Here is a 70,749-nt window from a genome sequence, read left to right as displayed (position 1 = left end):
AATCTTTCTTACTTTTCCTTTTTGCTATAACTGTAAAGATATATATGCCAATTAGATTTGAGTTCCATTTATAATAATTCATTTTATTAAAATCTTTTCCATTGACCAAGTGGTATTTAATTATAAGAAGATTTATACATCAATTCTATGAACTTAAAACAAAAAAAAAAAACCTAGGATTTCTCAGAGGACTCGTGGTTGAAACTAGTTATTGTGTTTGGTTCAGAAACTGAAGAAGAAAAATAGTGCAAACAATAGAAAGCATGCATCATTCACTGGGAAAACAATGTGTTTGCAGAATATTTGCTAATGAACAATGAATTTAAATTTAAATACTGTGATATATGAACTAATCATCTTCCTCGTTTGTTTTGTAAGCCACTATTGGGTTTGGTTAGAAGATATTGTGATCCAACTATTATGATCCTTGATTGCCTTAAAAATTAACAAGCATTCGCTAAGATATAATTGAGATCTTTCTGCAAGAGTTTGGAAAAGAGTGAAAATTTCTTCGTGAGGTTAATTGTTCAATTTCTTGCAGTTTCTCTCATTTGCTGAAATCCAAGAACAACCTCTTTTCACTCCTAACCACAGTTGGGAAGGTGTGATTTCTACCAAGATCATAATTTATTTATTTACCACCATTAATTAGTCTCACTTGCAAAATTTTACCGTTATACATGATTCAGATTTCCAGGAACAAAATGTTAGTCTCATAAATCCCAACTTATGTCCTATCAAACGTGTTCAAGAGGTTGTAAATTGCCTCCCTGAATATTTGGAATCTGCATTTAGTGATTCAGCATCTCAATTCAAGCGTCGATCGATCCGAGATTTCTGGAATGCATACAGATCAGGAGAAACAACTCCACTTGTAGTATGTCAATATGCATCAAGTATTTGATTTTGCTATGCATGCAAGGCACTAACATTAACGATACATGTGTTCAGGTAGCAGAAAGATTTTTATCAGCCTTGAAGGAGTCTGACAGCTCCAATCCCTCAATGGCTTTCTTCATTAGTTACAACGCTGAAGACATTATCAGGCAAGCAGAAGAATCAACTAAACGATATGAAAAAGGCATACCAATTTCAGCTATCGATGGGGTGCTAGTTGCAATCAAAGATGAGATAGATTGCATTCCCTATCCTACAACAGGCACTATCCTCAATCTGTAATCAATGAGCAGTTCATAGTAGGTAGAATTTGTTCATGTCAAGTGATGCATGTGTACTTTTTGCAGGAGGAACAAAATGGCTGCATAAGATGAGACCATGTGTTGAAGATGCAAGTTGTGTGAAGCAACTAAGATCATGTGGTGCTATTCTCGTCGGGAAGACCAACATGCATGAGCTTGGGGCCGGGACCAGTGGCATCAATCCTCACTATGGGTATCATCAAAACATATTTAGTTACATGAAAAAAGCACTAGTTTTTTCTTTTTAACAACTAAGCCAATTGTTGCACAGAGCTACAAGAAATCCTTATGATAGGAACAAGATCTCCGGTGGCTCATCAAGCGGATCGGCTGTGGTTGTGTCTGCCGGACTGTGCCCTGTTGCACTTGGTGTTGATGGTGGAGGTAGGCAATTAAGCCGATTCACAAGAAACAACAGCCAATCTATTTCTATATTTCTATCGAACACACAAGAATCTTCACTTTCCAGGATCTGTGAGAATGCCTGCGGCACTGTGTGGTGTTGTTGGACTCAAGCCAACCTCTGGTCGTGTTTCAGATTCTGGGTAAATCAAGTGAAAAGAAATTCTGTCCCTATCATTAATGGCAGTTATAACTTGCATTTAGGCTATTGTTTCAGGATAATTCCGCTAAATTGGACAGTTGGGATGCCAGGAATATTATCAGCAACTATTGAGGATGCATTAATAATGTAAGTTTTCTAGGATCATATTAGTATAATTCCACTGAACCATATGAATCTCAGTATGATTTGTTAATCCAGTTATGCAGCTATTTCTAATGAGCTTCCTTTATTTCAACCAACACTTTCACAGGTAAAGCAACACAATTTTTCTTGAACAAAATGGTTTTTAAAACGTCCAATCATGAATAAGATTTCAATAAATATGCATTTTCAATAGTCAATCTTTTGTTTCCAAAGATTTTCACACTTTTCACATTCTGTTTGATTACAAACAGACAATCACAGACGTCCAGATTGCAAAATATGGCAAGGTTAGACTACTGCCAACGTGTGGACTTAGAACAATTGTCCATATATATATATATATATATATATATATATATATATGCATTTTGATTTCAGAAGTAGATGCCAATAATTTCTTCTTTGGGTTTAAGCAGTGGTTTAATGACAGCACCGTTGACATCAGAAATTGCTGTGAACAAGCTTTAGAGATGCTATGCAACCATTATAAATGGAAGGTAATAGAATCAATTGGCAACTTGATTTAACATTTTGCACAAAATTAAAGATAAAAAAAATCAAAATGTTCCCTTAAATGAAGAGTGATGAGACAACCACATTATATCGAGAAAATAATCTTTATTATTTTATTAACCAAAATGTTCATAGAAGAAGATGACTTTTGTCCAATTCACACTGGAATTTAAGTCATAAGTTAATTTTCAAATCAGCACAAAATGTCTACAAATATACTTGTATATGATGTCATTAGAGAGATTATACAATGATCTAAATTTGAACTAATCAATTTTTTTCCTTTTAAAAAAAATCAAGTCTAAACTGATTTTTATATCTTGTGACAATTTTGTACAATTCTAACAAATCTTATGGATTATTTTGTTAAAACTAAGATTTATGCAAATTAAGTGCAAGAGATTCAAGTTCACTGTCTTAAGTTGGATACAACTTTTATTCGGGAGAAAAGTTGGGAGAAGATGAAAACAAAGGGTAATTTGGAAGAATTAAAAAAATAAGGTAGGAGCATTCAATGACAAACCAACATAGGAATGTGATTTGGTTAAATGCTTGAAAAACAAAATATCATTTATTCAGGTGGTAATTGAAAGTACGATATCATTGAATTTAATTTCATTCTGATACTACATGAAGGTAATTGATGTGACTGTTCCTGAGATTGAAGAGATGCGCCTGGCTCACTATGTAACACTTGGATCCGAATGTTTTGCTTCAATGGCTCCATATTTTACAAAACTGTAAGCAAATCTAATTAACAAACTAATCTAACTCTGTAAACTTTTATATGAATGTGGCACTAACAAAAATTATGCTTAAGCTAGTGATTATGCAGAATTAGGATGGGACGCAAGAGTTGCAATATCTGCCTATGGTGCATTCAGTAGTAGAGACTATTTAAATGCCCAAAGAATAAGGTAAGTTTTCAGAAATTTCAACAAAGGATACAATAGAAATGTGCTTGACTTCTGAAATTTCAAATGTATGTTCATAAATACATTCCATTATGGATTTATATTCAGGAGACGACAAATGTACTTTCACATGGAGATTTTCAAAATGGCAGATGTGATAGTCACACCAACAACAGGGTACCTTTTCTTCAAGAAATGCAAAGTCATTTAGCAAATATTTCTTTACAATGACCCCAATTGTTTATAAATATATCTTATATAAGCTTTTTCACTAAGCTCTGTGTTTCATCAAGTGAGTGTTTTTCTTAGGAGGATACTTTTTCTACCTTTTGATTTCTAGTGTAACTGCATATCCATTACAAAGTGATGCTCTGAGAACCGGAGAACTCGACTACATTAATGGCGGTGAGCAAAAATATATACCTTAACTCGAACCTTGCATTTTGTTTTCACTTGCCTTTATAATTGTAGGGAAATCTGAAATGGAGATGCACTATGCATGACTTGACCTTCATTTTGAAAAGTAGTAAAATGCTAACGTCTTTGTGTATCTCGTATAGCTGCACTTGTAAGGTACTCAATAGCAGGAAACTTTCTTGGATTACCAGCAATAACGGTTCCGGTACAAATACTTTGTCTCTTTTATCCATCAAATATGATTGTACCTTGTCTACATTGGCTTTGTCATGTTTTAGGTTGGTTATGACGATGATGGTTTACCAATCGGTCTTCAGTTTATTGGAAAACCTTGGTGTGAAGCAACACTACTACACATAGCGTTTGCAATGCAGGTAAAACACTAACATCAAAATGCCTTCAATTATGCTGTCAAAGCTCATTTTCATGCAACTTTATTCATTAGGCCACCTCTAAACTCTTTCTAAAAACTATAAAGCGAATGTTTAACCTCTTTAATAATTATTTTACTTGACTCTTGAAAATGTTCTTTTTGAGTGGGTTTGTATCAATTGGAAATTGGTTTTCTTACCAAATTAGTTAAATAGAAACTTAGGTGATTATTTCCTGAGTAAACGGTTGAAAATTAATTTCACAAGTGAATTAAAAATTAATATCCAAAACTATTTGAGCGATAAAGAAGATCGGGCAAATAAACATTAATTCAAGTATGCACAAATATTAATGTTGGGAATAAAAATAAGAAATTTCTAAAATCTGCATTAAGTTCATGTGAAAGAATTGTTGACACTTGCTTACATGGTATTTAACAACATTGTGAGAACTATACAATCCAACATTGTTAATGAGTCCCCTTGGTTGAGGAGAGGAGAGAAAAGAAGAAAGATTTATCTTCCCTCTCCTATTAATGGAAACATTTTATTCACATTGATTATTCACACTTACTATCTATTATAATATAAAGGCCCCAAGACTCCGCTGTCAAATCATTCAAATTCAAGTTGTGATATTTCCTCTTAAGCTCTTCTCCTCTGCTATATAAAGAGCTCTGAGATTTTGAAAGTTCGCCAAGGCTTTAAATTTAAATGCTCATATTTCAAGTTGTATGTCTTTTTATCCTATAATATTTGTCAATAAACATTAAGCACTTGATGGGCAATATCATCTTAAAACGAAAAGAGTTTTACCCTTACTTCCACCTTGAATTTCTTATCCAAAGGAATAGCCTTACATAAAAGGGTGTTCCAGCATTTAAAGGGGTGGCTTGATGACCGGCAATATTATATCAACAACAATGGTACTAAAAGAAGTTTGTCTTTCATACTCAAAGGTGTATTTTGACGATTGATAATAGTCATTATTGGTGATGACCATCCTAAAGGGTGAGTTAATTCACCCAAAAGGGGGCTGATAATCAGAAAAGTGTGTTGAGAATATAAAGGAACATGATCTATGTTGTCATACAGATGTCTCATTGGTTCATGCAATTGACATATTAATGGCCTAGTGACTAGACCCAATTGAACAATTTCAACTCAACCATCTTCCAGTTACTTTGTGATCAATCCAAGGAAAAGTTTCCTAGCTCTAATACAACTTTATGGGACTGAATTAGATGGATGGATAATTAAATAGAAGGGCGTGGGGGTGTTTAGAGTTGGGTGAATAGCTATTCTTCATGTGATTTATAATTAGACACGACATGCAATGGAATTCACAAGGAAGAAATACAGCTTCTAACAATTGATGTACATAGTTTGTAGCCTTAGTTCCTACTCTACATCCTATGGTCCTTAGCAGATCACTCTTAAAAACTCTATCTTTTCTCCATTCAGACTTCTTCCAAGGTGGAGAAATCTCTTACAAAACCTCCCAAAAATTTACAATTCGAGCTTAGAATGAGGGAGAGAAGTGTTACAATTGAGCTTAAAAAATTACAATAAAATGATAGTGAATATTATCTCTAAAATTTTCCTCTTCGCCCCATTAAATAGGCCTCCAACACCTTTAGTTGGTCTTGACCGTTCTGCTATGCTGATGCTAACTAGTTAACTAGATTCCACCATTTGCTGATTGATGCACTATGATTATTAAGTCATTTGATTGTTTTCATTCAACTTTTTCATATGAATGACTCTCTCTAAATTATTTCTATAGCTCAATCGATTGGATATGTTTATCAATAGATTAATCCATGATTAGTTGACTCAACTATGAACAAAAATATTCATTTCACTAGATGATCAACCTAAAACAAGTACCTAGTTGACTCTGCCACCATTAGTCAACTAAATCATCTCAACAATCGACTACAACATCCTAATGGTTCAGTCTTCGCCTTAGTTAATAGATACCCTCTCCCAATCACAATCTCTCAACTCACTTAAGAATTTACCTTGCATCTCCTTCACTATGAGGATATCTCTAATCAGACTTCTCATCCTTGGATGCTTATATATATATATATATATATATATAACTCTTTCTTAACATCACCTATGGACAATCCATCTTACTTAGGGGTAGATTACATTAATAAATTTTCATTGAATATGGAGAGTCATGGTTGTCTAGGAGAATAGGTTGAAAATCCAATATGAATCCAGTAGTAGTAACCTAACTATGTAGTCTATAGATCCCAAGATTATGGTTCCAAAAGAAAATTTAAAATATGCTATAAGATTCTAGACACCTTGGAGATAATCACTCTAACTCATTCTTGTGAGAGAAAGGTGTAGGATCGATGTGTCAGATAAAGGAGGGTGAATAGCCTTAATATGAAATTAAGCAATCTTAAACACAACATCAAAGCTATCTAGATGTTAGTTGTACAACTAAAAATAAAATAAATGACAATAGAGATAAATTATAATAACAGAACTATTTACATGCATCCATGGCCTACACAAGTCAACTCTCGATTTCAAGGTGAAGAAACCTCTTACAAATTTTTATACTAAATTAAAAACAATAAGCACAATAAAATCTTGAATAAAATTATGAAGTTGAAAGTAAATATGTTAAGCTTTAACAATAAAAATATGATTATGAATTAATCAAAGGGAGTAACAGAATGTAGAATTTGAGCACTTTTATTTTCAATGAGCTCCCCTTATCCCTTTATTTATAACCTCCAAGTTGGCTTCAAATCAGCTTTAAACAACTTCTCTACAAAATTCAAGGGGACTCACTCTTTTTCAAGTTGGCTTAATTCATTATTGCATCAACCTTCTGCTTGATGATGGATACTTCAGTCAACTAAAATGATTCTAGTTAACTGAAATATTTGATCACAGAAGTCATCTAGTAGTTGCTCCATTCTTCTCCCAAATCAAATGTTTGATCTAAATTTGGTCAAGGATTCAATCTACGACCACTAAACTCACTTTAATCAACTGCCATAGTAGACTCCCAAATAGAGAGCAACAATTTCAAACAAGGTCCTTAGTCAACTACATAGTTGACTAGGCTACGTAAGTTGATTGGAGTTATATTAACTCAACTCAACTCTAAATAGAACATTTATGTTTGTGATTAGAACATCTTGATTTGACTCGACAGTTAACTCAATACATTGATCAACTGGTCTTGTCTTCTAGTCAATTAGATTGTCGACTCTAACTCGCAAACACTCATTTTTTTATCAAGTTCACAATTGAGTCAAATTTACCTAAAATCCAAAATATATGTCATTCATAAACTCTCAAAACTCACTAGGAGGTTACTTGCAAGAACTCTCATTTCTAGACCTTCCTTTACCAAGTGGTCTCACATTTAGGTTTTCCTCATTTGTTAGGTATCATCTATCAAGACTTTCAACTTCCAAGTACATGATCACTCTTAACCTAATTAGACTTCCAATCACTGAGTATTCAATCACTCTTAACCTACTTGACATCTCTGTCAATTGTACATGTAATAACCCATCAAGTATCCTACATCTGCACACTTGACAACTTCATTAAAAAATACAACATTAACCTAACTTAAACCTTTTTCCCACACATCAAAATCATTTGTCTGAAGTCAACCACTTGGGGATTGCACCGACAATCTTTCTCATTTATTTAAGCTAGGTTAATCAATGAAATGTTCTAATTCAAACTCCTCATTTCTCTATTTCTAGGTCATGAAAGGTTGTAATTTAAACGCATCACTTTCTCCCCCTTGTCACACTTCAAAAATAAATAATACAAGTATAAAATTTTTTTGTCATGCATACTAGATCAATGTAGGACCAAATGTAGATGAAAAACATATGTAAATTTATATATTGATCAGTATATGTAAATGAAAGACAAATTCCAACTTAAATTTGCCTCCCTTGTAAGACAAGTTATATCTCCCTCTTAAAGTGATTTAATGAGTTGGAGTCAGAGTAACTGGAGAGATTTAGTGAGTTGGTATTTTGTCAACATGTGCTTGCATGGTGCTAAACAATTGTGGGAACCGTGTCATCTAAGACTATCCAGATGAATGCCCTTTGGTTGAGAAGAGAGAACTCTCCCATTAATGAAAATATTCCATTGGCACTGCATGTTCATACTTGTTCACTTTACTTCTCCATCACTATATAAAAGTCTCAAGCCCTCTCTCTCAAATCACTCAAACTCAAATTGTGATCTCTCCTCTCCTAACTAAATAGTTCCAAAGCTTTTATAGTTCGCTAGGACTTAAAATATTGAGTGCTCATATTTTGAGTGTCAAAACATTATATCTTGGGAGATAATTGCTAAAAGAAAATTTCATAAGATCACACCTAAGCGGATTATATCATCTTAAAGAGAAAAGGATAAGCTTAGGGTGAAATTGATATCCAATAGGGTAACTTGATGACCACCAATATTAAATTGATGATGATGATACTAAAAAAGATACATCTATCATACTCAAAAGGATATTTTGATGACCGACGGCAGAGTTGTTAGCGATGACCATCCTAAAGGGGTGATTTAATCCATCTAAAGGGATGCTTCGATAATTAGAAAGGCATGTTGAGAATATAAAGGGACACTATATTAACATTCCACCAATTCAAGTTATCAACTTATTTGAGGAGTTGGCTAACTGAATCAGTTGGACCAGTTTCAACAAATTCTAAGGAAATCTTTTTTATATCCTAACATCTTATAAGTGGTCATAGATATATATCACCTAAATAGATGGTGTTACTTTGTAAGGTTCAAATGATGAATTCATGCGTATTTACTTGCTTTCCTTTTCCTTTGATTTACCCAGGACTAATACACTACAAACTATTTTGATGGCAGATACTATGCATCAAAAGATGCAAAAAGCCAGAGGTATTTTATGATTTTCTCAAGAATGAATAAGCAGAGCAGAGCACATTTTGCGTTCAATTGGAATAAGTGAGACAAGAAGCTACAGGGATTCCAGAAATTATTCAATACTTAACAAAGTCAAAATTAACTGTGAAGATCATGAAGATTTGGTACTATAAAAGATCTTAGAAAAATTTGATACTCAATTGAATATATATTACCATTGGAAATGTATACAAAGATATATGGAAATATTGTTTTAGAGACTTGGATGAAGTATAGCTTTCTTTTTTATATTTTAAAAGAGACTTCAATAAATGCATCATTTATAAGAAGGCATGTAAAATTTGATGCTTATTCATTTAAATGAAGCTTTGCTTTTTTTCAAAAGAAAAAATGAATGATCATTGTTGAGTATCTAGTTATGCATTTTTATCATATGGAGTCCTTGTTGTATTGACCATAGCATGAGTTGGAAGATCTCAGTGACAACCCTGGTGGAACAAGATGAAGTCATCACTTTAGCAACCCTTTTAGGGTGGTCTTTTTTTTTAGCAACCCTTTTAGGATGGTCTCATACACTCTGAAAGAGAATAAATCACTGGAACTTATTCAGTTTTAGTCGAGTGACTTACCTAGATAGGTGGATCTTCCTAGACAACTCGATCAATACATCAATTGTGCATTGATACCCAATGAAATAATATTTATCCATGCAAGCAAACTCTAATACACATGGCACCTCATCATGTCAACAAGCGGGTAAAGGGTGTAGGTCCGGATAGGCCGGCTGGAGAGAGTTTTGCCTGAAAAATAACTAAAGGCCTTTCTCGAGTTTTGGAATTAGATTAGTAGCAATAGCATAAAAATAAACAATACAAAAATTGAAAGAAAGAAATTCGGAATTTTACTTGGTTACAACCGAAGTGGTTGTTAATCCAAGACAATGACAACACTAGAAAAAATCTCCTTCGTGTAGGCGGAGAAGCCTCTTACAATCTTTGAACGCTCAGATTATTGCTAGGAAATGAATACTTGAGTTGTTGATCTATTTCCTAGCTCCAGGGGTCTTTTTATAGCTCCTGAAAATTATATCCATAGCTCGAGGGCGCCTACCAAGGGTTTGGAGGGCGCCTCCAGTGAGATGGCAGCGGATAAAACTTTATCCGTTGCAAATGACTATTTTGCCCAGGTCGAGAGCGTCCTCCATAGGCATGGAGGGCGCCCTCCGCCTGAAGGTGGCGGAAGCGCTGGCTCGCTTCGGAGGCACCTTCAACACCTTGTTGAGGGCGCCTCCAGCAGTGTTCTCCAGCTCCTTTCGCTCTCCTGCTGCTCCGATCGCCTGGGTGATTGCGGCCAACTAAAATACGACTCACCTGAATCTAATTTATGACCTTCTCCTCGAGTAGGCTTCCGCTCCGGCTTCTCGTCCCTCAAACGTCGTGTACGTTCTTCTCGTCCATCGATGTACTCTTCCGCAGCCCTCTCGTCCCTCGGACGCACCGAGCCTGTCGACTTCCTTCCCGTGCCGTCCTTCTCACTAGCTGCGTCTTCCGCTCGACTTCCTGTGCTCCTAAGCTCCTATACACTTAGACACAAGGATTAAACCAAAACAGGACCTAACCTAACTTGGTTGATCATATAAAAAATAACCTTGGGATTCCAACAATCTCTCCCTTTTTTGATGTGAGCAACCCAAGTTAGGTTAAAACAATCATAAGGTAAAAATAATAAAATTGCAATACCAAGTAAATAAAGTTGCAATTATGCAATAAGGTGCAAAGATATTCAAAATTTAAATTTTTTGAACTACCTCCCCTAGATTTAATCTTCCCTTCTCCCCCTTTGATCACACAAAAATTGGGAAAATCAATAAAATCTAAGGGTAAAAAAAAATTAACAGGGAAAAAAAATGAAATTTTTAAATGAAACTTGTAATTTAAAAAAATCTATTTTTTTTAAAATTCTAAGTGAAGTTTGCAAGTTAAGTAAAAAAAATATTTTAAATGTTAAACCATTGACAAAAAAATTGAAAGCATTTAAATTAACTATTTCATGCTTATTAGTTTGTCAATTAAATATTCAATTTAGAAATTGGCTTCCAGGCTGTGGCGAGACACTAGGCCTTCTTGGTTACTGGATCATCAACCATTTCTAGACAAAGTCTCTTAATAAATTCAAATATTTAATCTTGTATCTGAAAACCCTAAGTCTAATTTTATTTTTAATTTATACAAATTTTTGGAACTCAATATAGGTTCCTTCCTACAGGGTTAATCAAGAATTTTGGGGGTACATAACTTTTAGTAATTTTCCTAATTTGACCATTATGAAATCTAAGATACCAGTTCAGATTTCTATATTTCCTAATATTTTCATTGTATGAAGATGCACGATTTTTCAGATATTCTATTTCTGTTTTCAATTTGTCATTTTCTAGTTTTAGATTATCATATAAATCTAGCGGACATGCTTTGGACAATTGTATTTTCAAATCTATGTTATCTTTTTCTAACTTACAACATTCTTTAGTTAATAATTTTATAAATTTAAACAATTTGTCAGGTGGGAGAGATCGTACCTTACTTACCTTGTCGATCTCGTTGTCCGTAGATCCCCCTGAATTGCTGCTTTCTTCTGTTAACACTCCCTTTTCATCAATACTCTCGATGCTCATTTCGAACGAGCTTACTTCGTGGCCATTTTCTTGGTGACTTGCCATCAACGCAAGTCCGGAGAAAGCTTTGACCTTTGATTCGGACGACGTTTCATCCCACGTCGCCTTTAGCGTCTTGTGTTTGTTTGTTTGAATGGACTTCTTGTCTTTGTGTTTGTCCTTCTTCTTCAATTTAGGGCAGTTGTCTTTTACATGTCCTTCTTCATCGTAGTGGTAGCATTTTATTTTTCTTCTTCTTCTACCCTGCACTTGATTAAATTGCTTAGATTTAAATAATTTTTTAAACTTACATACCATCAATGTTGTTTCATCATCATCGAAGGAGAATTCTGACTCTTGTTTGTCCATTTTTGCTTTAAAAGCAACATTGTGCTTTGTCTCCTTCTTTGAATCTGCACATCTTGTTTCATGGACTTCAAAAGTAGAGAATAATTCATCTAAAGTAACAGATTCTAAGTCCTTAGAAATATAATAGACATCCACTAATGATGCTCATTCTTTATTTCTAGGGAAGGCATTAAGTGCGTACTTTAGCGAATCTCGGTTACTTATCTTTTCTTCGAGATTCGAAAGTCCGGTGATTAGATCCTTGATCCTTGAGTGAAGATGTGCTACAGTTTCGTCTTCTTCTAATCGGAGGTTGTTGATCTGGTTGCGAAGTAAGTCCCATTTTGCAAGTTTTGCCTCCTAGGTTCCTTCATGTAGTTCAAGGAATTTCTCCCAGAGCTCCTTCGCAGACTCGTAGGCTCTGATCCGATTGACTTCTTGTGGCGGTAGAATGCTTAACAGATGGAACTCTACTTTACAGTTTGCCATGAAATTGGCTTACTCCTTTTTGGTCCAGTGGTATTTGTCTTTACCTTCGGGTGTTGCAAAACCAACCTTCATTATAAAAAATAAATCAAAATCGATCTTGAAAAATACCTCCATCTTTTTTTTCCAGTTGGCGAAGTCCCCCTCAAACTTTGGTGGGTGAATGCTTGATCCGGCCATCTCGTGTGCTTCGTTCGGCGGTTAGTCCTCCTGAAGCGTCCTTAGCTTTGATACCACTTGTAGGTCCGGATAGGCCGGCTGGAGAGGGTTTTGCCTGAAAAATAACTAAAGACCTTTCTCGAGTTTTGGAATTAGATTAGTAGCAATAGCATAAAAATAAATAATACAAAAACTGAAAGAAAAAAACTCGAAATTTTACTTGGTTACAACCGGGGTGGTTGCTAATCCAAGACAATGACAACACTAGAAAAAATCTCCTTCGTGTAGGCGGAGAAGTCTCTTACAATCTTTGAACGCTCAGACTATTGCTAGGAAATGAATGCTTGAGTTGCTAATCTATTTCCTAGCTCCAGGGGCCTTTTTATAGCTCTTGGAAATTCTATCCATAGCTCGAGGGCTCCTCCCAAGGGTTTAGAGGGCGCCTCCAGCGAGGCAGCAGCGGATAAAACTGCAAACGGCTATTTTGCCCAGGTCGAGGGTGCCCTCCGCCTGAAGGTGGCGAAAGCGCTGGCTCGCTTCGGAGGCACCTTCAACACCTTGTTGAGGGCGCCTCCAGCAGTGTTCTCCAGCTCCTTTCGCTCTCCTGCTGCTCCGATCGCCTGGGTGATTGCGGCCAACTGAAATAGGGCTCACCTGAATCTAATTTCTGACCTTCTCCTCGAGTAGGCTTCCGCTCCGGCTTCTCGTCCCTCGAACGTCGCATACGTTCTTCTCGTCCACCGGTGTACTCTTCCGCATCCCTCTCGTCCCTCGAACGCACTGAGCCCGTCGGCTTCCTTCCCGTGCCGTCCTTCTCGCTAACTGCGTCTTCTGCTCGACTTCCTGTGCTCCTAAACTCCTGCACACTTAGACATAGGGATTAAACCAAAACAGAACCTAACCTAACTTGGTTGATCACACCAAAAATAGTCTTGGAGTTCCAACAATGGGTCTAGCTTCCCGAGCACTTCATCTCCTGTCCAGGTGAAGGCAAATAGTTCAAACACCTTGTCTCTCGACTAGGCAATGTTCAACTGCTTAAGACTCTCATCTCCAAGATAAATAGGCACTTGGTTGCTAAACTCTTCGACCCTGGAAACTCTCTTAAATAGGTTGGATTTGGCTATCTTAAGAAAGGATAGCGTTGATCACAATTCTAGAAGGTGACCCCTCATACGTTAATCCTTAGTTTGTAATGGTCGAGTAACTGACACCTTAATGGAAGAATGATTATACCTAGACATGCTATCATAACAAATAAGAGGTTATAGATCTAAGGGAAGGCGTGGGCGCAACTTGTAAAGAGGCACCCTTTATTCGGAGATCTACTCTTTGCTAATTTTGATTGATAGGATGTGATTTGGAGTAAAAACGATGCTTAAATGGAGTCTAGAGCTTCCAAAGTATCTGGACCATGTGGAACTCACATGGGCATGTGAAAATCAAGTTTTCCCATATTCTGGTCGCGTGGAGGTCGTGTGGGGGTCGTGTGGAATCCACACGACCATGTGAAGGCCGTGTGGAATTTTTAGCACTGTAAATTGAAACTAAAATGATCATAACTTTGTGCTTCATTTGAGTTATAGGTTGCTCTTTATATCAAAATGTAGATAACTTCAAAATCTAAAACTTTGCTGAAGACTTCAACCAAAGAAAACCCCATATTGATGGTCTAAAAGATGTTGCAATAAGACATAGCCATGTAAAGCCATGCCAAGGGTCATGCAACGGGTGTGTGAAATCCATACGGTCGTGTGGAAGTTCCAGAGAAGAACAAGACTTTGGTCGTGTGGACCACATGATTGTGTCACATTCCTAGAGAAGAAGAAGCCTTTGACCATGTGGACCACACGACCATGTCACATTCCCATAGAAGAAGAAGCCTTTCGTCGTGTGGACCACACAGTTGTGTCACATTTCTAGAGAAGAAGCAGAGTTAGGTCATGTCAATCCACACGGGTTGTATGGAAGTTCCAGAGAAGAAGAAGACTTTAGCCATGTGGATCACACGACCGTGCCATCAGACTAGAGCCAAGGCAACACATGGTCGTGTAGATTCACACGGCCGTGTCACGACCCGTGCAAGGGCTGTGCCAAGTGCTATAAAAGGTGGTTTTCTCCCCTTTTCATGAATCTTTGACTTGGGCTCGCCCCCATTCCTCGAAGAAGGGTTCTCCCTCTTGGGGGAACCCTAGTTCTTCCATCTTCGCCGATCCGTCCACCTCCGGATCGAGGATTGCATCCAAGAAGACCGGTGCTACATGGATAAGCTTTCTCTTCTCTTCTCTTTATATTTTGAGTTGTAGATTGCTTTGCTTCTTGTTTTCTTGGTTGTATTCTCTTACAATAGAGTAGATCTTTGGATCTAAGATATAGGAAGTAGCTATGATATGGTTGTAGATGTATGAACTATGTATTTGGATATTTCCTTATTCAATGAAGTGTTATATTATGTTCTATTAGTGTTGTACCTTCTATGTGTTTGATGAAGTGTGTGAATGGTGCAAACATGTAGATGTGGATTGATTGTGGATCCCGTAGAGAGATTCCCTAGATCGTATAACTTAGGGGCGCTAGTGATAGGCAGATCCCGCTAATGGACGTCTAGGGTATCATCTTGAAAGGAGAAGCAATTCTCTACAAGGAAGTAGGTAGTCGTAGTCAATTGTAATCCTCATCTCTATATTTATTAAGTAGTGCATGTGTTCCTATGTTGTATGACCGAGGGACACTAGTGACAGACAGATCCCGCTAACAGACTTCATAAGAATCATTTCTATTTAATTGCAAGGGATGTTGATCTAACTACCTTGCCGGTTGTCCATTGCAGGAAAGAGCCTGTAACTTTCTACATGTGCATAAGAATGGAGGTAAGGAGATGAATAATGCATAGGGTCATTAACTAACATCATAATGAAACCGAAATTCTAGTATCTATCCATCCCTAAATCTAACTCTCCCTCTTTGTCTACTCTTTACATTCTCTCTTTCCTTCACTCTCTTTTTTTCAGTTAACTTTCAATTGTCTAGATAGCTCACCGTGTAAAGTTAACTAGCGCTTAATCAACAGTCCCTGTGGGTTCTATATCTTTTGTATTACTAACGACGTAACCGTGCACTTGCGGTGATGTAACAAATATTTGGCGCCGTTACCGGGGACTGTTTTCGATTAACATTAGTTGATTAGCATATGAGTTATTCTATACTTGTTAATAGGTTTTTCATTTATTTGTCTAGTTTTATTTCTACATTTACTTTTCTTATTATTAGCTTTTAGTTCAGTTTATTTTTTTTCCTTCCCTTAATTTCTGCACGTTTCTTTCCTGCAATTTAAATTCTGTATTTTCTTATTGCCTTTAATTCTTCATTTTTATTTTTTCTCATAATTTTTTTTAGATACCATGAGTACTAACATGTCATGTAGGTCTTTAAGAGACTTTTATGCACCCATTTCTATTAGATTTATGTCTCCCATTGTGCAACCTCATATTGAAGCAGAAAATTTCCAATTAGACCCAGAGTTAATTGCTATGATACAAAGTCACAAATTTGAAGGAGAAGTATCAGAAAGCCCTTATCTGCACCTTGAGACATTTCTAGAGCTTTTTGATATCGTGAACTATGAAGGAGTGTCAGCGGATGTCGTTTGATCGATGGCATTTCCTTTCAATATTAAAGATAAAGCAAAGACTTGATTATATTTTCTCCATCCTCAAAGCATTACAAGTTGGAAACAATTGAAGCAGCAATTTCTAAATCATTTTTTCCCTCCAAGCAGAATAATGTATATAGGAATTGCATTACAAATTTTGCTCAGGCAGATAGAGAGTCATTATTTGAAGCATGGAACAGATTCAAGAGTCTACAAAAACAGTGCCCTCATCATGGCTTGGAAAAATGGTTGACTCTGCATATATTCTATAGGAAAATTTCTTTCTCAGATAAGTGTTTATTGGATTCATTAGCTGAAGGTTCTTTTATGAACAAAAGTGTGGACGAAGCATATACATTAATTGATCAAGTAACATTAAATCTCCAAGAATGGTCAGATAGAAGTGGGATGAAATTTCCCTCGAGAACTTTAGAAGTGCAAGCCATAAAAGTAAAAGAGCCTTTCAAACAAAATGCAGTTCAACCTTCTAAATTTTAGAAAATCATAAGTCGCAGAATGAGGAGTTTAAACAGTTGGAGGGAAGAATTGATAGCATAGTTTCAAAATGATTCAAGCATGACCTCCCTCCTACATAGACAGGTCTAGTGAACAGTGTAATGATATTAAGTTGAGAAGTAATATGAATCATGAAGAACTTCTGGAGAATGACTTGTATAGAATTGAGAAGAAGAACAATAAAAAAACTACATAAACTCAGTTCCATTACTCCAGAAAGTGTCCAAATGCCACAAGTACCTTTTCCTCAACAGTTGATCACACCATCACTAGACAAGCAAGTTGGACCTCAGCCACAAGCCCAACCCTCTCCAAAACCTCCACTAAGGGTTCCTTTTCCACAAAGGTTAGTGGGGGCCAACAAAGATAAAGATTTTGACAAATTCTGTAATTCCAATATGGTTGAGTGCAGGTTTCTCGATGTGTATAAAGATGAGGACTCTTCAGATGAGGAATGTAATGTTAATGCAGTGGTTAGCATATTTTCAGATCCACCTCCTAGTTTTATAGGGCATTGTAATGATATTAAATTTTCAATTGATGAATGTGATGAGGTAAATCCACTTAAAACTGTAAGCATGACCTCCCTCCTACATAGACAGGTCTAGTGAACAGTGTAATGATATTAAGTTGAGAAGTAATATGAATCATGAAGAACTTCTGGAGAATGACTTGTATAGAATTGAGAAGAAGAACAATAAAAAAACTACATAAACTCAGTTCCATTACTCCAGAAAGTGTCCAAATGCCACAAGTACCTTTTCCTCAACAGTTGATCACACCATCACTAGACAAGCAAGTTGGACCTCAGCCACAAGCCCAACCCTCTCCAAAACCTCCACTAAGGGTTCCTTTTCCACAAAGGTTAGTGGGGGCCAACAAAGATAAAGATTTTGACAAATTCTGTAATTCCAATATGGTTGAGTGCAGGTTTCTCGATGTGTATAAAGATGAGGACTCTTCAGATGAGGAATGTAATGTTAATGCAGTGGTTAGCATATTTTCAGATCCACCTCCTAGTTTTATAGGGCATTGTAATGATATTAAATTTTCAATTGATGAATGTGATGAGGTAAATCCACTTAAAACTGTAAGTGAAGTTATTGATCCTCCTGTAATTGATTCTCCTGCTGAAGATTTTGATGTTGGAATGTTCTTCACAATATGTGATGATGTTATTGACATGAAAGGAAGTGTAGGGAGCTATGTTATGGAAGCAGCATCTCAAGAATCATCTCCTTTGTGCACACAACCCTTAGAGACTATGGAAGTCACAAGAATTGAGCATGTTGTGGATCAATATGTAGGGACTTATGCAGATATGGTAGAGCCCCAAGAATCACCACCTTTAGTTGCACTTCCACCTGAGTCAGACCCATAACCAGTACTCAATTCTGAAGAATTCACATCCACATGTTTAGAACTTTCAGGTATCTCTCAGTAAAGCAAAGTAAGTATCACTAGTGATCTTTTTGAAAACTTCATAGAGGTACCTGTCTTTGATTCTGTTAGATGTGATTTAATTTTTGATACATACTCATTTCATTCTAATATGGTTCTAGTTCTATCTTATATAACATGTTTGTGGGAGGTATGTTTTTCTTTTGCATATGCAGATTTCTCTTTAGCTGAAAATTGGAAGGTTAGTCTGAACTATTTTCGACCACCTGAAAGAACTTTGAAGAAGACGAAGATGGAGAGAGCAATACTTTACTTTATATTTCCTCTAATGAAAGCTCCCTCCATAATAAGAGCCCTTGGTAAGAGGGTGTTGAAATATCTTACCCCTCCAAGAGCGAGATTTCGATGAGCATAATAGTGGCCGAGCTAATGACCCTAAACAAGCGCTTCTTGGAAGACAACCCAAGTTTAACCTTGTTTTCATTTATGTTTTTAGTTCCTTTCTAGTTTCATTTCTTTTCTCATTATAAGCTCATATCATCTACTTAATTTTCTTGTCTATTTTTTTATAGGATTCAAAGTTGTGAAGGAATGTGAGCACTAGATAGAGAAGTATCTTCAGAATATGAATGTCTCAACCATTTGGAGCTTATCACTTGGTAACTTCTCTAACTTCAAAAAACTCCATATTTTATTTCTAGTTTTCATTGGAATAATGAAAAGTTTAAGTCTAGGGGATGTTTGGATTTAGTGTAGTATTTGTCATATTTCTTAGCTTTTGCACATTTCTTGTTGCATAATAAAATTTGTGCTAATTGCATCATTCATCATATCATGATTGCTTGTTCCTTAATGTAAAACACTAGCACGTTTATTCTAGATTCTATGTGATTCATGAGTTACTTATGGTGCTAGTATGTATAGTAATCTATTTTTTTTTTCTATCTATGATAGCATGAAGTGAGCAATATTTTCACTATAAAAGTTTAAGTATTGGCCTTGTTTTAGGATCTCTTACACCTTATCTAGTTTTGATGGTAGATAATTTTGAAAATAGTCATGATTCATAGAACTTGATTAGTACTAGTATTTCTTTAGTGACTTCTCAAATTGTATTTTGGTTATTGGATGAGGCTCAAATCATGTCAACTCATTTGGAAAAATCAAAATATCCTAACATTTGCGTTTATTTGTATTTGTGTTCAAGTATTGCATCTTGCAATCACTTAGAAAAAAAATGATGATAAAAAATGAATGAATAAGGGATATAAAAAATAGTTGTCGTGAGTTGAAACTAGCATGTTACCCTTTTGAGACCGAGTTAGGTTACTGGGGAAATAACTGCTATATTTCTCTTGATATCGAGCAAGCTTTTGAAACCATGGGTAGATTGTGGAAGATGAACCAAGCGTATGGCAGGTAAGTACGTATCGCCAAGAGCATAGGAGAACACAGTTTTATGACGACTTGACTAGGCTTAGGGATTGATACTTAACAAATTTAGGTCACTATTGCACTGAGCACGAAAAACTACTACTTAGGTCGTACTCAAATAACTTTTATATTTTGCTCACCAATGAAATCATTTGATAGTATTAGATTGATTTACTAGAGATTATGATACACTATTTAACCACATGAGTTTAGATGCAATTTTTGCTTGATGACAAGCAAAGGTTTAAGTCTGGCAAATAGTTAAATAAATAAATAAATCCATACCTTTCACAAAGCTTTAATACACTTTCCAAACGTTTCTCCCATCCAACTTCTCGTAACTTTTGAAGAAGAATCTTAGTTGATGAAACTAAATTGATTGCATTTAATATGTCTTGAGATTTCATTTGCAATGCTTGACAAAGAATATTAGAGATCCCTAAAACTTCATTCATCCGATGTAAGATAAACACAAATCTAAATGACATCATCTCTTTGTAAATGCTTTTAGCTTCTCCACGTATACTACTATTGAATCCATTATCAATCATTCTTTCAAGAAGTATACAAGTTGCACCATACATATCAATTAAAGTATTGACAAAAGCAAAATGAGAACTCCAATGAGTAACTTCAGCTCATTGTAAAGTACGAATTTGATTAGCTCCTGTGGTAGTTTTAAGTTCTCCCGAAGCTATCATATTGGTGATTTCATCTTTTCGAATAGACTTTAACTCACATTGACATTTGAAAGAAGTGGCAAAACATTGATAATGGAACTCAATTTTGAAAAGAATAGTCATACCTTATGCACTTCTTTCGATACCGCAACTAAAACAAGTTGCAAGCGGTGGGCAAAACAATGCATATAATGGGCATACGGACAATCTTTGCTAAATAAGGCTTGTAATCCATTCCATTCACCCCCTCCCCCCATGTTACTAGCTCCATCATATCCTTGACCCCACAAATTTTTAACCAAAAGATTGTAATGAGAAAGCACATTGTATATTTCTTTTTTAAGAGTTAATGCATTTGTGTCAATTACATTAACAACTTCAAAATAACGTTCTCGAATAATGCCCTTGCAATTCATATATCCCAAAATGTTGGGCATCTGTTCCTTATTAGATTCATCAAGAGCTTCATCAATAAGGATACAGACCTTGGCATCCCCCACTTCTTCACGAACCATAGTTCGCACTTTATTAGCAAAAATATGCAATAATTCTTTCTAAATCTTGGAAGATGTATACTTGGCATTTTGAGGAGCATTTTCTAAGACAACTGAAGCAATTCCTTCATTCACTCTTGCTTACAACTTAACCAATTCAATGAAATTTCCACGATTAATAGAATGAATAGATTCATCGACCTCTAAATGCATACCCTTGCATAGCTAAATCATTTCATACTCTCTTTGAAGTCTTAAGTCGTAATTGATTACTCAGTATTTCTTGAGAAGTTAACTTGTTTATAACTTTGTCAATGCGATGAGATGAATCCACTAAATTATTTTACTTTTCCATAGCAAAATTATGTAGTAAATCTGTATTGCCCTCATGTTGTGCAAATGGACATTTCTTTCTTTCTTTGACTCTCTTCCAATCCTGAAATCCTTCATGAGTAAATGTAACATACTTCAAGGAACATTTGTCGAAAAGATACCATAGAAAACAAAATGCACTATTTTTTTTTTTTTTGCTTTTGAGTACTCTAACTATGGGAATTGTGCAAACCAACCATATTGAAAATATCAATTTTGATTTGAGTATGCAATGAGTGGATACTTACTCAATTTAGGTTGACATGACCCTATTTTAATATAATCCTTTCTAATATCATTACGCATATCCACGGGCTGTGACCATATTGGCAAACGTAATCCCAGATCACATTTCCATAAGGAGCATCGGTCGTTGATGGAATATCAACTTTCTCAACTTTAATTTTTAGAGATTCTAGAAGAGGAGATGGGGCATCATCAACATTCATTGAAGAATTAATTGCACTTGTTTGGCCATTATTTGCTTTGTTGTAAAAATGATGAAAAATTAACTTTGATTTTGTTTGCTTGAAGATATGTTCACTTATTGTAACCAATAACCTATATTAACATTCATTAATGAAATAATTAAACACAATCAATGAGTTAGAAAAATAAAAATTAAGAACAAAGAATCTGAGTTTTATACCATCTTACATTACAACAGGCACATCTAGAACATCACAGGAGTCGCGGTTAACTATTACAGAAAAAAAACATCAAAAAGTATCTCCATTTTCTACCCTTCTAGAAGGAAAGATCCAAAGGTAAAGACTAAGAAGATAGATGCATGATTAAGTGGAGGAAAATCAAATCAAAAGCCACAAGCACATCCCACGAGGTGAGGTGAGGTGAGGTGAGGTGAGAACTAGGAAGAAAGAATGAAAGAAAAACTACATATATACCTAATGGGCATTGGATCGGGCTAGCCTAGGCTAAATTAGTGTCACCTCTAAAGATGAATATAATTAATGAAGATTATCATCTCCGCAACTACTAAATTGAGTTATACCTATTTAAAATTTATATCTAAAATATATACCTTTTAAATGGTAATTAGTATCTAAATCACTTAAAAGAAAACAAAAAAAAATATATAGCGACAAAGTTTTTTATAATCTCAATTAAATATGGACTTCTTTTAAATAAATTTGAAAATAAAAAACAATCTGCTATTTTTCAAAATATATTATAGTTAAATTTTGAATTATAAAAAATTAAAAATCTCACGAAGAGTTTGTCGTGATCGGCTGATGCGAAGTAGCGATCTCACAGCCTTGATTCATGGCCCAATTATCGCACCCCTTACCCTATGCCTTTCCCTTTCCGAGAAACCCAATTAACTTGGTCCAGACGAAACCCTAAATAAGAACCATCGTCCTCTTCATCGCTCTGAGGTCGACTTTCACCGCTGCTGAATCCGAGCTCCATCTCGGATTCATGTGCTAATCCAATCCCTCTCTTTCACTCCATGTCCTCGACGCTCCAGCGATCTCTCTGTCGCAGGCAGGTGAGTATCTATTGGTTCACATTTTTTTCTTTCATAGCTTTGGTTCTTCTAAAAGATATCGCGTCGTTTATGTTTTTGATCTACTTATGAAAAGACTTTGCTTTATGGAAATATCGACTTTCGTTTGCCCATATACTACCTTTTGACCATGGTGTAATTGCGAGTACGTTGATTTTTTTTTTTTTTTGTATGCGCGATGGTTAAAAATCGAGCTTTACTCTTGTTTTCGCATTTCCTAGATTGGATGATTTGCTGATGTGATATGTGAGGGCTGGTTTTTCTTCTCCTCGTCCAGTAGTTACAACCACAAGTTGTTATTGTTTCTATGCTGAAGCTCTGTACATTATGGTGAGTCTAATAGTAGCAAGGGTGGGTAAAAGGAAAAATAAGCCAATCGTCGTATGCCAAGTTCTAACCCTATCAACAAAGGTGGAGGGAGAAATGCTGGAGGAGAAAAAACTTATCCCCCTACTGGAAACTTGTGCATCACTTAATTGTCGGAGGAAGAAGGTCACCTCACCTCTTACCTCTGTTGCCAAGTGCGTCAATGTATTTGCAGAATTCAGGGCAAGACAAGATGTTTCACCTGTGCCTACAAAATAGTTTTTAAAACCATGGGTATCAGTGTAACACCATAACATCATATAACCATAGTGTAAAAGCATCAAGTTTAGGAGGTGGGTTACACGAGCCAATCATATTAATATCTATAATCACCTAAATATAGTTCAATAATTGAAAAAAAAATATGGATCATGAAGGTTTGAAATAATTATAAATTCTATGTGAATATCCTTATATTGAGCCCAATTACCAAAAATATTGAAGTCAATTATCAAGGAAGATACTAAAAGTAAGGGTATACCATGATATCCAAGTTTATATCAACTTATTTTTTTAGCCCCTTTTATATAATTTGATTTTTGCGATACAAGCCTCATCTTATCAAGACCAACGTATCAAACTAAGTCATCTATGTAAGGTGGAAATTTTTGATTCAATATAGAATAGAAGAATATTAATAGTGACCTGCATCAACACACAATAGTGTGCAATACAGATGGAAGTGTGCTAACCTAATCTGAGACTGACTTCTACACAAAAAAATAAGAAGTAAATTAATTTATTCATTTTCTAAGTTAACATTAGCAAAAATCACTCAAAAAATTAGTGCAATACATACACATATTTACTTCTATATATTATTTAGTTGTGTAGTTATCATAGTATCATATTTACTTCTATATATTATTTAGTTGTCTGCTAGTTCTTGAGTCATTGTTGGTAGAGCTTCAAGCTCAATACAACAGATTGGTATGTTGATCTAGTGGTTTATCTCTTTATTGGATGTGAGTAAGAAATAAAGAGGAAGGAGTATATAATGTTACACCTATACTTTCTATCTTGTGCTTTTTCTGGTTGCTTTATAAGGGAGATGATATGATAAACTGAAGTATAGAGTAGAAAAGCAAAGATAAAGAATGCATAAAGTCAAGCTTATGATAGACAATGCGAAGTTTATGATGGATCTGTAGATAAATTAGTCATATTGATGTTTATTGTTATATCAATAGTTAACGTTTGATGAAACATCAGTCATGGGGCTTTGAAGGCTGATTTTTACAGTATTGTGCTATTGGATCAAAGGCACACATGATCAAAAAGAGGTCAGAAATGTAACACAATATGCTCTATTAGCTCCAAGTTGTTCTTGAGTTTGATACTCTTAATCGTTGTCTATCCCTATCAATAGCAAGCATGCCAAAATGGAAATTTAATCATTCACGAAGTGTTTGGCCAAACCAATTTGCCAAACTAATAAATATAAATCAGGTCCATTTTCAACTACTTAGTCAATTAATCATGCATTTTAGTTAATTAAAGATTGATATTGTGATAACTATACAACTAAATAATATATAAAAGTAAATATGTGTAAGTATTGCACTGAGTAACAATAAATTTTAAGCGATTTTTGTTAATGTTAACTCAAAAAATTAATAAATTAATTTATTTCTTATTTTTGTGTGCAGCTATGAAGTCAGTCTCAAATTAGGTTGGCACACTTCCATCTGTGTTGCACAATATTATGCGTTGATACAGGTCGGCCACTTTTGATATTTTTATGTTTGAGTCAAACAGTGATACCTTACATAGTTGACTGCTTTTGATACATTGGTCTCAATATGACGAGGCTTGTATCACAAGAATCAAATTATATAAAAAGGGCTAAGTAAAATAGGTTGATATAAACTTTGATATCATGCTGTACCCATAGTTTTAGTTCCTTGATAATTGACTTCAATTTTTTGGTAATTGGGCTCAATATAAGTATATTAACATAGAATTTCTAATTATTTCAAACCTTCATGATCCATATTTTAAACTATATTTAGGTGATTATAGATATTTATATGATTGGCTTGTGTGCTAACCCACCTAAACTCGATACTTTTACACTATGATTGTATCATGTTATGGTGTTACAGTGATACCCATGGTTTTAAAAACTAATTTATGGGTAGAGATGAACATCTTGTTTTGCCCTGAATTGTGCAAATACATTGAAGCACTTGGCGATAAGAATGAGTTTTTTCCTCTGATAACCAAGCAATGCGCGAGATTGTTTCCAATGGGGGAATGAGTTTTCCTCTAGCATTTCTCCCTCCATCGTTGTAAGGTTAGAACTTGACACATGACCCTTGACTTATTTTTCCTTTTACCCACCGTTGCTGCTGTTAGGCTCATCATAGGCATAGATGCTTCATGTCTTCTGGTTGGAGATTTATGCTGGTATCTAGCTTAAAATGAGATTTTTAACCTTGCTCATATTTTTCCTACTATTCCTTTAAATTTCAGATTATGGAATCTCTTTTTTTATAGGTAATCCGTTTGCTGCATGTGCATGAATAGATTGAGTGCTGACCTACACTATTTATACAGTATTTGGTTTAATAATGCACTTTTAGATTAATAGATTTTGTTCCATCTTTTCTTCAGTTCCACTTTGATGATGCTTCCTTAATTGATGCTTAATAAATCTGCTGGAGCTGGGCATTCCAAAACTTGATTGAAACAAGGATATGACACATTTACTGCTTGTTAATCAGAGGATGCAGTCTTGTTTCTCATAATGTAAACTGTCAAAAAGTTATTGCAACTAACAAAGGAAGCAAAAGTTTGTAGATGAAGAAACTTTCTTCAGAACACTTTGCTATGACCGATCAGGCTCCAAGGAGGCATCTCAGCAAAGGTGAACAGCCAATTCCTGTTTCTTCTTCTGAGATATTACAACATTTCAGTACTGCCAACTCATGGATTTGTGAGAATTCAGCCTGTAAGGCTGTCCTTACCTCCGAGGATACATTTTGCAAAAGGTGCTCATGTTGCATTTGCCATCTCTTTGATGACAACAAAGATCCTAGTCTTTGGTTAGTCTGTGAAGCAGAAACTGATGATAAGGACTGTTGTGGTTTGTCATGCCACATTGAATGTGCTCTTCAATGCCGAAGGGTGGGAGTTTTCAATCTGGGACAGTCTATGCTGCTTGATGGAAGCTACTGTTGTGCTTCGTGTGGAAAGGTATCAGGAATAATTGGGTGAGTTCCTTCTTTTTTGTTGATCTTACTGTGCTTCTGTTACACTGTTTTCGATACCATACCATGTCATTTGTGCCAACTAAATTATTTTCAGATAACATGGAATTTTTTAAGGTGTTAAATATAGGTTATGAGTTAATTAAGGCTTTCATATTCATTCATGTTAATTCTTTTTTCCTAAATGTGCTGAATCTCAAAGTATTCTTTATTTTTTCATTTGTTTATACTTTAAGCATGATAACTAAAACTTTGATTTATCTTGGATTTCTGGGAGGAAATAACCTCTCTCTAGGCTCCTTCCCCCACTGATTCTTGCTACTATTTTCAAGCCTGTAGTAGCTAGAAGACAGCTTGGTAGTAGTTTTTTAGAAGTTAAAAAAAAATGGTTAGAGTCCTCAACTGTAGGGAAGTTAGCAGTCACCAGCATTTTGGGGGTGGTCATGTGGTTTAACTATTTAAAGTTAATGAGAATGATTCTCTACTCTTCAATTGAAATTCATCTGCTAATTTGCAAGATCCTCTGATTTACCTCTTGTTTGAGGCTAAATTCTTGGTTTTAGGAACTTAGCATTTCCCTTGGCTTTCATGTCAATAGTGAATGCCCACTTCCCTTCCAATTGCTGAATTAGTTTGTTTCATCAGCAAAATATATACTTTAACCTCCTTGAATAACTGATGGAAATTCAAAATGAAAAAAAAAATGACAAAAATGTTAGGAGTTCACACAGACTGGCAACCTATTGCTATCCTGCATTATCTGACTGATATTATCAATTATGGTTCATTTGGAATGCAGTTTTTAATGTCCACACTCTTATATAATAAGCAGCAGGCAGTGGATATTGTGCCTGATTCGACTTAAAATATGATTACTAGATACCATCCACAAGTGATAGGATATGGTCCAGATGTGTAAATGGATGATGGTTTATTAAGTAAATTTAATGGTGGTAGTTTCATAATTTCAATAACATTTATCTTATATAATTAATAAAATTTTCCATTATATAATTTTATATATTTTTTAAAAATTTTTATATTTATAAGAATGACACAAGTTATCTATGCACAATTATGCACGTATCAAATTGCCACCCAAGGTGCTGTGTTAGCTTTTGCAGGATGCTATATTCTGTTGGATGACATGACTTACCTATGCTTATGTCCCTCAACTTCAAACAGATGCTGGAAGAGGCAACTTATGGTTGCAAAAGATGCTCGTCGAGTGGACGTCCTTTGTTATCGTATATTTTTAAGCTACAGGCTTCTGTATGGCTCTTCAGGTTTCAAAGAGTTGCACCAGATTGTGGAGGAAGCAAAGGCAAAGCTAGAAACAGAAGTTGGTCCCATGGATGGCATGTCTGCGAAGATGACCCGTGGCATTGTCAGCAGGTTGTCTATTGCCGGAGATGTTCAGAAGCTTTGCTTGGCTGCAATAGAGAAAGCAGATGAATGGTTGAGTTTGAGATCAAGTGGGCATTTTGAGCAAAATCACAAAGGTGAGAGTAGTGGTTTCTCATGAATCATTTTTCCTTAATTAATTCAATATGTGAAAGTTTTACAAGGAATCACCATCTTTTGTTGCAGACTCACTTCCAGCTGCTTGTAGGATCCAATTTGAAGAAATAACATCATCTTCTCTCGTAATTGTTTTGAAAGAAACAGCTTCTTCGATTTTTGATTACATTCAAGGTTATAAGCTTTGGTATTGCCGGTCCAGAGATCAACCCTACACCAACGACCCTGCCATCTTCCAAAGAGCACAAAGAAAAATTCTAATTACCAATCTCCAGTCATGCACAGAATATGCCTTTCAAATTATTTCATTCATGGAAGATGGGGATTTTGGCCACTCCGAGTCAAAGTGCTTTACAAAGAGCAAAGAGATAATCAACAAACATATAGAGAATAACGGGGTTGAAGGGTGTTCATCAAGTGACAAGCACGAAGAGAAGACAACTGCTGCAAAATCTTCTGGATTCAAAGTTCGAAATCTAGGAAAGATATTGCAATTTGCTTGGGCACAGGAAAATGGATCCTATGATGGGTTCTATGAGGATGATATGGAAGAAGAATCCTGTGGTGGGAGTGGCGAAGTTATAGCTGAGGCAGCTGAAGCAATGCCCAGATCCTCACATCGGCTTGACCTGAATGTGTCATCGGTTCCTGATTTAAATGCTGACGTAGTCCCTCCAATGGATTGCTTTCCCAATGAAGAAAATGCATTCTTCTCAGAAAAGATTGAGCTATCCAGATCCAACGGAAGCGGCGATTCTGAGACTTGTGCAGCTGCTGTGGTCCATGAAGTCCCAACGGTTGATTCTCAACCTGAATGCAGTAAACAACCTTCCACTGTGCACAATGAAACCTGTGAGGGAAATAGCAATCTGGCCAATGGTTCGTTTAGGGGATTCAAACGTAGGTTAGGTCAGTTGGATGATAACTATGAATATTGCGTGAAGGTTATTCGGTGGCTAGAATGTTTAGGTCACATTGACAAGGATTTCCGCATGAAGTTCTTAACATGGTTTAGCTTGAGGTCGACTGAACAAGAACGAAGGGTGGTTATTACATTCATCCAGACGCTTATCGAAGATCCTAGCAGTTTAGCAGGACAGTTGCTGGATTCTTTTGTGGAAATTGTGACCTGCAATAGGCTGCGCAATGGTTTCTGCAGCAAACTGTGGCATTGATTCAAAAGCTAACTGGTTTAGTGTTGCTTGCCTTTTTGTTCTGCTTCCCACATCATTCCGGTCGGAGTATTATCCATATGTTACTGAAGTTGCCATCTGTGCTCCCTAACTTTGGTTCACTTAACATCAGATTCACTATGCTTATAACCTTGATTGTTTCTTCAGCCAATTCCAGCATCTATGTTACTGATGGTAACATCTCTCCTTGCCACTAATTCCGAAGTTCTAATTTGCAGTTCATTGAAAATACATAACCTTGCTTTTGCTGTTGCTCATGCTTACCCAATGTTTAGGCTAAATTTATAATGTGCATGAGATAATTGTGAGAAAGAGAACGGTTCCATACTTTGTAATTCTGATCCGAGACAAACTTTTTTCATCCAAGTAAATTCAGTTAGGGATGTCAATTGGCAGTGTGCTGTATTCATCATATCATAAATACAGTACGGTATTGCCAAGCGTTGATGAAAGTTGGCTGAACGAGAGCTCGAGGGTCCGAAGGAGCCTTATCAGAAGCTGCAAGAATGGAAAGCACAGCCTAACCTAGAATGGTAGATTTTTTCTGGAACCCCTTGGCACCATATCCTAAAATTCACCTTACTCTACAGTGCACTTTGTTCAGACTCCAGGCAGATCAGAAAGGAACTCTATGAGACTATGATTTATCAGGGAAGCTGTCTGAGCACGATTCCACAAAAGCCAACTGGAGAAGTACGAGGACATGGGCGGTTGAGATTCTTTAAGCCATCTCCGTCTGTAATCTTAAACCGTGTAATACCGCTGCACGTGCAGCGTGGGCTGTCTCTCTCAATCTACGAAGAAACAATACATTCCTATGATAGATAGTTGTGTGATAGATGTTTTGTAATGTATCATTACAAGTTTGTTTGGGATCAAAATAGATATTATAGACCCTGGTGCACAGTGGTTAAGGCACTCCCATGATTAACAACGCATCTAAAATTCGATTCTCAACGCTAACGGTGGAAAATTTTTATGGATCATTTTTTAAATTAATTGATTTGAATGATTGATATTTAAATTATATAAAAAAATAATTACAGAGCAACCATGGCTCGCTTTGCCTGCTTCACAATCTCTACAACTAACAACTCCTTGTTGCTGCTTTTTGGGTCAAGGCGCTCAACACGCAAAAATGTTGCATATAATTATTTAAAACCATAACACTTGATAAGCATGATATATTAAGACCTATGTCTGAAGATTATGCATATCATCTGTGATATTCATTTTTAAAATTAATCCGCTTGAAAAATTAAATATCTCGATTATCAAAATAATAATAATATAAAAAAATACTATCAAAACATATACTAAATGGTCGAAGTGACCTCTGCGGAGTCTTTGTATTAAATAAAGTATGGATCAATCTAAACTATTAATTAATCAACGAGATCTTGATTGATTGAGAAATTAATTTGACAGCTACATAAAATATTTCACATAAAACTCGTTAATTAATTTAACAGATAATTACCTAACTTTTGTTATGATGAATGAAATATAATTTGATATTGTATGGTTCAATTTAGATGATGAAATAAAATTTTATTTATTTAGAAGTTTTAGTATATAATCTAGTGTAATATTTTTTTTTATATTACCCTTATTCAATTCTAAGCATTATGATATTACATGCTTGCCCAAATTAAAAATAGAAAAAAATATGATGATATTGTATGGTTGTCTCTACCTCTATTTAAGTACAAAAAATTATATTAGTCCATATACAATTATATTTATTTTAATTTCTAAAAATTAAAATTTTAAAATAATAATAATAATAATATTATTATTATTACTATTAGTGATATTCATAAATAAATAAAATCAGATAGTATTTTAATTTTTTTATTATTTTAGAATTTGTTTAAGATGATTTTATTAGGCATAAGTCAATTTAACTCATTCCAATTATAATCGGTTGATTTAATTTGTATTAATTTAGTTCAGTTTAAATGATATTTTATTAATTCGATTTCTTCAGTTTTTATTAAAAATTTAATTGGTTCGGTTAATTAAAAATACGATTTGGTTTAGTTGTATTCGATTAAATCCATCCGGTTCGATTCAGTTAAATCGATTCAATTCAGTTCGGGTCGAACTCGATTGGATTTGATTTTAACCTAATAAATACACATCCCTGGTAAAACCCTATCAATGACATCGAGGTCCAGTTTGACCAGGGGGTTTGGAGCAGAGAAGCAATGAAGGTGGTGGCGTTGGTGAGTGGCGGCAAGGACAGCTGCTTCGCGATGATGCGATGCGTAGATTACGGGCATGAGGTCAGTCGATCGTTTTGCCTTTTCGGATAGCAAGTTGCTTCGTCGATTGCAAGATTTTAGGGATTTGGTTCGGATAGCAGGTCGTTGCCCTTGCTAATCTTTTGCCACTTGATGATTCCGTGGACGAGCTCGATAGCTACATGTATCAAACTGTAAGTATCTTCTCTGAAGTACCTCATCTTCCTTCTTCTTTCTCTCTGCCGGCTTTGCTTGTGATATTTGCCGACGTTACTGGTTTGGTGTGTTTACTGTTACATACTAGTTTCCTTTATAGGTTCGTAACTTCCTATGTGTTTCTAGACTTGGTGAATTTGTAAATTTTATCTTTTTTTTTTTTTTTGGGGGTGGTAAGTCAAATCAAACCCGGGCTTTAATATTTAGATAATGAGGAAAGATAAGATTTTGCAGCCTAATGACTAATGGAATTGAGATATTTTATTTAAGAAGGGCAACTGATGGGGTTGAGGTCACTCTGCTACAACTGGTTGGGATATACTCAGCCCCTAAACCACCGTAGTATTAATTCCATGTGAGTAGATGTTGTGATGCACATCCTCAAATTATCAACCATTAGATATGCACCATTATATGCACTACCTAGAATGCGAAAGTCACCTCAGAGTGGAACAATGCAACTGATAGCAACCTCCTCTAGTAGAACAAGATCACCAGAAAAAAGCAAATATACAAGAGAGAGAAAACATCATGGTTCAGCCTAAGAGGAAACCAATTGGGTCAATAATATTAGAGAAAATTTTTTGAGAACACCTGAACTTATTATTTACTACAAAAAGCTATTTTCATTCTCCCTGGACTTCTCCCTTGACTTCTTCCTCAATGCTGGGAGAAATAAAAGCAAAACTTCTCCTTCTGAACTCATAAGATACAACACTCAGTGAGAATAAAAGCCTATTCTCTTAATGATCCTCAACCTTCAAGTTGTTGGCACACCAATCAAGACAATACTTGTATTTGATACAGATCCTAGCCTAAAACCCACAACTATAAAATAGCTCAATACCTTCTTTAGATTGTTGTTGGTTGCATTCTGTGGCTGTGGACCTTAGCAGTGCAGCACGCACTGCATTCTCACGCTTGGCGGTGCATGCTGTGTTATACGTTGAGTTGCATGATGCCCATGCCCATCTCATTGGAATCCCATCAAGAATTTTAAACTTACTATTATAAGGCTCAATTAGTTAGAGATTGTTCGTTCATGTGAACATGTTGAGTCTTATAATCTCAAGACATGGGGAATGAATTATATGTTTCTCTGGAGATACTTATAACACTTCTTTGCTTCTCTTATCTTTGATTGTGTTGCTATTCATGAATAATTGTCTAGTATGACATATATGTTATGAACTTTTTGTTGTGGGTTTGTCATAACTTGTAAGACTGCTGATTTGTTTGCCATTCCATTAGGTTGGACATCAAATATTGGTTAGTTATGCAGAATGTATGGGGTTGCCATTGTTTCGTAGAAGGATACATGGATCTATGAGGTATGATACCTTGATCATAATCTTTTTAAATCATACTTGTTCATTTCTATCTCAATGAGTTAGTTTTATATGAGACCTTTAAGGGTATACAAGATAAGAATTGCATATACCTTTTATGAACTCGTGTATTTCTATCTAATTTATATTGGCTTGACTTGAGGTTTAATATAGTTTTTAAAAGCAAAATATAATGCATCTTGTTCTTTGTTTTTTTTTTGTTGGTTTTATTCATCCATTTAAAATTGCTTATAGCTTTGAAACATATTCGATAATTACATTTTTCGGAACAAAAACTCTATCAATTAAGTTGAGCTCCAATAGAGTTAAAAAAAAGAGGTAGAATAGATTGAAATTTAATAAACATGTTCAAAGATGACCAATAGATAGGGTTGTAAATGAGTCGAGCTAAGCCAAACAATAAGAGTCTCGGGCTCAGTTCGTTATCCCTAAGCTTGAGCTCGGCTCGAGTTCAATTTGATCTTTAGTTCTTAAGCTCGAGCTTGGCTCGTAATAAAATTAAATAGCTCGAGTTCGGCTCGAGATTGGTTAAAAAAAAAAGCTCGTTTAAAAATTAAACGAGCTTAGTTCAAGCTCATTTAAGATAATTAGCTATAATAATTAATAATTTATTATTATATTTATTATTTATGTGATATATATATATATATATATATATAAACGAGCCTCTTAACTAACACGTTCACGAGCCTCTAAACGAACATGTTCGCGAGCTCACGAACCAAATACTGTTAAACTCGAGCTCTGCTCAATAATATTTTCGAGCTTGAAATCAGGCAATTGAACGAACTCGAACGAACTTTTTTTCCAGCCGAGACCCGAATAGCTTGCGAGTGGTTTGATTCGTTTACACCCCTACCAATAGATTCTATAATTAGAAGTGTGGAATTGATTATACATATGGAGACAAAAGAAAAGATTTGTCAATTGAATAAGAAATATTTTAATTTATTGAATGATATAAATTATACTGCTTTAGTGCTTTTCATAGGGCTTTATGGGAGAATAAGATTTATACAACCCATCTCAAATAGTTGGAACAAACTAAGTTTGACAATGAACTTTGTTGACAAATGCTTATACAATAAGTTGTCAAGGATTCCTATATATCTATCGTCTCAATCTTCTGTAGCATTTCGTTACTAAAGAATTCTGAATTCAATTTGCTGCCATTGCTTTCTGATATTGTTTCGTCTGCAGGCATCAGCATCTTAATTACAAAACTACTTCTGGAGATGAAGTTGAAGATTTGTTTATTCTACTAAGTGAAATTAAAAAGAAGATTCCCTCTATCACAGCAGTTTCTTCGGGTGCAATTGCATCTGATTACCAGAGACTGCGGGTGGAGAGTGTCTGTTGCCGGTTAGGTCTTGTCTCTTTGGCTTATTTATGGAAACAAGATCAAACTTTACTCCTTGAGGAAATGGTAATCCTCAAATTACTTTATTTATTTATTTACGTGTGAGAATATTTAAATGAATCAGCTTCTCTAAGTAAAATTTATGTTTCCCTTACTTTTTTTCTTGGCTTTACTGTTGATTTTCAGATTAGAAGGGACATTATAGCCATCACTGTCAAGGTACTGATGCTTATTCTATTCCATACTCCTGTTGATTTCTAATCACTATGCTGTGATTGGTTCAGTTTCTTAGCTGATAATGATAAGATTTTGCCCATATCTTACCTTGTATGATCAATTTATCTCCATCTCACATGGATGGATGATATTTACACTTGTATCTTCTTGGTGTCCACTACTAATTAATATAACAAAGACAATATTTGGACATTGGTTTTGATTCAGTGACAGCACACTGAGGATTCTAAAACATGCTAAAAGTGAATTGGCACATCACAAGTAATGTTTTTAAAGGTTTCTCAAATGGTAGATATGCTACTCTGAATAATATTATATTACTGCACTGGCCACTAGTCCTTGTAGCACTCAAGAGAATCTGATCCTTGCACAATAGAGATAATCATGGAAGGATTGTAAATGTACCCACCCAATATTGATGTCAAATTTTCTACAAGGATTGTCTGTCTGTTTATTTTGTTCAAGAACAAATTAGTTACTTGTGCACAAACCACAAAGTTACTGTAAATAATTTGTTCTTTATTTTATACCCTTAGCATCCATCCAATTTATGCAGGTTGCAGCTATGGGGCTTGACCCTGCTGAATAATATTATATTACTGCACTGGCCACTAGTCCTTGTAGCACTCAAGAGAATCTGATCCTTGCACAATAGAGATAATCATGGAAGGATTGTAAATGTACCCACCCAATATTGATGTCAAATTTTCTACAAGGATTGTCTGTCTGTTTATTTTGTTCAAGAACAAATTAGTTACTTGTGCACAAACCACAAAGTTACTGTAAATAATTTGTTCTTTATTTTATACCCTTAGCATCCATCCAATTTATGCAGGTTGCAGCTATGGGGCTTGACCCTGCAAAGCATTTGGGAAAAGAACTTGCAAAACTAGCACCCCATCTACTCCAGGTGAAAGAGTATGTAGGCATCTACATTATTTCATTAACTTTTCATTTAAGTATGAAGATGATCGTTAACAAAAATTGAAAATGTTAGCAAATAAACTACAGATTAACACACATTATTCATTTCTAATTGCAAATTCCTTTTACAGCTTCAGTGGCAAAGAGAACCAGGAAATGTTTGTTTAACTTAAGTTGCTTATGTGTTGTAAATTGGTGTATGATAAGTTAGTTTGAAAATTTGTGATGCTCGGTAGAATAGATAACATTGTTTATTACTTGATGCAGTTACTGCAGTGATTAAGGGCGGAGGAAGGTTTGGACCATCGTATGGCTTTAGAATTATTTAAAATTGTAAATTTCCAAGGAAACTCTGATACATTAGCATGGACAACAACATAATAACTTGTCTTTTGAATTATACATAAAATTGTTGGTTATTCTGCTAATATCTGACTTGGAAAAAAAATTAGCTGGCCCTGCCAATGAGTGCGGAATCATGTCAAAATTTTATAGCAGATCCCAAAAATTGCAGCATAAAGCTTGTTTCAAAATTTTATTATCATTTTCACTCATGGCCAGATAAGTTATCAATCTTATGCAATATTTTGATTAATGTGCCCTTACATGTATATCTATGAAAGTTTGGTTACTTATACTGGCACTCTAATACAGAATTTCTCCATTTGATAGGTTATATGGTATAAATGTATGTGGTGAAGGAGGAGAATACGAAACATTAACACTTGATTGCCCTCTATTCTCAGTGAGTTCTCAATTCCATCTTATTTAATGCAGATTATTCTGATTAAGCATTTTTTTAATGTTCATGCAAATAGGATGACTAAGGTTCTATTCCCTGACATTGCTGTTTTGAAAACTGATTTGTCTTTTTCAATCTTTTTTTTTCTTGATTTACGCATGCATTTTCTAATAGAAGATCAATATTTGCAACTTCCAGAATGCGAGGATTTTTCTTGACAAGTTTGAGGTGATTCTGCATTCACCAGATCACATTGCACCAGTTGGCATTCTTCATCCTTTGACTTTCCATCTCCAACATAAAGATGAGCTTTCAAGTTCCAATACTAGTATTGCTAGTTTGACCAAAGCGGGTTATGTATGTGAAGTACAAGGAGAATCTAAATCAGATGATACAGTTGAATCTCTATCCACCTCTTTGCAATATGATATTCCTGCAAATAAGAATCTAAGATTAAGCATTTCTAGAAGCAACAAGGACATGTTTTCCATCAGTTGCTGGGTTCAGAATCATTCCAACACTTCAGAAGGTATCAGCACTTCACCTTGCTGGTTTGGATGACTGGATTCCAGTGATTAAGATTTTGCATTTGTAGGCCTACAGGAAGATCTTACTGCTGTTCTCTTCAAAATCGAGTCGAGACTCAAGGATGATGGTTTTGATTGGCTGAATGTCTTATACATTCACCTCTATATTTCAGATATGAAGAACTTTGCATTGGCTAATGATGTGTACGTAAAGTTTATTACAGAGAAGAAGTGCTTCTTGGGAGTGCCATCTCGGAGTACAATCGAATTGCCTTTGCTGCAAGTTGGCTTAGGGAAAGCGTTTGTCGAAGTTTTACTGGCCAGTGATCATGACAAAAAAGTTCTACATGTACAGAGTATCTCGTGCTGGGCACCTAGCTGTATCGGTCCATACAGCCAGGTAAGGACTATATTTTATGAATGTTAACATCAAAGAATCGTCTACTATTGTAATTGTAGGAAATATGTAAACTGTAGCATTAATTTCATTATTAGTTAATGTTGCATTAGAAATGCAGGATTTTCTAGAAGGTTGTTTTTGTTTTTTTGGATTAATGATAATCTTTAAGATTGTAGATGTGCTAGAGATGTCAATGGACTGTGCATGAGACGATTCTGTCAATCTGGATCAAGCCATCATGGCTATGATGGGCTGTGCTTGGAATGACATGACTCAGCACCACCTCCAGTCCAGCATGGTCTTGGGCATGACCTTCCATTGCCTTTCTGGCTTGCCGGACTAGAACTTAATAATAAAAAGATATAAAAAAATAGAACAAAAATGGACATATCGGTAGTAAAATAAAAGATCATTAAATAATTTCCAAAATTTCTAAAACTTAGTAAGATACTATTTGTGAAATTAGGTAAAAGTGTACTTGTGTGTGAATGTGATGATTTTATTCTGGGACAGGCTTAATCCGGTGCCATTCCCAGCTAGAGAAACTCATTCCTGGAATGAGTCTGCAAGTTTGTCAGTTTTGGGGTCACACTTGGCCTGATTGATGACTAGATCTGCATAGAATTATCAGAGCCTAATGAATTTTCAGATGTTGATCATTACTTGAGAAGGGGTTTAGTGCCACCTAAAGATACCTTTTCCCAGTAGAACTTTTTGCATATATACACATAAAAAACCATGGTGATCTTTTGGTGACTATGGGTGAGGAAACAAAAAGTGTGGTGAAAATTATTTAACTTGAAAACTGTTTAGGATATTATGTTGTAAATGAAATATTAACATAGTCACTTTTTCTTTTATTTCCTTGTTTTTGGATAAAAATTCTTTTTCTTTCCTTGATATATAACCTAGTAGTTATTGTTACACTCAATATATGACTTTGCTATTTCTTAACACGAGTTTTTAATTAAACTCCTCAATTTAGGCAACTCTGCATAGAGAAGTTCTCTATATGGCAGGGCAACTGGGACTGGATCCACCCACGATGGGACTTTGTTCAGGCGGGCCAGCTATCGAAACTGAGCAAGCACTAATGAACAGTGAGGCTGTGGCCAATTCCTTCAATGCCTCCCTCACTTCGTCATCTATCTTTTTGGTGGTCTATTGTGCTGCCTCTCTCACTTTCCGTGAGAGAACTCTAATTCAGCACAAAATGGAATCTTTCTTGGAGAATCATAACTCGCAACATTCTAAAAGGATGCACAATCCAGTTTTCTTGTACATTCTTGCTCCGGCTCTTCCCAAAGGGTATTAGTACTTGGTCTTATTTCATTCCTCCATCTTCTTGTTTGTCCATCTTAACTCTTGTTTTACAGAGCTGTTGTGGAGGTAAAGCCCATTCTACACGTTCTCACAAATATAGATGATGAAGCTGAAAACAGTTCACTACAACCAACTGGAAAAACTGCAACATGTGATTTTCATTTTGTCGAATGTTGCAGTTCTTGTTATCAGATTTACTCAGTTAGCGGAAAGATCTGTACAGCCTTGGTTTCTGTCACAAAAGAGTTGGCAGCCAAGATCTGCTTCACAGATAAATCAGAACTTAGCCCTCTCAGTCAGATGAGAATAATCATTAAATTTTGTATTTTTTCGATCAATAAGATCCTTGTCGACCACTGTTTCTTCTGGGACAACTTGATGGTAAATTTCTTTAGAAATTATCCTCTTGTTTATGCCCTGGTTTTGTTGAAGATTATACTAGTTTGGGATTCTAAATCAAATTTCTGCTTTGCAGTATTTGAAGTTCTACTACACTACAAGTAATTCGCTGACAGCAGAAACTTTGAATCTCGTATTTTCAGAGGTTTTTGCTGAATTTGCAGAGGCAAACAAAAGCCTCAAGATGGACCATCATCAGACTTTCAGTCTTATTCCAGTTTTGAGCTCAGGACGATCAGCATCTATGGAAGACATTATTAGTTGTGAGCTATTTGCTTCAAAACTATGAGATACTGAAAATGGCCAGACGGTCGGTTAAGCAACTGCTTTCGAATGTATTATTGGATAACTCGAAATGTATTTATTTTATTTAATTTTTTCAACGATTGAAAATGATCAAACTTGCACAAAAGTATCAAGGTCGAATTGGAAGTATAAGCTTCTAAGGATTTCCGATCATATTCCACTTCAGGTTCTTTTCAAAATACTGTATCTATTGTTTTATTGATGGCTTAGAAAGCCAAGCCTAACCATTTTTAAGTTATTTAAATTGTAAAATTTAATTGATGGCTATTCTTCTTTTAATTTAATTTTGTTATTTTGTTTTTAGAAAATAATCTTCTGAGCAAGTGGATAATTTCGAGTTGAATCTACCTATTCAAAAATTCTTAGAACTAATTCAGATTTCCAATTACTTGTTTCTCCCTATTGAAACTCTTTTGTGATTAAATACTTTAATGAATAATATTTTATATCAAAATTATTTTAAGTTGCATGGATACATTTTATACACTCGAAGTACCATTTAGAATATATGGCTCAATTTGGATACAAATAGACCATTCAGTTAAATAATTTTAGATTTGATTAAATAATCAGGTATGAGGGTAGAAAGCATTGACTTGTTTTTTTAATTTCTTTTTACGACACTAATAATGGGAGCTCCTTAGCCGGCAAACTTGAAAAAGCTCCCTCTCAAAGTAGGTGGGAGCTTTTTGGATTTAATTGAAGCAACGGCTTCGAGCTTCAAATTTTTTTTATTTTTTTTTATATAAAAATATTTTTTAATATTTGCTTAAAAAAAAAAAGGACAAACAAAAATGGGATAAGGCCATCTACAACGCTGTTAATATTCAGCGTTAATATCCACGTGGCAATACTATTTATGTACTGCTCCTTTTATACGTTAAAGGAATTGAACGTTGTTAAAATACTTATATATTAAAAAAATTATATATATATATATATATATATATATATATATATATATATATATATATATATATATATATATATATAATATTATATTACTATTAACGTGTCATGTGTTAATAGCGTTGCAGATGCTCTAAGAAATATATATATAATATTAAAATATTTTTTAAAATATTTTATAAAAAAATTAATTATATAAATTGTAAAATAGGAAGAAAAGATAAGAAATATATATAATGAAAAATGTCAAATATATGAAGAAGAGGTTGAGAGATTTTTTTTTATAGTGGAGGTATGTATAAAGATTTTTACTTTTGATATGATACAAATGTAATAACGAAAAAGTTCTTCTAGTGCTCTAAACACTATGAATGCTCTTAAGCTTTCGGTTATATCAATAAACTTTTGACATTAGAGTTTATAGTTTAAGAGTTAAGTAAAAAAAAAAAAAATTAGATGTGCACTGATTTACAGGATAAATTGTGCAAGATATCAAAACTATATATATATATGCCTCATTTTTTATTAGAAAATAAGTCACTTTATTTGATCACCCACATCACATGTATTTCATTTTTCTTTCCACCAAAAAAATCCTCACCAACACCTATTTTTAAGAATTTAATAAATATTTATAAGTTCATCAAAATAATTTTTTTTAATAAAAAAAGAATTACAAATAATAATAATTGATTAGTAGAGTATTTATGAATATTCGATCCTCCGACATATATAAGATGAGGATAAGAGTTAAATATTCAATGGTATAAAGATGAATATAATTAAATAAAGATAAATAAGAAGGATATAAAATCCGATTCAAATCAGATTCATTATCATCTTTATTTATAAATTGACAAATAATAAAAATAAAGCATATATTAATAATTAGCTCTTAGAAAGAAATTAAATTGTCATTATATTTTTCTATTTAAATTCAAGTGTGATTATTAGATTTTATTCCTCGAGTAAAAAAGAAATTGATTTCAAAATGCTCCTTTTTTTTTTGTTTTTTTAAAGATAAAGAAATCAGGAGAAATTTCATTTTACTCATCAGATTTATGATTTATCTCCTTTGCAAAATATTTATAGAGTTTTGAAATTATTAAAATACGTCGTAAACGCTAACATTTTTGTATCATTTTATTTTCAATCAAGAAAAAATGATTCCATGTAGTTGAAATTTATTATCTATGATTTTGAAAACTAATTAATGATGCTGGTGTAAAATGATTACATTTCCCAGAAGAATAGATGAACCGAACCAAGAACCAATCCCAACAGAATCGTCTCGATGCAGTTCACTATCCAAATGTGCCTCCGGAGTCCGGATCCTCCCAAAATCTGAAGGAATGGTGAGTAGACGACCTACCGATCCCCGCTTCCTCGTCATAGAACTGCTTGTTTGACGCTGACGAACGGCTCTTCTCCGACAGTTCCTGTTCCGATGGATCTCGGCCAAGACAGATATGCAGAGTATTCTTTCTTCTGTTCCTTCGGTAAGGTTTTGTTATCTTTGTCCCTCTCATCTGCATCTGATTTTATTTCGTACTTTCTTTATTTTCTAGTGTGTTTTTCTTTCTGAAAAACAAGTGTTTTTTATGTTTTAACCAAAGAAAGCGTTATTTCACTCCTTTTTTTTAAATGCTATTCTCGAATAATAAGGTTTAAGAGAAGCTACAAACAAACAGAACATAGTGAAGATGAAGCATCTGCATGAGGTTTCGTTTCATAATTTATTTGTTTTTCTCAAATAAATTTTAATTTCCTGTTCTATTCTTGGTTTAGGTTAAATTTAAATTCGCTGAATTTGGGTTTTAGGGATTGACTGAAAGGCTGCATTCAATTTACCATTTTCAAACACTAAAACTTATGACAATGCTGGCAAGCTCCATTTTTGGTCATTACCTGTTCTATGGATCGGTTTTCATAATGTTATTTTCAAGCCATATGGTCTAAGGGAAGCTACAAACTGCAAATAGTATAACAGTGTAGGAGAAACAACAGAAAAATATATGAACAATGAAGAATAGTCGCACAATCATCCACAAACATAAAAGTAAAATGGAGGAACTACTACAGCATTATTTGAACTCTAGCCGATTCTATTGTACACATCCAATTTTCTCTCAGAACCTTGCCAATGGCCTCTGAATTTGATTGGAAATGATTATGATATAAAAAAGCGCAGAAGTCGCTGCTTGTCTGGTTAATGCTGATAACTCAGCAAAATTCAATGGGATGGCTAACGTGATTCAGAATTCTTCGACTTTATTCCATCGTCAACAATTTGTTTTTAAACTGGTCTTTAGAAGCAAGAATGTTCGTCCTTTGAGAATTATCAACTCAAATAACACACTACTTTTTCCATGTTCAAAATTTAAATTTCAGCTGAAAGCATGTCGCTGGATGATAGAGTTGTACGGCCAATGAACTTAATTTTGAACTTGTGTATCCTGAAACATTCTCCCGGAGATTGCACTTATAAGTGCTGCATTGAAATTTTCATCCTTGGTTAATGATGAGGCTATCTTCTCAGCTAAAACTCTTTGGAGTTCAATCAATTCAATTCCCTTATCACAATTGTTTGAATTTAGTCCTTGGTGTGTGAGATCAAGAGTAACTGTTGAGTTTGAAGAGTTGAGATACATGACATAGGGATGTGATGTATTCTCATGCATGGTGTCAGTAAAGCCAACTGGTGAAGGTCGGGAATGGTTGTGTTCGCCTTCATAAGTAGCTACTAACACTGTCCTATCCTCTGCACTCCTCTGTACCTGATGGGAGATGACTTAGAAGAGTAAGTCTCTGTCACTTTAATGGTTCAATGTTGGTAGCTTACAAATTATGTATTAGCAGGGTAAGTTTAGTTTCAGATCATAGTGGATAATTAAAGCTTCAGTATGTCTCATTGCTATTAATTTGGTCATCTTCTGTTTGTTGGTGAATCATATGTTGAATATTGTCAGTGAAATTGTTTTCCTTTTCTTGTATGTATTTTTTTTTTCTTTTATAAGTTTTCAGAAGAGGAATCAAATTGCCATTTTCACCTATGCTACCATAATCACTATTACCTTCTTCTTAACAGGACAAGAAGGAGCATAAGAGCATCTAAAATAAGCTCTCGGCGATGGATTATCTTTTGTGACCTTCTGACCATATTTCCTCCATTGGTAACCATCTCTGACCATCTGAAAGAAAACAGAACCTTAGGTAACTGATTCCATTAAAAAAAAAAAAAGCAAACAGATTCTTCTATTGATCTAACATTAAAAAAAATTCTCACCGGGCTTGAATCGGATGCATCGACTCTCGTATAAGTTGTGTGGGCATTATTGGGCTCGATATCTTCTCTCAATCTCTTGCATGAAGGCCTGGTTATATCATTCTCAGTCTGATTTCTGGTTTCATGAATTCTATCAAAAAGAGAATCATTGTTTCTGTTCATTTCAGTGTTTTGAATCTTCCTCTTTCCTGTCATTGAGAAGGAGCTTTCAGCTGGAGGAAAGCTTGTGAGGTCCATCAACTGATTTTGGAGTGCAATGATCATATGGATCTCGTCAATAATCTTGATTAGCTGCTTATTCTCCTCATTAAGTTCATTCAACTTAGTTTCTAAACCGCCAGCCTTGGTTCAACCATGTACATGGTATAACAGTTAGTTAGCAATTCCAGAAATGAGATTAGTGGACAATTGGATACATTAAACCATTGTTCTACTGATTCTTTCCTATCCTATTATCAATTTACAAAGGTGCATAGGTTCCTAATTTAAGTTTTTGAGCAAGAACAAGAAGAGCTATAAACATGTAGATAGATTTATACTCAGGAGATATGACTAGTTTACTGTACAGTTAGCAATTGTATACATAAATCCTTTGTTCTACTGATTGTTTCCCAACATTAGATCAATTTACAAAGTTTCATAGATTCCCAATTGGGTAGGTTTTTGAGCAAGAAGAAGGTGAGCTGTAAACACGTAGATAGCTACTTAAACAAGATTAGTAAGCAACACAATTAGGACACCTTTGTCCTCCTGATTCTTTCCTAACAATAGATCAATTTACAAAGGTGTAAAGATTTCCAACTGAGTTTTTATGCAACAAGAAGAAGAGCTACAAACATGCAAATAGATACTCACAGAAATGAGATTATTGGACTGTCCAATGCTAAGATCGAGATTAACTAAGGATGGATTAGTCCGTTGGTGATCCATTAATTGAAGAGCGAACACAACTTAACTAGTAGATAATTTTGGTGTGTTTTAGAGGTAGGCGAACCCTGAAATGAACTGGTGGGAACAATGAGGACCCTTATATAGACTTGCATGCTTTCATCATCTTTTGTATGTCATATGACGTCGTCTCCCTGATAGTATCTCTTGTTTATGGAGCAAGCCTCGGTTGGGAAGAATCTGATAAAAGTTAAGAGGAGTAGGTTTAATTTCTGTGAGAATTGGAAGGAAAGTGTCTTATGATTTGTTCGAAGGAAAAGTTCCTGCCCCCCAATTCAAGTTTTCTAAGCCTGATTTATTGCCAGGTTCTCTTTTTTCTTCTCTTTTGCTTTCTTCAATGCAAGTCAACAATTCCTGCTTGACTTCAAAGCTTAACCCCAGGCTCTGTACACATCCTATGTACACTCTATTTTCCAGTAATGTTTGTTTTAAAAATCAGTTGTGAAAAAAATTACAATACCGTGTATGAACAAGCTCCTTCTACTTATTGCAATATGGTAATTCCTTTCGTTTCTAAATTGAAAAATTACAAAGTAGAGTCTTTGTTGTTTGAAACTTCAATGGGAATGGAGACTGATCATGGAAATGCCTGAACAACCACCAAATGGTTACGCTGCTATTCTTCAATTCAGTGTTTGTAATAGACTAACAGATAAAGATAAACATTGACTTAAAAATTAATGAAGTAGACTTGACCTTAGAAATCAAAAAGATGATAATTTATCTTCATAATGAAGATTCTGTCTCACATGTATTGTTATAAAAATCGATTTGGAAATCAAATCGGATGACTTCTGGATCACCATTGGTTTAGTGATTGGTTGGTGGATCAATTTGTTTGAAATGCATATTGTTTTGGAGATTGGCTCAGCCAAATCCTAGTCAGACTAATGTAGATCAACTGGTTAAATTGCAAATCTATTAGTTATATTCATAAAATTATATTTAACTATTGGCAATGACTTATATTCGGAGTGTCGAGGATGGACTTTGAAGGATGGCGAAGTAATAATATTTGGAGATTTGAGAGTTACGTTCAAATTCCAAGAAAAAGTGATTAATCAACGAGTTTTCCAAAAGCATTAGCTCTAGCAACTTTGAATAGTTGCTTAGATAGTTCATTATTCCAAAGGTTAGTAGCCGTTCGTGATTTACCTCCTCTGTGTTGGTCATGCGACGGGTTGGTGGGGGCGCTGAGGGCGAGCGTATTCGCCTTTTGCCACCTTGAATAGTGAATTACATTTTTGTATGATCTGCGCTAATATTCGTATTCTCAGTCATGCAAAAAATAACGAATTAACCTTAGTTTCTGGTTTAAGTATTATTTTTTTCCTTCCTAAAAAGAATAAAAAAATGCTAATTGTAACCCTTCGAGTCGACGAAATTAGTAATATTATCCGTGAATGTATTGAAGGGGCATTTGGTTCTTTCCTAGGAATAGGAATCGGAATGAGAATCATTGTATTGTGGAATGGGAATGAGTATGAGCATGAATATCACTCTTAAAAGCAATGTTTGGTTAGTTGCATATTTTCTATCGGAATAAATCAAAATTTCCTTTTTACCCTTAAAGGAAAATAAGAGAAAAAATTAGATGTGAGAGAAAGATGAATGTGAGAGAAAAATATGATGAAAGAGAATGATGAGAGATAAAGTGTGATGAGAGAGAAAGTGTGATGAGAATGAATGAAGAGAGAGAAAGTGTGATAAGAGAAAATGAGAAAAGAGAGTGTGATAGGAGAGAGCATGATGAGAGAAGATGAGAGAGAAAATATGATGTGAGAGAAAATATGATGGAAGAGGATGAAGAGAGAGAAAATGTAATGAGAAAAAAATGAGGCGAGAGTGTGTGATGAGAGAGATTGAGGAGAGAGAAAGTATGATGAGAAAAAAAAGAGAATAGTGAGTGTGATGGGAGAAATTGTGGAGAGAGAAAGTATGATGAGGGAGAAAGTATGATGAGAGAGAAAGTGTATTGAGGAAAAAAAGGAGGGAGTGTGACAAGAGAGATTGAGAAGAGAGAAAGTGTGATGAGAAAAAAAAAAAAAAGAGTGTGATGGGAGAGATCGAGGAGAGAGAAAGTATGATGAGAGAGAAATTATGATGGAAAAAAAGAAGAGAGTGCGATGGAAGAAATTGAGGAGAGAGAAAGTATGATGAGAAAAAAAAGGAAAGAGAGTGTGATAGGAGAGATTAAGGAGAGAGAAAGTGTGTGATAAAATAATGAGAGAGAACAAGGAGAGAGAAGTGATATGAAAGAAAAAAATAAATAAATAAATTTTGATATTTGATATTAAGGGAGAAAATTTTAGTTTTAGGTCAAGGGTATTTTTGGAATAAGGGAATATTTTGATTAATGAAAATAGGGTAATGACTCATTGAAGGGGAGGTACATGATAATGAGTTATTACCCAATTTCAAGGATTCATTCCCTTATTTGTATTCCTATTCCTATAATCCAAACATTAACAATGACAATCAATGATTCTCATTCCCATTCTCCACTCCTATTCCCCTAAACCAAACACCCCCTGAGTAGATCCTCTGGTCCCAAAAAAAGTGAATCAGTAGATGGATCACTTGAAATTCCATCCAGATCGTGGCCGCTATTTAGTCTCAATTGGTTGCGATCCCGTTCTAGGTTTACCATTTCTTCCAGATTATAGTTTGGGTTGGGACAGATGACCAGAGGCTGTCCGGAAGCCACCGACAATGAGCAAGTGGCCAAGTAGCCTGGCGCCGAGCGGGAGGCGGCCTACGCGTGGCCTCCGACCATCCGTCCCGACCTAAACTATAATCTAGGGACGGTAAATATAGGGAGGGATCACAACAAATTATGATAGGATCACGGTCACGATTTGACCGTAATTAAGTGGTCCATCTTCTAATTCATTTTTGTATGGACCAAAAGACCTAGGCTCGGATATACCTTCCTTTTCTGAAATTGTCTTTGAATAACAATATATTGGACATTGTTTCTTTAAGATTCCGTTTTAGATCTCAAAATATCAGCAAATGATATGTGAACAAACTGACTCGTTGAGCGACCTAGTTTGGATATTTTTTTTCTTCTCAGTTTGTTTCCTCTGGAAAGTAAAGGAACAATGCAATTTTCTTCAAGTTATATTACTATATAACCTTTATTTCTTTGGATATATATTCAGATCAGCGGCTGCAGTGCTTGTGAACATATCTATGGTATCAAAAAAAGATATAATCTGAGTTGACGCTCTATTAGATCAATTTCACCACATTATATATATATATATATATAGATAGAGAGAAATGATCTTCTGCAATGCATTTCTTATGATTTTGGTGCGGTTACCTCCTTGATCGGTCAGGAGGTTCCCTGACCGATCAGGATATTCCCTGATCGGTCTGTAGAATCGATTAGAAGGTTCCCTGATCGGTCCAGAGACCGATCAAGAATATACCGTACTGATACCGTAGCATAAGTACCGCAGGCTAACATTTCCGTGTATATATATATATATATATATATATATATATATATATATATATATATATATAAAAGCACTTTTGAACATGTCCAGCCACCGAATTAAGTGGGTTACACGTAAGATTTTGTTTTCCATAATCCTTAATTTCCGAGTAAAACAAGTTGTCTATCGCCCATGCAATTGCATAGCAAGTGCAGATTGACTGTCTCCATGCACTTTTTTAAAGGAAGTCAAGCTACGGCTCTTGTTTATTGATCGCCACCTTGACTCTTAAATGTAAATGATGATAATAATTAGGAAATGGATCTATAAGACTTAAGAGCACTGCAGGAAAGTTCTCTGAATTTGTTCTGTTGAATAATTCAATAATCTATTTGTAATTGCCTTATTTTACTTAGAGGAATTACTATTCTTTCTTTGTTGGAAATTACGAAAACAGACAGCCACTAAAATGATCTGTATAAGAAAATTAATTTTGTTATAATTGGCTAATTAGTTCTTACATCTGTATACATATATACTTAAGGATAATTTCTAGAAATCGTTTTATCTTTTATTTTATTTTTACCCTTGTCTAAGAGTTTATATATGATTGTTTTATTCTTGTGTTTAAGAAGTTTTTAATTTCATATATATATATAATCATGTATTATTTTAATTGTACTAGCTCCTTAATAGATAATTAATCATATATAATGCATGCTCCTGGCCGGGAGGCAAGACTAGACTCTATCCTCTCCTCTGGATAAGGATTAATTTAGTTTACCTAATTAACAATGTTAACCAAGCATTGTTAAGGCATTATATATATTCTTAAGGCATAGATCGAGTGACTTCACATTTAGTGATAAATATTATTTTTCACGTGGCTAAGCCTGACTCCTGAGAGAGATAATTAACTAGGTACCTGATCATGTTATTCGTATTAATATAAAATTGTGTAAATAACATTAAAAATAAATCTAATTCTATTATTTTTAACGTCTTATTCTATTATTTTTAACGTTATCTGGAAATTAAATAGATTAATTCACGTTATCTGTTTGCATATATATTTAAATCTTATTCTAGTACCTATGAATCCATCGCTATTAATTAATTGTGAGTCTTATCAGTATAACAAGAAACACGTTGGGCGATATCTAAAATCATCAATATAAATATTCCTGATCATAAATTAAACAAATTAGTGGTAGTTATTTTTTGTGTTTATTAGACTAACAATAGTGGGTATTATTTAATCAATCAAAAGTACATTTTTGAGGATGGGGACGTCCGGATAGACATCCGAGCGTCCGATTTGCATTCAAAAAATGAATTCTTGATATCATCCCTAGGATTACTCGTTAAGATCATCATGCAAGAAAAAATAAAAAGGAGTTATTCGTCATGCCTCCTTGAAAAATATTATTGAAAGGATATTTGAAATATTTAAATTACGATTTAAAATATTTAAAACAATTCCTTCATTTTCATATACTATACAAATTGAGTTTGTTTTGGCTTGCGCTGGATTATATAGTTTTCTTCGCAAGGAGTGTCATTTCGATGAATTTCTACTTGAACTAAATAATGAAATTTCGTCATCCTTGCCATAACAAGTTCACGGTGATGATTGCTTTGATCAATTATTTGCTACTCAAGAACAACAACGAGCAAATGTCAATGCATGGAAAGATATGATAACAAATCGAATATTGAGCGATCTTTATCGTATTGGCAATAACAAAACTTTGAATTTTTCTTTCCTGCAAATCCACAAGTTAAATGTATGTAAAAGTCATGCAAAAAAAAATCTATAAAACTCTATAGAATTCTTTTAACAACTATGTGAGATTCTATAAAAGTCAATAAAAATCTATCAATTTCATAAAAAATTATCATTAAAAAAAATCAATGAAAATCATTCAATCTCTTGATTCCCCTAAAACACTCCCCTAAAACTCTCAATGTGAAGCTCAAAATTAAATTAAGTTAATATCATTTTTTATTTTCACATCGAAAATAATTTAAAAATTTATTAGTAATTTTCATAGATGTATCAATCAGTGATTTAGAGTTCAAGACTCAACTGGAGTGTATTATTATAAATTTTTCTCATTAATTAATCAGGGGATCTAGAGTTCGAGACTCAGTTGCAGCGTGTTATTAAAAATTTTTTTCATCAGTAATTTTCTCTAATTATTTTATATTAAAAATATACACTGGTTATCTTTAGTCACACATCTTACCTTAAGCCGACGAGGTTAGAAAGCATTGCAGTATTGCATGGATCTAATACACTCTTACCCAATTTATGGACGACCTTTTTGCTATGATAGTATTTATTCTTATCAATTTAATTTCTGATATAAAGAATTAAATTAATTTTTTATGAAGGAGAGTATGTTAGGGCATCCGCAATGCTATCTCGTTATAACACCCATCACCTCATCAAAAAGTATGGGGTCCACTGCCACATACTCATTATAACAAACTCCTTTCACCCACATTCCTTTTAACATTCATACTCATTATTTATGGGTCCCACAATCCACTCAATCATTTTAAAATTATATCATATTAAATAAATATATTTTAAAATATTTAAATTATTATTATTAATCTTACTTTTAAAAATATAATTTTATAGTTTTTCAAAAATAATATTAATTTTTTAATATATTTATTAAATAAAATAGATGTTTGTGAAAAATGAAATTAAAATATTGGGAAAACGAAATTAAGCGGTTAAAATTATAAAGTTGGGAAAATAAAATTATAACTGAGTTGTTAACTAGTCGTTAAACAATTTAAAGCTAGCCGTTAATTAACTGTTAAAAAACTAACAATTTTATTTAATTTTTAATTTTATAATTTATATTTTTAAAAAAAAAATAAAAAAAAATTTATACACATGGGGTGGACCAGCCGCATGCTTGAACGCGTTCAAGCGTATGAACACAGAGTTGGCATCTGCAACACGACATTAAATGAACAGTGCCGTTATAATGCGACATTAATTCCACGTTACAGATACCCTTAGAGACATAAGAACGACATTCGAGAATCCAAATAATTTGAATTCTCAAATAGACAGGTGTTGTAGTATTTTATAGAATAAGAATAATATTATTTAATTACTTTCCGTGTATTCATATATTATATATGGTGTTGAAATGACAAATGAATGAAAGTTTATCATTTAAGGTGAGGGATCTAATGGGATGTAAATCCTTGCACCATGTATAATTCACCCCTTTTTGTGAATTTGTTTTAATTTCTTTGCCTCGATCCTCCTTGAGGAATTTTTTTTTTTTTTGACCTTTTTTGAACTGTGATCATTACATAAGAAAAAGCAAAAACCTAGCAAGTATTTTATAGTTGAAAATTGATCCCTAGATCTCTTAATGGCAACATCCCATGTATTGTCATCTGTCCTCCTCGTTATTTTTTTCATGATTTTTGGTAGCAGAACTGATCCTCAATTTTGTTTTACATTTTAAAATCGGCAATTTACCAAAGGGCGCACTTGAAAATCTGAATTTACCAAAAGACGTACACTACTTTGGTATTTACCAAAGAGCGCACTTTTTTAAAAGCATTTCTTATTTTATCCTCATGATAATTTGACTTTTTCTATTGTTTTTCTTTTCTTCATTATATTTCTCTCACTTCTCTCTCTCCTCTGTCGGCAGAATATAGAAATAACATTAGTCAATCTTTAATCACATTTTAATACATTTGAAGAAGCCAAAATAAATAATGGACACCAGATTTGGACTCCTTGTAATTTTAGAAATCCACAGGAACTTAAATGGGTGCAATCGGAACTTTCTAGGTCGATCGGTCTTGAAAACCCTGCTGGACCTGCAGCCAGACTGCAGTTCTATGGATTTCAAATTACAATGAGTTCAAATATGGTGTACATTATTTATTTTGCTTTTAGATGTTAACAAGCAAAATCAAAGAATCGGCATAAAAGTTCACGACGATATGGAATCATATCGGGCCCAAAGTGGGCCTGATATCATTCCATATCGGGCCCGTGGGCTCGATATCATTCCATATCAGCCCACGCCGTTGGCTGTTGAGTCCATGCTCGAGGCCCAATGTGGGTTTGCGATTCTTTGATTTTGCTTGTTATATCTATAAGCCAAAATAAATAATGGACACCATATTTGAACTCCTTGCGATTTTAAATCATAGAAACCGAAATGAGTCGGAAATTCAGGGTCATCGTGGGTTTGATCGAAACTCATCGATCGATCAGAAGCTCGATCGCACCCATTCGATTCATTTTCTAAAATTACAAGGAGTGAAAATATGATGTCCATTATTATAGCACTCCCATAGTATACTGAGGTTTTGAAAATCCTCTCTTTCTTTTTTTCCTTTTTTTTGTTTAGGCATGATATGAAGAGATATCATGCTCAACGTTGGGCCTGATATCTCTTCATATCAGGCCTGAACAATATGGGAGAAATCGGGACAGATACAACAAAAATAAAAAATATAAAAAAGAAATAAAGAGAGATTTAGGGTTTTCAAAACCTCTGGTCCACCATTAGGAGTGCCAAAAATAATAATTGACACTCCTTGTAATTTTAGAAATTCATAGAAACCGAAATGGTAATCGGGCTTTCACAGGTCGATCGGTGGGTTTCGGTCAAACCCACGATGGACCCAGAGGCTCCAATTGGGACCATTTGGTACATGGATTTACTAGGTGCAAGAATAAGTGTCCGTTATTTATTTTGGCATTTTATAGATGTTAACGGCAAAATCAAAAATCGTGGCATCCCGTTGAAATGATAGGTCATGGGCCCACATCTTTAATCATTACATATTTGCGCGAGATGACGTGTGATGTTTCCGAATTGATTATTGACATTAACATTCTGCGATTCTTTGATTTTTAACTATTAACGTATATAAAAAGTTTTGAACTCCATGTTTGAGCTCGGCACGATTTTGAAATCATAGTAGAGCCAAGCGGATCTGCAGATCCGCCGATCAAGTTTTGGAACCCGGCGATTTGATGCGAAGATGCGTGCACCAAACCGGTTACATCGTTCTCGACTAAAATTACGAGTGAAAATATGATGTCCGTATTATTTTGGCACTCTAGTGGTAGACCGGTTTTGAAAACCTAAATTTCTCTTTTCTTTTTTTTTTTTTTTTTTTAGGCTTGATAGCAGAGATATATACGTTGAGACTGATATACCCATGAGAGGAATTGATGTGAAGATGTGAGGAATGGTAAAAGAAATAGAGAGATTTAGGGAAGTTGGGGTTGATTCAGAGTGATCTTGAAATAATAATGGACATCGTATTTTCACTCGTAATTTTAGAAATTAAGAAGCGAAATGCGATCGAAGAGCTTGCAGATCGATTAGTGGGTTTCGGTCAAAATCACTAATGGACCTGAGGCTCGATGCACCCATTTTAATTTATATGGTTTAAATAAAGCGAGTTTAAATATGGTGCCTTATTATTTTGGCTTTATATGTTAACAAGTAAAATCAAGAATCGACATAAAAGCCTATGGGCCTGATATGGAATGATATCAGGCCCGATGATATCAGCCCACGTTGGGCACGATGTATGATATCAGGCGCGTGGGCACGATATGATCCATATCGAGCCCAACGTGGTTTCTCGATTCTTTGATTTTGCTTGTTAACATCTATAAATTCAAAATAAATAATGGACACCATATTTGAACTCCTTGCAATTTTAGAAATCAATAGGAAATGGGTGCAATCGGAGCTCTGGGTCCATCAGGGGTTTGGCACCCGAAACATCGACAAAGCTGATTACCACATTTCGATTTCTAATTCTAAATTACAAGTAATATGATGTCCATTATTATTTTTGGCACTCCTAGTGGTGGACCAGAGGTTTTGAAAACCCTAAATCTCTCTTTATTTCTTTTTTTTTTATTTTTTTATTTTTTGTTGTATCTATGCCTGATATTTCCCATATCAGGTCCACATTGGGCCTGATATGGGGAGATATCAGGCCCACATTGGGCTTGATATGAAGAGATATCAGGCCCAACATCGGCATGATATCTCTTCATATCATGCCTAAACAAAAAAAAAAGAAAAAAAAAGAAAGAAAGAGAGATTTAGGGTTTTTCAAAACCTCTGGTCTACCACTAAGAGTGCCAAAAATAATAATGGATACTATATTTTCACTCCTTGTAATTTTAGAAATTCATAGAAACTGAAATGGGTGCAATCGGAGCTTTCTAGATCGATCAGTGGGTTTCGATCAAAATCCACTGATGGACTGAAACTTCGACGGACCATTTCGTGATTTCTAAAATCGAAGGAGTTCAAATATGTCCATTATTTATTTTGCTTTTTATAGATGTAAGCAAAATCAAAGAATCGACATAAAAGCCCACGTTGGGCGATATGACTCAAATCAGCCCAACGTGAGCCGATATGACTCAATCAGAAGCAACGTGGGCACGATATGGAATGATATCGAGCCCAACGTGGCTTTTATGTCGATTTTGATTTTGCTTGTTAACATCTATAAAAAAAAATAAATAATGGACACCATATTTCAACTCTTACAATTTTAGAAATCCATAGAACCGAAATGGGTCAATCCGAGCTCTCTTGATCGGGTTTTGGCCAAACCCACTTATCTACCTAAAACTCCGATTGTACCCATTTCGATTCTATGATTCTAAATTACAAGAGTGAATATGATGTCCATTATTAGCACTTCTAGTGGTGGATGAGAGGTTTGAAACCCCAAATCTCTTTATTTCTTTATTTTTATTTTTTTGCAGTGTCTCTTCTCCATATCAGGCCTACATTGGGCCCGATATGAAGAGATATCAGGCCCACGTAAGGCATGATATCTCTTCATATCATGCCTAAAAAAAAAAGAAAAAAAGAGAGATTTAGGATTTTCAAAACCTCTAGTCCATCATTAGAATGCCAAAATAATAATGGACATCATATTTTCTCCTTGTAATTTTAAATTCATGAATGAAATGGGTGCGATCGAGCTTTGATCGATCGATGAGTTTGGCCAAACCCACTGATGGACCTGCAGAGCTGTCCGATCATTTCGGTTCTATGGATTCTAAAATGCAAGGAGTTCAAATATGTCTCTATTATTGCTTTTATAGATGTTAACAGCAAAATCAAAGAATCATCAAAAACCCCACATTGGGCCTGATATGGACTCAATTAGGCCCAACGTGGCCTGATATGGAATGATATCGGGCCCGTTGGGCTGATATCATGCCCAACGTGAGCTTTTATGTCGATTCTTTGATTTTGCTTGTTAACATCAAGTCAAAATAAATAATGTACATCATATTTGAACTCGTAATTTTAGAAATCCATAATGAGTGCATCGAGGCTCGAGGTCCACTGATTGGGTTTTGACCAAACCCACGATCGACTGAAAGCTCGGTGCACCCATTTAAGTTCCTATGGATTTCTAAAATTGCAAGGAGTCCAAATCTGGTGTCCATTATTTATTTTGGCTTCTTCAAATGTATTAAAATGTGATGAAAGATTGACTAATGTTATTCTATATTCTGCCGACAGAGGAGAGAGAGAAGTGAGAGAAATATAATGAAGAAAAGAAAAACAATAGAAAAAGTCAAATTATCATGAGGGTAAAATAGGAAATGATTTTAAAAAAGTGTGCTCTTTGGTAAATACCAAAGTAGTGTATGCCTTTTGATAAATTCAGATTTTCAAGTGCATCTTTTGATAAATTGCCGTTTTAAAATTGATCAATGCATGAGGGAGGATAAGAATCTAATAAACATTTTATTAGTCCTCGGAGTAGCAACGCCACTCTGCGATGACATTTGTTGGTCGGTCGGCCGGGTTCTTGGCGCTCTGTTGCGTACTCACCTATCTCTCTGTCATCGTCGTCGATCTCCACGGCAGTGCTCGGTGCTGATCATTGATTGCCATGCCAATAGCGGTTGGAATGATACGAGCTTTGCAGAGGCAGGAGGGCCAGAGGCATTTCCTCTAATCATAAATTCTCTTCAAGGAAACAATTTTTTTTTTTAATCATCACTCGATCTTCTTAATGATCCAAAACACAAACTTATATACAATCTAACTCCACAAGACGACGCACATACATATATTCCCTCATGAAATAGAGTATCTGACGTGCCTACAAGACTTTGCTTCTCGACGCTTCACACAGACGGTAGGGCTCCGTGAGCTCCCTGATGTCTCAGAACTCTTAACTGTCTCCACCTTCACTGCCCACAACTTGTCGAACAACCTCCTCGACCTCGACGGCAACAGCAGGCTACTGCTGCCCTTCTCGCTCATGCTTTTGCTCCTCTTGTCGTTGCCACCTCGACACTCATCCACATTTATCTTCAAGCTCCCTAGCTGCTGCTTCAGACTACAATGGCGGTTCGATACCGGTCGCCCGTCCCATTCTTCTTCCACGGTTGTTCGAGATGCTAAAGCGTCAACGGATGGAGCTTGCACGCTCCGGCCGGATGCCTTCCACTGCTCCAAGAAGAGGACTTGAACGACAGTTCGAAGTGGCAGTTGCTCATTTTGCACTGCGTGTACACAAGCTTCCGACGAAAGTTTCTTGACATCCATCAAGTTGCAAATCCTCTTTTTTTCAGCTTTCGTCAAGTTTGGATGTTCCTAAGGAATTTGAAAGAGTCGATCGAGAATGCTAAAAATAAGTAACTAATCGCACTATATTTATAATATAATAGTGCGATTAAACCTATTAAACGTGTATGAACATATCACAAAATTGATATCGAAACATAAAAAATTTAGACAATAACAGTAAGTAGAAAACTCTCGAGCTAGCACGTACCTTCAAATAGATATCAATGGCTGTGTACAATCCATCATGAACTGATCTTGCTGAAGCAGGAATCGACTGCGCGAGCTTAGTAAATCTAGAAATCGATAAATTGAGATCGTTCGCTACTTCAGAGAGATAGCAGTCAATCAATTTCCCCAAAGCAACCAAGGCTTCACTGTTTCCATTCTCATCGACAAAGCTGCTACCAATATGCGTCGTAAACTTATCCACAAGACTTTGCACCAGATCAACATCATACATTATAATACCACCGCCTGATTTCGAAGGAATTAGCAGACTTTTAACTGAAGCTTTGTGCAATTGAATGCTGATTCGATCAATAAGTTCCTCCCTCAATGCGTCTCTGGCTCCTACCAAGATCACGACTTTTAGCAATTTGAGTAGAAACCTGCATGAACACACTGAGCACTCGTCAGGAGGCAAGAGCGAGATGATGGTTTCCACTACAATCGTATTCTTTTTAGTGTGCTCGTTGTCATTGATCAATGCTTCATGAGAATCGGGCAACCATCGCGCCGCATAGGCCTTGAGGGCCTCCCGTATCGTGTCTGAGGACAACTTCCCTTTCGATTTCACCACGACCATTACTCTCTTATAAAGATCAGCATCCAACTCACATAGATCCTCCACCCACCAGTCACTGGGAACTCTGTGCATCCCTTGTTTCCTGCTGTAGGTGTATGGCCAGTTGACATTCTTGGAATCGACCAATGTTTTTGAAGCAATGCATTCGATGCACCTTCTTGCAATCTTCAGTTCTTCAGACCAAGGCAGCGATGACTTAGTCATCTGAAAAACGATGATTGAATCCTTCCAACTTTGCAACACGCTTGTGTTGAGGAAAACCTCAAGTTTGTGTACCAGATTCCCTTTCTCCACACCATCATCCATCTCTAGGTACTCGGCTGCACATCTTGCAGCGACAACATTGTGGGCATTCAGAGTCACAGTGATGCCGTAGCAAAATTTTGCACAGAGCTCAAACGTATCCGGTCCACCGGGGAAATCATGTAAGATTATTTCATCTGATCTATCTTCAACAACCTCCAGTACTAGCTGTTGCAACCGGTTGCACTTTGCTAAAAGAGGAAACTGATGAGCACCGAGTGAAAAATCAGATACAAATCGAAGTCGTCGCAAATTATAGACATGCATCAATAGAGAACTTTGTTCATCGACAGCTAACTATATATGAAAATGTGAATCTAAAAGAGAATAAAAGATCCAACTGTGAAAAGGTCATGTTAATATATATATTAAGGATAAACCAAACACTACTTTGGCATTAACTCAATAGATATAGAAACTTTGTGCTTGTTTACATGAAAAAGGGAAAAGAAAGAAGATGCAAGAGGTGAGGGACTATAAAGTTAAACAAGGCATTATATAATCCTTCATTGTAGATGAAATGAAAACAATTGGAAGAGTTGTTTAAACCATTCACTTAACTAAGCAAAGCAACTGACCTTGTGCAAGTAAAACCTTACTTCATCAACATGTACAATAATATCAGTTGGTAGCTCAGACATCACAAACCTGCAGCATGAGTTTGTTATCAGTAACCAAAGAAAGAAAGAAAAAAAGAACAAGGAGAACAATAACATTAAAGCTAACAATGTACTTAATTTGCTCTGCTGAAGCAAGCAAGAACACCAATAGAAAAAGAAAAACCAAAAAAAAAAAAAACGAAATCGACAGCAAGAAACGATTTTGATGACGAGGACGATGGCGGATGATGAAAAAGATCAAACCTGATGCATCTACCCTCCGATCGGAACGCGTCCGGCTTCGATCCTAGCTTCATAAATTTCATCTTCTCCGCCACAACGGAAGAACACTCTCCTCTATCGTTCTCAAACCATTTACTTCCCCCCGACCCCAAGCGCCGCCCACGCCTTGAAACACTCTCCAGAAATCACAGTCTACTCCATTTGATCCGATTAATTCATCCTTCTCGAGATCGCTGCCCCCCGCAGCGCTCTGCCAGTCTGCCTCGCTATGTTGCGTTGCTCTCGCTGAGTTCTCACATACTGCTGCTGTAATTGCAGTCTCTGGTGCTCGACATCATAAAAGAGAGAGAGAGAGGGGTAATGGGAGTCTTGGGCAGAGGAGAAGAATAGAGCGTCGTGTAGTAGTGTGGCGATGGTGATTATTACAAGGACTTGCGTATCCGCGTCGTCTGCTACGTAATCCTCTGCTTTTCCTCTCTTTCTTGGCTCCTTTTTCGTAATTAAATGCTGCATTAAGACTCCACAACACGTCTCTGTTCCTCTCTCGCTTCCATTAATTATACTCTGCATTCATATTCCCTATAGTCGTTAGCCTGCCGGTGTTGTTCCGATTCTAGTAATCGTTTATGTCGACTGGGAGGGAGAAAAAGTGAAGTTTTTAGGGGCGGGGCAGCCACCCTTACGGCCAAAGCTGGCGTCGCTTTCGGCGGCGCGGCGCGGCGCAACGCGGCGCAGAACATAAAGCGAGGAGCGGATGCTGATGCTCTGTGACCATTCCAGTGTTCCCTATATATTTAATTAATATAGAGGAGGAGGAGTAGGAGGAAGAAGGAGGAGGAAGTGAGAAAAGATTGCGTGGAACGTAGGTGACAAGTATGTCAGAAAACACTATATCCATTAATAGAAGATACTGTAGAAAAACAAAAAAAAAATGGTGCGCTTAATTTTATTCTAACTTCTTGCTTTTCAATTTTTCTCAAGTGTATAGACAAAGAATTTAATTCAAACAGAAAAAAAAAACGCTATAATAAGCATGCCTCTACTTCTTAATTCGATTGGTTGAACTGATCAATCTAATCCTGATCATTTAAACCCGATCGACAGCTAATATCTAAATAGAGTGAGATAAGGGAGCAAATGGCAGAGTGATAGGCATAAGTGGTCCATGGATCCATGCTCCAAAAAACATGAACACTACTCCTTTTTAGAAGAGGAAAAGTTAGATTCTCCATTTGGTTTTGGATGGAATCAAGCTCATCTAGGACATGCTGAAGCTTGTCTGTACTTATCAAGCCAAGGTGGCTCAGGTCTCAGGTCTCAGGGGTGGCCTTGCTCTGTTTTACTATCTTGCAAGGGTGCGGGCAATTCCCCTAAGAATTGCGTAATATTTTTAAAACCAACTTTTTCATTTTTTTTTTTGTTTCAGTGGTTTTATTTTTGATTTTTCAGTTTAGACTGCTTCGTTGTTTCATCCACAACAACTGTAGCATGCCTTTGGCACAAAACCATCTGGCGCGAGCCGAGCAAATCTGTGAGTGGTGTGGCCTAACCTATTGAACAACACTTATAGAACAGTAAAAGCGTGCATGAAGCTTTAAGACCAGTCCACCCAAAAAGAACTCAAAAGATGATGATGATAAAGAAGACCAAAGTGCCAAGGACTACATCACAACCCTATGAAAAGGTCCCTGAATCTCTCCATACAATGAACGATTCATTGAAGTGTAGCATCAAACAAAGCCCCTGAATCTCTTCATCTTTTGGACTAGTCTCCAAGCTCATCATCCTCATCCACTTCTTCCTCTGCCGTTTGAAGTCAGAAATCCTAAAAAGCATACAGTTGAAGTCCTTTTGTGTCTAGTAAAGATTGCAATGGGTCAGAGTTTGTTTAGATGAGTTGTTACATCATCAAACGACTACCTTCTCGTTTTTCTGCATTTTGAGCCTCTCCACTCAGCGATAATTAATGAATTCTACTAACTGAAACAAGGGACAAGAAGCACTGTAGATTGGATGGGTGACCTCTTGCATCTTAGGGACAATAATAATAGGGAGAAATTTGGGAGTAAGTTTTATATATTGTTAAAATACTCATCAAATAATAGATGAAGTGTTTGATGAAAGAGCACAGAGTTATAAAGAGCCGGTGTATTTAGGAGTCATCATTTTGTTTTCTTCTCATCAGTGGCAAAAAAAAAAAAAAAAAGAAAGAAGAAGAAGAAATGTTCACTCCAGTGCCCCCCATCAGATCGTGATGATTGAGAAAACAAATAAATAGGAGTGAGGTGTAAATTATATAAGATACAGAGATTTACACCTCGTTAGTCTCAAGATTTGATGCTCTATCTTAAATGATAAACGTCTATTTATTTAGGACCTCAAATGTACCGGAGGGCCTTTTGTTTGTTTTTTTTTTCTCTCTAATAAGAATCTATTGAGGATTGAAGGAATCGACAGTCTCGAGAAAGAGGGGCGACGCATTCTCTACGAGAAATATGATTGAAACGACAAACAATAACTTGATAGGGAAGGCTAATTAACATAAAGGTCAAAGCTAAATGATCAAAAGCTCATAACTATAAATCAGACATAGTTGGCTGAACAGAATCAGATGTGACTGTCCGAACAATCATTCTTTGAAAATTTATGATTGGGATTAAGATAAATAGTAAATTTTTTAAACCACCGTCCTTGTCGATCAGACGGCATGTCCGGTCGAACAAGAGACAACCCTCCAACAACAGGAAAGCCAAGTAAAAGACAGGCCGATAGCTCTGTTCAATACGTCTGAGTTGGTGACGTCCCAACCGAGCAAATTCTGATCGGCCTATAGCGAGACCCACATATATATCTCACCATACCGACAATAAATAATGTTCAACAAGTATACAGTACTTTAGAAACTTCTAGTTTATCACATCATATATTTGCGTGCTCATTTAAAGAAAGGTGTCAGGGACACTTTTTAACTTATTTTTTCCTAAAATGATTTGGAAAACGCGCACATACTTTGAGATGCGTGCACAATCTCTATAGTGATACTATAAAAAAGGGTCTCCATGTACAAGAAAAGATATGTGGTGCTTCATTATTTTACACACCTATCATTACTATTCATTGCTAATATTCTTCTCTACTGAACCGGACACTGACTTGAGTATCGGACAGCCAATGTCGGGAACCTCTTCCCGACCTGGTACTAACGCTCATGGTTTTGCAGCACAACGCAGAGTCTCCATCCAGTCAACCGCAGAGTCACATTCCCAGCCTACCACTTTTCCGCTTTCAGACAGGATCATTCATCTTTAACGATATCTGTGGGAACTATACCTGCATCCGAGATGTGAAGATGGAAAATGCTGGTCTTCATGACTCATCACCGTGGCGCTAACCCAAGAAGATTTAGAGATACTAATAAATGTCCGAGCTGCAAAGATGGTGTAGCAGTAACAAAAGATAGCAGTCGACTGTCGAGCGCCAAACGACCCAGCCGTGTCGGCAACAAGTCAGCGAGCTAACCAAAGAGTCCGAGCGAAAGACCCTGCTGGTTTCAAGCTGAACCACAGGCTGACTGGCGCCTTCCAGGAAGCACCGAACGCGCTGATCCCATTATTTCGCATGCCCTCGGAAGAGCAAGGCCGAGCTGAAAGGACACAAGGATCCTCTTCCAAGAACGTGTCATCCGAGATGGGCGGAAAGTTAAAGCATCCCGACTCGATGACTCTCCCGAGCGGATCAACAGGCAACTCTCTCAAAAAATCCTCGACGATCAGCTGCTACCTCACTATAGACCGCTGACAATCAGAGAGTATACTGGGCCTACTAATCCCGAGGACTATCTAATCAAATTCGACAATATGGCCACGCTCCACCAGTACACCGACGAAGTCAAGTGATGAGTATTTCTCATCACGCTCTCCCGATCAGCGCAGAGGTGGTTCAAACTCTTGCCATTGGCTCTATCGGTAGCTTCAAAGACTTTCGAACAACGTTCCTTCATCATTTTGATAGCAGTCATAGCTACCAAAAGACGAACGTGAACATGTTCGCGATCAAACAAGGGCCTAAGGAAACGTTACGAGCCTACATTAAGAGATTCAATTAAGTATCCATGGACGTTCCATCAGCCACGCAGGAAATCTTGGTAAGTTCCTTTTCCCAAGGACTTACGGATAACGACTTCTTTCGTTCACTTATAAGAAAGTCTTCGAGAAACTTTGATCATCTGCTCGGACGAGCCACGAAGTACATCAACGTTGAAGAGACCCAGTCAGCTCGAAAAAAAAAGAAGTGATCCCTGAACCGACGTCTATCCAGAGTGCCAAGCGGCCCGCACACATCAACCGCCAAGAAGGCACCGAGCGGGCATAATCCAGCAACATCCGGAGCCCCGAGCCCATGCGATCTAGCATGTGGAGTGTTGGATCGTGAAGAGTTCGCTAGAGGGGGGTGAATAGCGATTAAAAACAAATCGTAGCGAGTACGCAGCGGAAATAGAAAGCAATGCTAATACAGATTGATCCGGTGGTAAGGATGGGGGACCCCCATTGGCAGAAGGTCAACGACATGTGGAGGTCAAAGGTCAAGAGATTCAACCCTGAGACCTAACCGACCGGACTGAGAGGGCCGACCGGCCGAGAACCCCCCGAGCCGAATGAAAGACAACCCGACTAGGGGTCGGGTTTTCCGATGCTCAAGGTAAAAAGGTTTCAGGGCCGAGCGGGTTGTCCGTTCGGCTGGGGCACAAGGCAACAAAGACAGGCAGGAGCAATCTCATCCGAGCATACGACCGGGAATCCTCCCAGTCGAACCAATACCTACAACCGGGGCAGAAATGATATGCCTGCCGAGTGGCCGAACCGCTCGACCCTGGAACAAACAAGAGGTGCAAGAGGACAAAGGAGACAGGGGATAACATTGTTGGTTGCTACTCGGAAAACCTAGAGGTTCCACTGTACAAAAATTTTGTACAAAGGTCTGAACATTTTCCTAGCTACCATGTGTTCTTTTAAATTAAATTTTGGATCGCCTGCGGAACTTAACACGTTTGATCCAAAACTTAATCTATTTGTTCTTTTAGGTTTTGACTTGGATCTCCTGCGGAACTTAACACGTTCGACCCAAGTCTCCTTAAGTTATTAATTCCATTAAATATTAATTTCCATAAAAGGTTCCCAGTACTGACGTGGCGAGGCACATGGCCTTCTTGGATATGGGAGCAACCACCACCGACTAGACAAAACCTTTAATAGAAAGCTAATATTTAATTTCCTAAAATAACTTTAGGTTAACCAAAGAGAACAATTAAATCACAAGGAAAAGAAAGAAAACAAAAGAACACAACTTCGAAAAACATATTCGAAATACTAGAACGTAAGCCTCTTGTATTTGGTATTATTTCCATAAATAACTAGCATGATGCGGAAAGAAAAATTACTAGTTATACCTTGTAGAAAAACCTCTTGATCTTCTACCGTATTCCTCTTCTAACCTCGGACGTTGTGTGGGCAACGATCTTCCTAGATGAGAAACCACCAAGCACCTTCTTCTCCTCCTAGCTAGGTTCGGCCAAAACAAGAAAGCTCCACCAAGGAAGAAGAAAAACATCAACCAAGCTCTAAGAGATGCAAGCTTCCTCTCCTTCTTCTTCTTCTTCTCCAAGTAGTATCCGGCCACCACAAGACCTCCAAGCAATAGAGAGTTTCGGCCACCACAAAGAGGAAGAAGAGAAGAGATGATGGCCAGCCACAACACCAAGGAAAAGAGGGAGAGAAAACAATAGAGGTTGTGTCTCATGAAGGCACCCTCACCCCTTCTTTTATATTCCTTGGCCTAGGCAAATTAGGAAATTTAATTATAATAAAATTTCCTCAATTTCCTTGACATGATTTAATTTAGAAAAATAAAACATAATTTTCCAAATTAAAACCAATGGCCGGCCACATCATTGGAGAGCAAATTGGACAAGTTTTAATCAACAATTAAAACTTCCTAATTTGTTTCCGGAAATTTTAAAAATAAAATTTCTCTTTAAAAATCTCTTCATGGTTGATAAAAGGAAATTTCTATAATTTTAATTTTATCAACATGTGGATAATTTTTAAAGAGAAAATAAAATAACTCTCCAATCTACAAATAAGGAAAGAGATCTAATCTCTTTCTTTAATCTTTTGTAGATCTTTTACAAGAGAGATATTTTAATTTTAATTCTCTTTAATAAATTAATTCTTCCACATAATAAAAACTAAAACTAAAATCCCTTTTAAATTTAATTTGGCCGGCCCCCACTAGCTTGGGTTCAAGCTAGGGCCGACCATTTATACCTAGGCGGCCCTAGCTTGTTCCCAAGCTAGCTTGGCGGCCCCTATTATGTTGGTATAGAAGGTGGGTATAGGTGGGTATAGAACTCTATAAATAAGAGGCTACGATAGGGACCGAGAGGAGGAATTGGTTTTGGTCTCCCGATAAAATTAAGCATCCCGTGTTCGCCCGAACACACAACTTAATTTTATCAATAATAATTCATTCCACTAGAGAATCATTATTGAACTACCGCACCATCCCAAATTACATTTTGGGCTCCTTCTTATTATGAGTGTGTTAGTCTCCATGTGTTTAAGATATCGAATGTCCACTAATTAAGTGAGTTACTGACAACTCATTTAATTAATTTCTTAGTCTAAGTAGTACCACTCAACCTTATTATCATGTCGGACTAAGTCCACCTGCAGGGTTTAACATGACAATCCTTATGAGCTCCTCTTGAGGACATTATCAACCTAGTATCACTAGGACACAGTTTCCTTCTATAATCAACAACACACACTATAAGTGATATCATTTCCCAACTTATCGGGCTTATTGATTCATCGAACTAAATCTCACCCATTGATAAATTAAAGAAATAAATATCAAATATATGTGCTTGTTATTATATTAAGATTAAGAGCACACACTTCCATAATAACTGAGGTCTTTGTTCCTTTATAAAGTCAGTATAAAAAGAACGACCTCAAATGGTCCTACTCAATACACTCTAAATGTACTAGTGTAATTATATAGTTAAGATAAACTAACACCTAATTACACTACGACCTTCCAATGGTTTGTTCCTTTCCATTATGGTCGTGAACTACTGTTTATAATTTATAAGGTACTGATAACATGATCCTCTATATGTGACTCCACACACCATGTTATCTACAATATAAATTAATTGAACAACTATATTTAACATAAATGTAGACATTTGACCAATGTGATTCTTATTTCTAGATAAATGTTTATACCAAAAGCTAGGCTTTTAGTATACACTCTAACAATCTCCCACTTATACTAAAAGACTAAGCTGCTATATCTGCTGCCATACATCTGAATCCTAACCCTTCAACATGTCCATCAAAAGCTCTTGCCTTAAGGACCTCGGTGAAAGGATCTATAGGTCATCACCTGATACAATCTAGGCGGCAACAACTTCTCCTCGTTTATACAATTCCTTGTATTGGGTGGTACTTGCGCTCTATTATGTTTACTTGCCTTATAGACTTATGGTTTCTTCGAGTTTGCTACTGCACCAACATTATTACAATAAATTGTAATAATTTTTTGGACAAACCAGAAATCATATCTAAGTCTATCTTGAGGTTATTGAGTCATTCAGCTTTTATGGCTACCTCAGAGGCTTGCCATATACTAAGCTTCTATGGTGGAGTCCAGAAAAACACCTATGCTTATCACTCTTCCATAGTTATGACTTTACCTCCTAAAGTAAACACAAAACCCCGAGGTTGACTTATTATTGTCCCTATCCGATTGGAAGCCAAAATCCGTGTAATCCACAGAGACCAAATTAACTGCCTTGTAAGCTAGTATATAATCTCTAGCGCCTCTAAGGTACTTTAATATATGCTTTACTGCAGTCCAATGTCCTTGTCTAGGGTTACTTTGATATCTGCTAACTATGCCCTTGGCAAAACAGATTTCTGATCTCGTGCATAGCATACATTAGGCTTCTAACAGCCGAAGCATAAAGAACTGCCTTTATTTCCTTTATCTCCTTTGATGTCTACAGAGACATATCTTTAGATAAAGTTACTCCATCCTGAAAAGGTAAGAAATCTTTCTTGGAGTTTTGTATGCTTAAAACGAGCAAGGATTTTTTCGATATATGAAGCTTGGGATAAGTAAAATATTCTTTTCTTGTGATCACTTATTACTTTGATCTCAAGAATATATATATTCTCCCAAGTCCTTTATATCGAATTATTTGGACAACCATACCCCTACTTCTGACAACATTTTGATATTGTTTCCAACTACCAAAAATGCTATCTAAGTATAGTACAAGAAATACCACCACGTTTCCATCACATCTTTTGTATACACAAGACTTATCCGTTTACTCAATAAATCCAAAGGTCTGGATTACTTTGATAAACCGGATATTCCAAGACCTTGAAGCTTTGTATCAGTCCATAGACTGATTGAGCTTGCACACAAGATGCTCTTAGCCCTTTACAATGAACCCTTCTGGTTACTTTATATGAATGCTTTCTTCAAGACTTCCATTAAGGAATGCTGTCTTGACATCCACTTACCAAATAGATAAAAGAATCCGGATAGACTTAAGCATGGCTACAAGTGAAAAAGTTTCCTTTTTCATCTAGCCTTGCTTTGAAAGTTTCTACCTTCCTGTCTATCCCTCTTTTCCTATTATAGACCTTTTTATACCCAAAGGCTTTTACACCATTTGGTGGTTCTACAAGCTTCCAGATTTTATTAGAATACATATATTCTAATTCTTTTATTCATTACTCTTTGCCAAGATGCTGCATATTTATCTTGGAGTACTTTATCATATGACCAGAGATCAGGTTCATGTCCTCCAGGGATCGAGTCCAAAAACTCTCCCAAAACATGAATCTTTTTAGGTTACCAAACAACCCTCCCACTACGACAAGGCACTTTCTGCAATTGTTTATCATTTGTGATACGTGTTGTAGTTTCCTTGTGGTATCTCATCTTGTACAGTTGGTACTAGATTAGACATGCCTTTTATTATTTTCTTAAGAACAAATTTTCTTAAAGGCACATGGTTTATTACATAGTCCTTTTCTAAAAATCGGTCATTGATGCTAACAATGACCTTCTGATTTTTAAGACTATAAACCTACTTTCATTTCACTAGGATAACCCACAAACAAGTGAATTCCTGTCCAACTTATCATTGTCTCTCTTCTGCATATGTGCTGGACTACCCGAATCCGAATATGCTTCGAAATAGGCTTACGCCTATTCAATAATTCTATATGAATAGAGAGTTCTGACTTTAGAAGGTACTATATTCACTCCTGTTTCCAGAGTATATCCTTAAAATGATTTTGATAATATTCTTAATAACTCATCAATCTACTTATTTCCATAAGAGTCCTATACCTTCCTTTTCCTACACCATTCTGTTGGGGTGTACCAGGTGCAGTTAGTTGGGATTGAATCCCTACTTCTGATAAATGACTCCTAAATTCTCCCAAGAGGTACTTGCCACTACGATCTTACCGTAGTGTCTTGATACTTTTACTTTGTCGTTTCTCCACATCAGCCTCATATTCTTTGAACTAATCAAAGCACTTAGACTTGCGGCACATCAAGTAAATATATCCGTATCTCAAATAGTTGTCTATTAAATAGATGAAATATTTGAAACAACCTCTTGCATGGATGCTCATAGGATCACACAAATCAGAATGAACCAATTCCAATATATCTTTGATTCCTTACCCCTTAGACTTAAAAGCTTCTTGGTTATTTTTCCTTCCAAGTAAGACTCGTAGGTTGGAAAGATTTCCACTACTAATGAACCCAAAAGTTCATCAGCTACCAATGAATCCTACTCGAGTTAATATAACCTAGCCTTAGAAGCCAAAGATATAATTGGTTCATTTTCGAAGGTTACTTTCTCTTAAAGTTTAGAAGATGTGTTACTAATCTCCATTTGTTGCATTGTGAGAGTTATTGGATTTATAAATTGCCAACCAACGTACCAGAACAGATAGCTTCCCTCTTTTCCTTAATAACAACTTTGTTATTTAAAAGAGGCAGAATATCAAGTTCTTTGAATAATTTAGAAACTGAAAACTAGTTCTTTCTAAACTTGGTGCATAAAGACAATTACTAAAAATCCATATTTTATTCTTATCAAAAGATAAACATCTCCCACTGCAACAGCTACCATTTTTACAGTAGTGCCCATGTAGACGGTGTTTTAATTTTCATTTAGTTGCTGGGTTTCCTGGAACCCTGCAATGAATTGCGGATATGATTAATGGCATCTGTATCTACACTCCAGGTTCTGGTAGATAACACCACTAAACATATTTCAACCAATGAATTAAATACACCTATATTGTTCTTAGTTCTAAGAAGACAGTCTACCTTAATGTCCAAGTCCTATTTCCAATCATTACAATTGGGACTACTAAGTCTTTTTCTATAGTATGACTACTAGGGATTGACAAACATCCTAAGAATCACAAAAATATTTGGTCAAGATCAATTCTTTAAAATCCCCATGAATTTTGTATGCCACGATAGTGTGGACGTATACAAAATCAAAGAGGAGATTTTATCCATTAATTTTATTATCTCGTCAACTTTACTTTATGATGAATAAAATTAATAGTTGATCTGTCTTTGATCAAATATTTGGTCAAAACCTTTTGAATTTAAAATAAAATATTGATTCCTCAAACAATATTATTTAAATTCACCAACACCTCAAACACCGTGAATTTTGCATGCCACGTTAGTGTGGACGTATACAAATTCAACATTTGTAAAAGGAGGGTTTTACCCATTAACTATCTTGTCAACGTATCTTTATGACAAATAAAATTATCTCAAACACCGTTAATTTTGTATGCCACGTTAGTGTGGACGTATACAAAATCAATCATTTGTAAGAGGGGTTTTAACCCTTTAATTTTATTATCTTGTCAACCTAGTTTTATGACAAATTAATAGTTGGTTTCATTTGGTCACACAAATAATAGCAGTGACTCCGATGGGGAGGATACTATTAGATGTGTCTAAGTGTATACCATTACTTGACACTAAGTCCATTAATAAGATTATGCCCCTTGGTTGGGAAGATCACACGCTCTTAATTAACTTCCTATAGTCATCCAAAATGGAAGTACATTCTAGTGATCCACAAACAAGCTCATCCGTTATGGAGGAAGGCACTCGAGCCAGCAAGCTTGTTTGCATCACTTACAAACCAATAATGGAGACCATGGGATTTACTTAAAATCCCTCTCCCATAGTTATTTATAAATGAGGAATTTTAACTATGCTAGCCTACTAAACTTGTAAACTAACATGCACACAATATAAAAGCAATAAATAGAAAATCTAATTTTCAACTATTATGGCTTTTATCTCTGTTATCCTCCGTGTGTTGTCATCCCAAGCTTTGCCATATTTGGCCACCGCCACCGGGTCTAGCTGTCGCATCCATCTTGCTCCTAGTTCCGCTGCGCCTCTGGTCCTTAGAAGGTTCCACGCTTTGCAAGATTTGATCCGCGACATAAATAGAATTTTACATTTTTGATCCTATATTCCATAAAAGGAATGTACATGTATCTAGATCAAAAATAAAATCCTAATAAAACTAAATACAGCTCCTGCTGTATTTTAATACAATCATGCACACACATATAAATGCCCTTGACATGTCCAAGGGTCCAATCACACACATAATAACTAAAAGCCATAATAGTTGGATCCTGCATCCATAAAGTTAGCACATCCTACTATTATCCTGCCTAAATTATGTATGACATGTGCATAATTAAATTAATACCAAATACACAGAGGCAAAACCCTAGCTCTGATACCAATTGTTGGTTGCTACTCGGAAAACCTAGAGGTTCCACTGTACAAAAATTTTGTACAAATGTCTGAACCTTTTCCTAGCTACCATGTGTTCTTTTAAATTAAATTTTGGATCGCCTGCGGAACTTAACACGTTTGATCCAAAACTTAATCTATTTGTTCTTTTAGGTTTTGACTTGGATCTCCTGCGGAACTTAACATGTTCGACCCAAGTCTCCTTAAGTTATTAATTCCATTAAATATTAATTTCCATAAAAGGTTCCCAGTACTGACGTGGCGAGGCACATGACCTTCTTGGATATGGGAGCAACCACCACCGACTAGACAAAATCTTTAATAGAAAGCTAATATTTAATTTCCTAAAATAACTTTAGGTTAACCAAAGAGAACAATCAAATCACAAGGAAAAGAAAGAAAACAAAAGAACACAACTTCGAAAAACATATTCGAAATACTAGAACGTAAGCCTCTTGTATTTGGTATTATTTCCATAAATAACTAGCATGATGCGGAAAGAAAAATTACTAGTTATACCTTGTAGAAAAACCTCTTGATCTTCTACCGTATTCCTCTTCTAACCTCGGACGTTGTGTGGGCA

General features: G+C 35.7%; 5 protein-coding genes, 1 long non-coding RNA gene and 1 other non-coding gene across 12 annotated transcripts in view; 4 read left to right on the top strand and 3 right to left on the bottom strand.

Moving 5' to 3' along the window:
• LOC121998211 (fatty acid amide hydrolase-like) overlaps positions 1-9,367 on the top strand; it is a 9,979-nt gene extending 612 nt beyond the window's left edge. Inside the window, exons 3-19 of one of the 3 annotated variants that reach the window (XR_006116451.1) lie at positions 542-602; positions 690-877; positions 952-1,159; positions 1,245-1,392; positions 1,471-1,583; positions 1,669-1,744; positions 1,819-1,890; positions 1,963-2,014; positions 2,160-2,195; positions 2,325-2,405; positions 3,058-3,161; positions 3,246-3,338; positions 3,444-3,512; positions 3,645-3,740; positions 3,896-3,957; positions 4,031-4,126; positions 9,023-9,367. Coding sequence is in view for 1 of the 3 variants with exons in the window: in XM_042553005.1 (XP_042408939.1) it covers positions 542-602; positions 690-877; positions 952-1,159; positions 1,245-1,392; positions 1,471-1,583; positions 1,669-1,744; positions 1,819-1,890; positions 1,963-2,014; positions 2,160-2,195; positions 2,325-2,405; positions 3,058-3,161; positions 3,246-3,338; positions 3,444-3,512; positions 3,676-3,740; positions 3,896-3,957; positions 4,031-4,126; positions 9,023-9,085 (1,587 nt within the window). In the remaining 2 variants the exon portion in view is untranslated. Of the gene's footprint in view, positions 1-541; positions 603-689; positions 878-951; positions 1,160-1,244; positions 1,393-1,470; positions 1,584-1,668; positions 1,745-1,818; positions 1,891-1,962; positions 2,015-2,159; positions 2,196-2,324; positions 2,406-3,057; positions 3,162-3,245; positions 3,339-3,443; positions 3,513-3,644; positions 3,741-3,806; positions 3,958-4,030; positions 4,127-9,022 lie in introns of those variants that run through there. The other 2 variants (XM_042553005.1, XR_006116450.1) reach the window with 2 other exon arrangements.
• Positions 9,368-16,467: 7,100 nt separating this feature from the next.
• On the bottom strand, positions 16,468-16,574 carry LOC121998855. The gene has a single exon (XR_006116645.1). It is a non-coding gene; the product is annotated as a small nucleolar RNA R71 (small nucleolar RNA).
• A 5,984-nt stretch (positions 16,575-22,558) lies between these two features.
• On the top strand, positions 22,559-29,920 carry LOC121998210 (VIN3-like protein 1). 3 transcript variants are annotated; one of them, XR_006116449.1, is made up of 6 exons: positions 22,559-22,742; positions 24,776-24,845; positions 25,743-26,341; positions 27,524-27,840; positions 27,929-29,585; positions 29,657-29,920. XR_006116449.1 is itself a non-coding variant. In XM_042553003.1 (5 exons), the coding sequence occupies exons 3-5, from the start codon at positions 25,929-25,931 to the stop codon at positions 29,032-29,034; spliced, it is 1,836 nt and encodes a 611-aa protein (XP_042408937.1). In that variant the 5' UTR covers positions 22,560-22,742; positions 24,776-24,845; positions 25,743-25,928; the 3' UTR covers positions 29,035-29,920. The 3 variants fall into 3 exon arrangements, 2 of the variants coding, with proteins under 2 accessions (XP_042408937.1, XP_042408938.1); XM_042553003.1 differs by having other exon boundaries at positions 22,560-22,742; positions 27,929-29,920; XM_042553004.1 differs by lacking the exon at positions 24,776-24,845 and having other exon boundaries at positions 22,560-22,742; positions 27,929-29,920.
• A 1,295-nt stretch (positions 29,921-31,215) lies between these two features.
• On the top strand, positions 31,216-39,234 carry LOC121998209 (diphthine--ammonia ligase-like). Its single transcript, XM_042553002.1, has 12 exons — positions 31,216-31,340; positions 31,421-31,492; positions 32,766-32,845; positions 34,064-34,289; positions 34,410-34,442; positions 35,296-35,378; positions 36,057-36,129; positions 36,325-36,655; positions 36,722-37,053; positions 38,039-38,361; positions 38,430-38,757; positions 38,852-39,234. The coding sequence occupies exons 1-12, from the start codon at positions 31,263-31,265 to the stop codon at positions 39,062-39,064; spliced, it is 2,172 nt and encodes a 723-aa protein (XP_042408936.1). The 5' UTR covers positions 31,216-31,262; the 3' UTR covers positions 39,065-39,234.
• Positions 39,235-41,232: 1,998 nt separating this feature from the next.
• On the top strand, positions 41,233-43,473 carry LOC121998208. The gene is made up of 3 exons (XR_006116448.1): positions 41,233-41,345; positions 41,427-41,489; positions 43,079-43,473. It is a non-coding gene; the product is annotated as an uncharacterized LOC121998208 (long non-coding RNA).
• On the bottom strand, positions 42,056-43,540 carry LOC121998207 (probable WRKY transcription factor 40). The gene is made up of 3 exons (XM_042553000.1): positions 43,277-43,540; positions 43,065-43,181; positions 42,056-42,767 (listed from the first exon to the last, which is right to left on the bottom strand). Exons 1-3 carry the CDS (start codon positions 43,538-43,540, stop codon positions 42,426-42,428), a joined length of 723 nt encoding a protein of 240 aa, XP_042408934.1. The 3' UTR covers positions 42,056-42,425.
• A 12,210-nt stretch (positions 43,541-55,750) lies between these two features.
• On the bottom strand, positions 55,751-58,907 carry LOC121998205 (BTB/POZ domain-containing protein NPY1-like). 2 transcript variants are annotated; one of them, XM_042552999.1, is made up of 4 exons: positions 58,281-58,907; positions 57,996-58,065; positions 56,518-57,608; positions 55,751-56,336 (listed from the first exon to the last, which is right to left on the bottom strand). In XM_042552999.1, exons 3-4 carry the CDS (start codon positions 57,418-57,420, stop codon positions 55,815-55,817), a joined length of 1,425 nt encoding a protein of 474 aa, XP_042408933.1. In that variant the 5' UTR covers positions 57,421-57,608; positions 57,996-58,065; positions 58,281-58,907; the 3' UTR covers positions 55,751-55,814. The 2 variants fall into 2 exon arrangements, with proteins under 2 accessions (XP_042408933.1, XP_042408932.1); XM_042552998.1 differs by having other exon boundaries at positions 56,518-57,621; positions 58,281-58,905.
• Between the last annotated feature and the right edge of the window lie 11,842 nt (positions 58,908-70,749).

The sequence above is a fragment of the Zingiber officinale genome, chromosome 6A, assembly GCF_018446385.1.
Source record: "Zingiber officinale cultivar Zhangliang chromosome 6A, Zo_v1.1, whole genome shotgun sequence".
Classification (NCBI taxonomy): domain Eukaryota; kingdom Viridiplantae; phylum Streptophyta; class Magnoliopsida; order Zingiberales; family Zingiberaceae; genus Zingiber; species Zingiber officinale.
The sequence above is the reverse complement of the archived record's forward strand: the minus strand, read 5'-3'. Positions and strand labels throughout refer to the sequence as shown.

What these genes read in the sequence shown, in the direction of transcription:
- LOC121998210 (XM_042553004.1), top strand. Translation starts at nt 25,929, where the DNA reads ATGAAGAAACTTTCTTCAGAACACTTTGCTATGACCGATCAGGCTCCA. An exon ending in AAGGTATCAGGAATAATTGG is followed by an intron (nt 26,342 to 27,523) that starts GTGAGTTCCTTC and finishes AACTTCAAACAG; the next exon opens with ATGCTGGAAGAGGCAACTTA. An exon ending in TTTTGAGCAAAATCACAAAG is followed by an intron (nt 27,841 to 27,928) that starts GTGAGAGTAGTG and finishes CTTTTGTTGCAG; the next exon opens with ACTCACTTCCAGCTGCTTGT.
- LOC121998209 (XM_042553002.1), top strand. Translation starts at nt 31,263, where the DNA reads ATGAAGGTGGTGGCGTTGGTGAGTGGCGGCAAGGACAGCTGCTTCGCG. An exon ending in GCGTAGATTACGGGCATGAG is followed by an intron (nt 31,341 to 31,420) that starts GTCAGTCGATCG and finishes TTCGGATAGCAG; the next exon opens with GTCGTTGCCCTTGCTAATCT. An exon ending in TTATAGCCATCACTGTCAAG is followed by an intron (nt 34,443 to 35,295) that starts GTACTGATGCTT and finishes CAATTTATGCAG; the next exon opens with GTTGCAGCTATGGGGCTTGA.
- LOC121998207 (XM_042553000.1), bottom strand. Translation starts at nt 43,540, where the DNA reads ATGATCATTGCACTCCAAAATCAGTTGATGGACCTCACAAGCTTTCCT. An exon ending in ATGCATCCGATTCAAGCCCG is followed by an intron (nt 43,182 to 43,276) that starts GTGAGAATTTTT and finishes GTTTTCTTTCAG; the next exon opens with ATGGTCAGAGATGGTTACCA. An exon ending in CTTGTCCTGTTAAGAAGAAG is followed by an intron (nt 42,768 to 43,064) that starts GTAATAGTGATT and finishes ATCTCCCATCAG; the next exon opens with GTACAGAGGAGTGCAGAGGA.
- LOC121998205 (XM_042552998.1), bottom strand. Translation starts at nt 58,342, where the DNA reads ATGAAATTTATGAAGCTAGGATCGAAGCCGGACGCGTTCCGATCGGAG. An exon ending in TCGGAGGGTAGATGCATCAG is followed by an intron (nt 58,066 to 58,280) that starts GTTTGATCTTTT and finishes CTCATGCTGCAG; the next exon opens with GTTTGTGATGTCTGAGCTAC. An exon ending in CCATTGATATCTATTTGAAG is followed by an intron (nt 56,337 to 56,517) that starts GTACGTGCTAGC and finishes CAAATTCCTTAG; the next exon opens with GAACATCCAAACTTGACGAA.